The 71,882-nt window shown below is 46.2% G+C and overlaps 2 protein-coding genes, 4 non-coding genes and 2 pseudogenes across 10 annotated transcripts in view; 5 read left to right on the forward strand and 3 right to left on the reverse strand.

The window, feature by feature from the left end:
• The first annotated feature begins 770 nt into the window (after window positions 1–770).
• On the forward strand, window positions 771–13,605 carry LOC137319274 (zinc finger protein 235-like). 3 transcript variants are annotated; one of them, XR_010962065.1, is made up of 2 exons: window positions 771–967; window positions 3,492–5,443. XR_010962065.1 is itself a non-coding variant. In XM_067981565.1 (2 exons), the coding sequence occupies exon 2, from the start codon at window positions 11,769–11,771 to the stop codon at window positions 12,804–12,806; it is 1,038 nt and encodes a 345-aa protein (XP_067837666.1). In that variant the 5' UTR covers window positions 771–967; window positions 11,406–11,768; the 3' UTR covers window positions 12,807–13,605. The 3 variants fall into 3 exon arrangements, 1 of the variants encoding a protein (XP_067837666.1); XR_010962066.1 differs by having other exon boundaries at window positions 3,768–5,443; XM_067981565.1 differs by lacking the exon at window positions 3,492–5,443 and adding an exon at window positions 11,406–13,605.
• A 2,830-nt stretch (window positions 13,606–16,435) lies between these two features.
• trnaa-ugc (transfer RNA alanine (anticodon UGC)) lies at window positions 16,436–16,507 on the forward strand. The gene has a single exon. It is a non-coding gene; the product is annotated as a tRNA-Ala (tRNA).
• A 5,782-nt stretch (window positions 16,508–22,289) lies between these two features.
• On the forward strand, window positions 22,290–22,371 carry trnas-cga (transfer RNA serine (anticodon CGA)). Its single transcript has one exon. It is a non-coding gene; the product is annotated as a tRNA-Ser (tRNA).
• Window positions 22,372–23,798: 1,427 nt separating this feature from the next.
• LOC137319273 (zinc finger protein 229-like) lies at window positions 23,799–30,412 on the reverse strand (annotated as a pseudogene).
• A 21,726-nt stretch (window positions 30,413–52,138) lies between these two features.
• Window positions 52,139–52,232, forward strand: trnay-gua (transfer RNA tyrosine (anticodon GUA)). The gene is made up of 2 exons: window positions 52,139–52,175; window positions 52,197–52,232. It is a non-coding gene; the product is annotated as a tRNA-Tyr (tRNA).
• Window positions 52,233–56,269: 4,037 nt separating this feature from the next.
• Window positions 56,270–70,013, reverse strand: LOC137319272 (zinc finger protein 235-like; annotated as a pseudogene).
• Window positions 68,950–69,043, forward strand: trnay-gua (transfer RNA tyrosine (anticodon GUA)). The gene is made up of 2 exons: window positions 68,950–68,986; window positions 69,008–69,043. It is a non-coding gene; the product is annotated as a tRNA-Tyr (tRNA).
• A 1,464-nt stretch (window positions 70,014–71,477) lies between the features above and the next one.
• The window catches only part of LOC137319275 (zinc finger protein 79-like), a 17,096-nt gene continuing 16,691 nt past the window's right edge, over window positions 71,478–71,882 (reverse strand). For all 3 annotated transcript variants that reach the window (XM_067981566.1, XM_067981567.1, XM_067981568.1), the window contains one exon: window positions 71,478–71,882. This exon is cut by the window's right edge and continues 2,750 nt beyond it. The gene's annotated coding sequence lies outside the window, so the exon portion shown is untranslated.

The raw sequence follows: 71,882 nt of genomic DNA on the forward strand, positions 1-71,882 counted from the left end.
CGCACAGTCCTCGTGGAGACGAAGTCCCGTCTTCGCACTGAGGACACCATCCAACGTGTTGTGTGGCACTACCACCGTGCTAAATGGGATAGATTCAGAACAGATCTAGCAGCTCAAAACTGGGCATCCATGAGGCGCTGTGGGCCATCAGCAGCAGCAGAATTGTATTCCAGCTCAATCTGTAACCTCATGGCCCGACATTTTCCTCACTCCACCATTACCAACAAGCCAGGGGATCAACCCTGGTTCAATGAGGAGTGTAGAAGAGCAGGCCAGGAGCACCACCAGACGTATCTAAAAATGAGGTGCCAATCTGGTGAAGCTGCAACTCAGGACTACATGCATGGTAAACAGTGGAAGCAACATGCTTTAGACAGAGCTAAGCGATTCCACAACCAATGGATCAGATCAAAGCTCTGCAGTCCTGCCACATCCAGTCGTGAATGGTGGTGGACAATTAAACAACTAACGGGAGGAGGAGGCTCTGTAAACATCCCCATCCTCAATGATGGCAGAGTCCAGCACGTGAGTGCAAAAGACAAGGCTGAAGCGTTTGCAACCATCTTTAGCCAGAAGTGCCAAGTGGATGATCCATCTCGGCCTCCTCCCGATATCCCCACCATCACAGAAGCCAGTCTTCAGCCAATTTGTTTCACTCCACGTGATATCAAGAAACAAGATTGGGAGTGTTAAGAACCTCGCCCCTCTCTACAACCCCTCCCCTCGCCTCCAGTGCTTCAATATCCTTTCTGTCGTGTGGGTCTCTCAAGTCAACAATGGATTTACGACATCTTTGTCCGATCTTACAGACCGTCTCTCTCTCTCTCTCTCCCTGCCCAGATCGCCAAGGCGGAGAAGCTGAAGCCACTTGAGGTGGAGCTGCGACGATTGGAGGATCTGTCAGAGTCGATCGTCAGTGACTTTGCCGACATGAAGCAGCGAGAGGAAGAGATGAGGGACACCAATGGTAGGAGCACCCAGCACAGGCTTCAGTCTGCAACACCCGCCCCTTCTCCACTTACTGCTCTCGGTCTCGGGGACCCTGTCTCGTTCCTCGGTCAGCGTCACTCACCCCTCCAAGTCAGAAGTTTGTAGGTTTTAGCTCCCTCCACCTCCCGGGACATAAGCCCCTCTCCCCTTCTCTCCCCCATAGCACGAGCCTCAGCTTCATACGGTTATCCAGTCGTCCTGTGAAAGATGCAGTGGGCTCTGCTTCAGGCACTTTGTGGCAAAGCATCCCTTGCCCCAACTGCCCTCCACTAGCCCTCGGAGTAAAGAGGGGTGGTCTAGGGCTTGGGTACCAGGGGCCAGGGGTTAAAAGGACTGCAGGACTGATCCCCAGTGTCAAAGGGACTTAGTTTTTAAAAAACGTACATTTATTTCGCTCCTTCCACGACCTCGGGACGTCCCAGATCACTTTATAGTCACTGTTGCAATTTAGGAAACGGGCAGCCAACTTGCGCACAGCAAGATCCCACAAACAGCGTTGTGATAATGACCAGATAATCTGTGTTTTAGTGGCGTTGGTTGAGGGATAAATATTGGCCAGAACACCCAGGGGAGAATTCTGCTCTTCTCCCATTAGTGGCCGTGGGATCTTTTACGTCCACCTGAGAGGGGCAGGCAGGGACTCAGTTTAACGTCTCATCGGAAAGACGGCACCTCCGACAGTGCGGCACTCCCTCAGTACTGCACTGGGAGTGTCGGCCTGGATTAGGTGCTCGAGTCTCTGGAGTGGGGCTCGAACCCACGACCTTCTGACAAGGGGGCCTTGTCGAGGCAGATAAGATTCTGCATATTTTCATTCCAAGTTTGACTGCAGGATAAGAGCACGTGTGTACAAACTGGGGCGAGTGTGGGCAGGATGGAACACCCGGAGGGGAGGCTCTCAGTCGGGTAGCGGAGGGAAAACACAGAGTCCTTTCATGGGCCGTTAGATGGGGTGCTCCATGGGCTGGAGGCCTCCACTCATCTAAACCAGGGAGTTGGAGTCAGAGGGCTGGGACCTTTCTACACCAGAGGGCAGAGTTGTGGAATAAGTTTTTGGGGAAGGACGGTATAAACGGGGTCCAGAGACAGAAGGGATCATTTGAAGCCCCTGGGATTAAAGGGACAGTGGCTGCATGGTTACAAAATTGGCTAAAGGACAGAGAGTAGTGGTGAACGGTTGTTTTTCAGACTGGAGGGAAATATACAGTGGTGTTCCCCAGGGGTCAGTATTAGGACCACTGCTCTTTTTGATATATATTAATGACTTGCACTTGGGTATTCAGGGTATTTCAAACTTTGCAGATGACACGAAACTCGGAAATGTAGTAAACAATGTGGAGGATAGTAACAGACTTCAGGAGGACATAGACTGGTGGAATGGGCAGACACATGGCAGATGAAATTTAACACAGAAGTGGGAAGTGATACATTTTGGCAGGAAGAATGAGGAGAGGCAATATAAACTAAATGGTACAATTTTAAAGGGAATGCAGGAACAGAGAGACCTGGGGAGTGCACAGACACAAATCCTTGAAGGTGACAAATTGAGAAGGCTGTTAAAAAAAGCATACAGGATCCTGGGCTTTATTAATAGAGGCATCGAGTACGAAAGCAAGGAAGTTATACTGAACCTTTATAAAACACTGGTTAGGCCTCAGCTGGAGTATTGTGTCCAATTCTGGGCACCAGACTTTAGGAAGGATGTCAAGGCCTTGGAGAGGGTGCAGAGGAGATTTACTAGAATGGTACCCGGGATGAGGGACTTCAGTTATGTTGAGAAACTGGGATTGTTCTCTTTAGAGCAGAGAAGGTTACGGGGAGATTTAATAGAGGTGTTCAAAATTATGAGGGATTTTGATAGATTAAATAAGGAGAAACTATTTCCAGTGGCAGAAGGGTCGGTAACCAGAGGACACAGATTTAAGGTAATTGGCAAAAGAAACAGATGGCGATGAGGGTTTTATTTTACGCAGCGAGTTATGATCTGGAATGCGCTGCCTGAAGCAGATTTAATAATAACTTTCAAAAGGGAATTGGATAAACACTGAAAGGAAACATTTGCAGGGCTATGGGGAAAGGGCAGGGGAGTGGGACTAATGGGACAGCTCTTTCAAAGAGCCAGCACAGGCACGATGGGCCGAGAGGCCTCCTGTGCTGTAAGATTCTAGGTGGTGGGATTGACCTGTTAGAAAGGGACAGGGTGTCAGTTGTGGACAGAGTGACGCTCCCATGAAAGGCCTGCCATGTCCCTGCTCTCACCTGAGCCGTTTAGCGAGAGAGGATCCAGGATGGGGATTCGGGGGAGGGAGTGACCCCAGGCATCAACCAAAGGCCAGACTCGGAGCAGCAGTGACCCAGGAGCAGGGAAACGGTGCTCGGGGCAGCAAGGTGAAAGGAAGAGGGAGGGCTGCCTTCAGTGAAGTGATCTTAGTGCAGATTGAATCCACTCCTCCAACCTGTTTGATGAGCCCCTCTCTCTCTCTCTCTCTCCCTCCGTGCAGAGTCCACCAGTGCTCGTGTCCTGTATTTCAGCATCTTCTCCATGTGCTGCCTCGTCGGCCTGGCCACCTGGCAGGTCTTCCACCTGCGACGCTTCTTCAAAGCCAAGAAGCTCATTGAGTCACGATGATGTGTGTGTGTGTGTAAAACGCTGGCCCGTGTGTGTCTGTCTGTGCCTGGAGAGTGTTCAGTGGGTGGGGGTAATTTACAATAATGTCTCTTTATATTAAATGGGGTGCTTTGAATGTTTAAACTGCAGGTTGTGTTTTAATTCGTAGCATTGCAGTCAGTAATTGGCCCCCGGTCGGTGTTTCAGACCAGTCTGAGGGAGTCCTGGAAACAATCAGTATCCTCAGACATGCCCTGGATCAGGAGGTGGGACCAATAGTGTTCGCTGCCCTGAGCTTTCGATGATTGATTGATTGTTTTCGGAAGGTACTGGGATTAATTCCACCCGGCCCCGTTGCTCCCCAGGAGAGAGAGAGAGAGAGAGACAAACGTCCGAACTTCTTTGGGAAAAATCTAACGTTTGTAGAAGTTCCTCTCCAACTCATTTGCCGGTGTGATGCTGCACAGTGTCGAGTGGATTCCTGGAGGAATGCTGCAGGGAGGGAGAGTGCACTGGGGGCTGCATTTCCTTCACTGTGTTGGACTTCACCTGATGGTCATCAGGCAGAGCTGGTGACAGCCGCTCCACCCTGACCCCGCTGCACCTTGAACCTCATCGGATCGTACAGCACAGGAGGAGGCCGTTCGGCCCATCGTGCCTGTGCCGGCTCTTTGAAAGAGCTCTCCAATTAGTCCCACTCCCCCCTGCTCTTTCCCCGCGGTCCTGCAGATTTCTCCCCTTCAAATATTTGTCCAGTTCCCTTTTGAAAGTTATTACTCAATCTGCCTCCACCGCCCTTTCAGGCCGCGCATTCCAGATCAGAACAACTCGCTGCGTAAAGAGAGAATTCTCCTCCTCTCCCATCTGGATCTTTCGAAAATTACAGTAAATCTGTGTCCTCTGATCGAACCCTGCTCCCCTCTAACCCTCGCCCTCCCCCCTCGATTCCCCCCAGGCCTGCCCCTCGACCCCCGGGCCTGCCCCTCGATTCCCCCCAGGCCGACCCCTCAATCCCCCCCCCAGGCCTGGGCCCTCGCCCCCCGGACCTGCCCCTCGATCCCACCCAGGCCTGGCCCCTCGCCCCCCCACCTTAGGCTAACATTCTGCGGGCCGCGATTATCCCCGCTATCAAACCTCGCGTCATCCGAGGGCCCCCGGTGGTCCTGCTCCCCCTGGGTGAGGCCACAGCAGCTCGACGAGTTATTTAAGGCAGGGCCGTGTCCTTGTGACAGTCAGTCCAGAATAGTTTCAGTGAGCAAAATGGGGTTCACTTTTCCCCTCTGTGTTGATCCACCAGCACCAAGTTAAATGGCTGCACCAAACACTCTGTGAGAATGTGATGTGAGGGTTCTGGACTGTTTTGACAATGAATCCGGGTGGGTAATTTGGGGCCTGTATCTGACATTGGAGACTCCAGTTTGATCAGTGCCCGTTCACAGTCTGTCCAACACCCTGATTTAAATGTGCTGCTCGTGTGAAGGTTGCCAGTCAGACCTGCTGTGTGATGCCCATCTTGACCAGGGGCTTTACGTGCTTTTAATAAGTTCCCTGCCGCGAGCAAGTGCAGCTCTCCCCGTGTCTTTCAACACCGCATGGCGTGGGCCCACTGCAGGCCCAGGGGAGGTGCGGAGCCCGAGCAGTTCGACCCTCGGAGGTTCGAGGCAGGGACAGAGTGAAACTTGGACCGTTTGGGCGGCTCAAACTTCGAAAACTCGCCTCTCCTCCTCCTGCTCCCTGCGTGAGTGGTGAGAGACTGCGGCCTCTCCCTGTCCCTGTCTAAACCATTCCAGTCTTTGGGAATCTTTACAAACTCATTCCAAGAATAAAATTAATTTTCAACTGAAAGCTGGAGTCGGGAGTGTGTTGTGTCAGAACAGGACTCGGACAGCCCGGGCAGCTCACCCGGCCCCTGCCGGGTAGGTGGGGACAGGGCTCGGACAGCCCGGGCAGCTCACCCGGCCCCTGCCGGGTAGGTGGGCACAGGGCTCGGACAGCCCGGGCAGCTCACCCGGCCCCTGCCGGGTAGGTGGGGACAGGGCTCGGACAGCCCGGGCAGCTCACCCGGCCCCTGCCGGGTAGGTGGGCACAGGGCTCGGACAGCCCGGGCAGCTCACCCGGCCCCTGCCGGGTAGGTGGGCACAGGGCTCGGACAGCCCGGGCAGCTCACCCGGCCCCTGCCGGGTAGGTGGGGACAGGGCTCGGACAGCCCGGGCAGCTCACCCGGCCCCTGCCGGGTAGGTGGGGGAGAGGAGCGGGGTTGGGGGGGAGCGGGGGGTCCTGGGCTCCCGGCACATTTCCCTTCTCCCTGAGGCCTCTCCTTGGGCCTGGGGCAGGAGGCTCGATGCCTTTCACATCCTCGCATGCTGCAGCAACAGCGACAAGTTTCCCGGGGGCCGCTGGGCTGCTGCTCGCCGGTGGAATTTCCATCAGGGGCCGGGGCCCACCGTGACTAATGGCCGCTGACCCAGGAAACTGGGTAATGACCATGGTGCGGTCAGGGGGCGATGGGCAGAATTCCCGCCCTCACCCTGTTGCCGGAAAGTCCAGGCATTGTGTCCACCGGTGACATCTCCATCCCCTGTGCTATTAACCTGGTATTCTGATTTTGGACGCCTTATAACCGCCAGGGAAAGCACAGTGTCTCCTCCTCAGCGTGGGCAACGCAGGTCTAACTGGTGCCCAGGCCTGGCACCAGTGACCTGATAGAAGCTGTTCGACCTCACGGCCCAGGAAAGGTCGGGAGAGAAAGGCAAAAGGGTCAAATTTTCTTCCCTTTCTACAAGAAACGGCGTCTCTGAGAAATTATTTTGGAAAAACAAAACGGTTTATTGTTTTAAGGCACAATCTCTGTTCCTTGCGAGTCCAGGCCTGGTTTATTCCTGTCGAACCTTTACAGCCTCCGCTGCTCTTAAATTAAAGTGGCTGCTTTTTGAATTAACAGTTAATTCAAATTGAAATCATTTCTTAATTCCCACCACCGGCTCATTGAGCAGAAGTCAACTGTGAACTAACAGGAGGTGAGTGAGGACCCTGGGGATGAAAGAACTTTAAGGGGAATGTGAGACACAAAGAAACTCATTTTAATAATGTGTATTTTCAAAAAAAAGATACTGAATTTATACAGAGTCCAAAATGAAACACTTCTCGTTGTAATCCAGCGCAAGTTCACATTCTGTATTTCCCATCTTTTCACACCACGATCAGTCTGAAAGCTGGATCATTAATAAAAACTTTCCCTGCACTGGCCCGAGGTAAAATTCAGGAATAAGAAACGAGATTCCCGAAGGCCGGGCTTAAGCACTTTGCGGAGGGTGAGAGAGAGAGAGAGAGAGTCACCAGAGCCGCGCTCGTCAAATCGCTCTCCGCTTTGACGGACAAGTTCTCAGTCCCAACATCACTCACAATATCGACAAGACGCCACTCGTCCATCTGATGTGACCCCCTGATAATCCCAGTCCCAACTGCTCCATGTCCGTGTGTTTCCCAAACTCGCCCAGCGTGATGCTGGAACAGGACTGACCGTTCCTCCCCGGGAGGGGGGCAGGAGCTATTTTAAGATCGGCCTCCAGCTGCCTGCATTCCAGAGTATTGGGAATAGCGAAAAAAATAACTAGTTTGTTTGGTGGGCTGTGCGTGTTTGAATCTCCAAACTGAGATACTGATAACCAGGCGCAGGTTGGATCCAAAATTGGCTCAGTGGCAGGAAGAAAAGGGGAATGATCAAGGGGTGTTTTTTTGACTGGAGGGCTGTTTCCAGTGGGGTTCCGCAGAGCTCAGTACTCGGTCCCTTGCTTTTTGTGATGTTAATGATTTGGACTTAAATGTAGGGGGCTTGATCAAGAAGTTTGCAGATGATACAAAATTGGCCGCATGGTTGATAGTGAGGAGGAAAGCTGTAGAGTGCAGGAAGATATCAATGGACTGGTCAGGTGGGCAGAAAAATGGTAAATGGAATTTAATCCGGAGAAGTGTGAGGTAATGCATTTGGGGCTGGCAAATAAGGCAAGGGAGCACACAATAAATGGGAGGATACTGAAAGGTGTAGATGAAGTGAGGGACCTTGGAATACATGTCCACAGATCCCTGAAGGTAGCAGGACAGGTCGATAAGGTGGTTAACAAGGCATATGGAATTATTTCCTTTATTAGCCACGGCATAGAATATAAGAGCAGGGAGGTTATGCTGGAACTGTATAAAACAATGGTTAGGCCCCAACTTGAGTACTGTGTACAGTTCTGGTCACCACATTACAGGAAGGGTGTAATTGCACGAGAGAGGGTGCAGGGGAGATTTATGAGGATGTTGCCAGGACTGGATAATTTTCGCTATGAAGAAAGATTGATAGGCTCGGATTGTTCTCTTTGAAACAGAGGAGGCTGAGGATTGATTTAATTGAGGTGTACAAATTTATGTGTGGCCGAGATAGGCTGGATAGGAAGGACCGATTTCCCTTCGCAGAGAGGTCAATAAACAAGGAGCAGGGCATAGATTTAAAGTGATTGGTGGAAGGATTATTGAGGAGCTGAGGAAAACATTTTTCACCCAGAGGCTGGTAGGTGTCTGGAACTCACTGCCTGAAAGGGTGGTAGAGGCAGAAACCCTCAACTCATTTAAAAGGTACCCGGATATGCACCTGAAGTGCCGTGACCGACAAGGCTATGGACCAAGTGCTGGAAAGTGGGATTAGACTGGGTGGCTCATTTTCGGCTGGCGCGGACACAATGGACTGAATGGCCTCCTTCTGTGCTGTAAATTTTCTATGATTCTATGATTCCAATTAACACTAAGCAGGGTAGTTCAGGGATCATGAGAACACTACTGAAGAAAAGTAACTGCTGGGAACCAAGCAATGTGTCCTTGTAAACCACAGATTAGGGAACTTCCAGCTTCAGTGACAGAGATGGATCACAACAGGGTATAAAAGTGAGGGGATACTGATGTAAGGGGCAGTTGGGACTGGAAACACCGGAGATCAAGCTCAGGGAGTCCGTGGTTCCATCCAGAGGACTGATCTCGTCCACACGGGGGATTTGCATGTTTAGTCTGGTATGGGAGAGGAAAGAGAATTTGCTCATATATTTCTTAATGAGATATTAAAGTTGCTGACTCTCAGACTTGTTAATTAATAAGACAATGCATTATTTAGAACCTTCCATCCCTAAGTCTCTCTGCTCCTCCACTTTTAAACTTTCACCATTTAGTTTACATTTCATCTCATTTTTCTTCCTCTCAAAATGCAAAACGTCACATTTCTCTGCATTAAATTTCACCTGGTCCATTTACTAACCCGTGGACGTCACAGTGAAGTCACTGACTCCTCTTCACAGTTCCCCACGCTGCCAATTTTGGAGTCATCTCGAAATTTTCATCTTGTGTCCCACAAACCCAAGCTCAGATCATTCTCTATATTGAGGTTAGTAATGGTTCCAACACTGACCCTGGGGCACACCAATGTTTACATCCCCCCAGTCTGAAGAAAATCTATTAACCACTGCTTTCTGTTTTCTGCCCTTTCAACAACTTCCTGTACACAATGCCTCATTCCTTTTAATACGGTAAGTATTAATTTTATCAACAAGCCTCCTGTCCTGCATCTTACCAAAAACCCTTTCACAATCAATGTACACAACATCCACTACATTTCCTTTATCAGTCGACTTGAGTTATCTCAAATGAGCCATGTTGGCTGTTCTTAATTGATGTGTTTTTCTAACAAATGTTGAAATGTTTGCTCCACCTCATCTGGTTTGATCTGTTTCAAGACGCAACAGAAAGGTTGCGTTGTCTCCTGGAGTTAAAGATAAATTACGTTTTAAAAATTATGTTTCAGACAATGAGGGACATCTGGGCTTAGACCCGCCCATTCTGTGCCGCACTCACACACTCCGATTCGTTGGAGGACCAACTCACCCCTCGCCCACACCTCCCGTCAATTTCCGCTCCTCCTATTGGTCCGGAACTCTCCTTAGTCACCAGGACGGGATTAGTGGTGAGACTGACATCCTGAGGTGCAGTTCGAAAATAAACATGAATTGAACCCGTCAGTTGCAACATTTAATAAAACGAAATTAATAAAAGTTACCGTAAAAAATATTTTCTGGATTTCACCAAAATGGGGGAGTGTTTGTGCCGGTTTAAATGGCACAAAGAGCTGGGGTTTCAGTTTATTTTATTTTCCTTGGTCCAAACTCACTCTCCCTGCTTCCAATGTCTTTGCTTTTCGGCCTGATATTAAGATCATTAATGGCGGCTGCATCACCCAGCATGCATCGCGGTACAGATTGTGCCCTATCTGAATCAGTGGAGCCCAGTGCGCAGGCGCAGTAGTGCCTCATTATCGGTCAGTGTGTCCTGAGCATGCGCGGCCAGTCGAGGCTGCGGGAGGAGCGCGTTCGGTGCAGGTCAGAGGATCGGAGCAAGAGGCTCAATAAACCCCGGGGCCCGGGTCCGGGCTCAGGCCCAGGCTCAGGCTTTACAAACCCCGAGTGCGGGCCCAGACCCGAATATAAAACAGTGAACATTATCCCCCCCTCACTCCCCGCCGGGAAATGAAGGGGAAATGGGGATCGGTCAGGGAGCGTCTGTAAATGAAGGAGAAATGGAGATCGGTCAGGGAGCGTCTGTAAATGAAGGAGAAATGGTGATCGGTCAGGGAGCGTCTGTAAATGAAGGAGAAATGGAGATCGGTCAGGGAGCGTCTGTAAATGAAGGAGAAATGGGGATCGGTCAGGGAGCGTCTGTAAATGAAGGAGAAATGGGGATCGGTCAGGGAGCGTCTGTAAATGAAGGGGAAATGTGGATCGGTCAGGCAGCGTCTGTAAATGAAGGAGAAATGGAGATCGGTCAGGGAGCGTCTGTAAATGAAGGAGAAATGAGGATCGGTCAGGGAGCGTCTGTAAATGAAGGGGAAATGGGGATCGGTCAGGGAGCGTCTGTAAATGAAGGAGAAATGGTGATCGGTCAGGGAGCGTCTGTAAATGAAGGGGAAATGGGGATCGGTCAGGGAGCGTCTGTAAATGAAGGAGAAATGTGATTGGTCAGTGATCGTCTGTTAATGAAGGAGAAATGGTGATCTCTATATCTTTATTCATCCAGGGAGCTCGAGCTTTGGGTGCTGTTCCTTTCCTTCTCATTGGAATCTGTCCACTCTGTACCCAAACCAACTCCTCCTTGAAGGCCTCCCACTGTTCAATTACTGTTCTGCCTGACAATTTTTGATTCCAATCCACACGGACAAGATCCCTTTTTAACTCACTGGAATTAGCCCTCCTCCAGTTCAGAATTTTCACATTTGACTGTCCCCTGTCCTTTTCCATAACTGTTCTAAACCTAATGAGATTATGATCACTGCTGCCCCACTGAAACATGCTCCACCTGCCCCACTTCATTCTCCACACCGAGCCCACTGCTGTACTCACACTCACTCTCACACTCACATTTACTCTCTCACACTCACTCTCTCACACTCACTCTCTCACACTCACATTCACTCTCACACTCACATTCACTCTCATTCTCACTCACTCTCTCACATTCACTCACACTCTCATTCACTCTCTCACTCTCGCATTCACTCTCGCACTCACTCTCTCGCACTCTCTCTCACCATTTCACTCATGGTTTAGGGCCACTGAAAGATGATGTGATGAGTTTGGATTTCAGCACAGGGAAGAGGGAGAGTGTGTGGGATGGGGATTTGCAGCTTTGAGGCACAAGAGTGGAAAGAATGTTCCGTAGAAGCTAGAATTGTCTGTTCTGAATTTCTATCCTGTACTTACAGTGATGACTTTTATAAACTCCTTTATAGGGTATTAGAAGGGGAGGATTAGCAGAGGGAAACTCAAACCAAACAGCACGTCAAGATCTGACAGAGTCACTCGATTCATCAGGACCTGAATATCATCGGCCTTTGAATGTGGAAGGAGAAATGTTTGTCTGTTCTATCTGTGGGAGAAGATTTCAAACATCAGTGTGAGTGGAAAAGCACCGAGACACACACACCCGAGTGAGAGTGTTCCAGTGCACTGACTGTGGAAAGAGCTTTAACCAGTTACACAGCCAGAAAAAACACTGCACCATTCACAGCGGGGAGAAACCGTACACGTGTTCTCTGTGTGGACGAGGCTTCAACTGATCGTCCAACCTGGAGAAACACAAGGACACCCGGACCATGGAGAAACCGTGGAAATGTGGGGACTGTGGGAAGGGATTCAATTACCCATCCAGGCTGGAAACTCATCGACGCAGTCACACTGGGGAGAGGCCGTTCACCTGCTCCGTGTGTGGGAAGGGATTCAATTACCCGTCCAGGCTGGAAACTCATCGATGCAATCACACTGGGGAGAGGCCGTTCTCCTGCTCCGTGTGTGGGAAGGGATTCACTATTTCATCCGACCTGCTGAAACACCAGCGAGTTCACACTGGCGAGAGGCCGTTCTCCTGCTCCGTGTGTAAGAAGAGATTCACTCAGTCATCCACCCTGCTGGCACACCAGCGAGTTCACACTGGGGAGAGGCCGTTCACCTGCTCCGTGTGTGGGAAGAGATTCACTTGGTCATCACACCTGCTGTCACACCAGCGAGTTCACTCCGATGAGAGACCTTTTAAATGCTCTGACTGTGGGAAGAGCTTTAAAGGCAGAAATGAACTGCTGAGACATCAACGCAGTGACACCGGGGAGAGGCCGTTCACCTGCTCCGTGTGCGGAAAGAGATTCACACTGTCATCCACCCTGCTGGCACACCAGCGAGTTCACACTGGGGAGAGGCCGTTCACCTGCTCCGTGTGTAAGAAGAGATTCACTCATTCATCCTCCCTGCTGAAACATCAACTTGTTCACACTGATGGGAGACCTTTTAAATGTTCTGACTGTGAGAGGAGCTTTAAAAGCAAAATTGAACTGCTGCAACACCAACGCACTCACACTGGGGAGAGACCGTTCATCTGCTCTGTGTGTAAGAAGAGATTCACTCGGTCATCCCACCTGCTGATACACCAGCGAGTTCACACTGGGGAGAGGCCGTTCTCCTGCTCCGTGTGTGGGAAGAAATTCACTCATTCTTCCACCCTGCTGACACACCAGCGAGTTCACTCCGATGAGAGACCTTTTAAATGTTCTGACTGTGAGAAGAGGTTTAAAAGCAAAAGGAATCTGCTGACACACCAACGCACTCACACTGGGGAGAGGCCGCTCACCTGCTCCTTGTGAGGGAAGGGATTCACTATTTCATCCAAACTGCTGACACACCAACTTGTTCACACTGGGGAGAGACCTTTTTAATGTTCTGACTGCACGAAGAGCTCTAAATGCAGATACAAATTGTGAAGACATCGACACACTCACGCCAGGGAGAGGCCGTTCACCTGCTCCCTGTGTAAGAAGAGATTTACTCGGTCATCACACCTGCTGAGACACCAGCGAGTTCACTCTGATAAGAGACCTCTGAAATGTTCTGACTGAGAGAAGGGCTTTAAAACAAATGATCTGAAACACCAACACACTGACACTGGGGAGAGACTGTTCACCTGCTCCGTGTGTGGGAAGGGATTCACAAATTCATCTCACCTTCTGAGACATCAACTTGTTCACACTATTGAGTGACCTTTTAATGCAGTAACATTGAGAAGAGCTTGAAAAGCAGAAATGAACTGCTGACACATCAACTCACGCACATTGTGGAGAGACTGTTCACCTGCTCCGTGTGTGGGAAGGGATTCACTCAGTCATCACACGTGCTGAGACACCAGCGAGTTCACAAGTGACTGCAGGGGTTGGATTCTGCAGTTAATCCCATCCAGGACTGAACTCTGGTGTTTAGAGTCAGGAAGAACAACGTGTAAGGATTAACCCATTAACAGATAGAATTTCGTATAATTATAATCAATAGTAGAAGTAGAACAAAATGTACTGTGAATCTATGTATCTATAAATGTAAACTGCACTGTGTATTAATATAGAATGAACCATGTAACGTGTGTTCAATAAGAAAGTGCTGGTGGGCCGAGAAGGATGCATGATGGTTATTATAGTCAAGTTTGCAGTTAAAACTAAAAGGATGCTGACAACAGTAAAGTGGGAATTAACAGACCTAAGGGAGGAATGTGCTGTAATAGCATAATGTCTAAAAGACATGTAGATGAAGGGACTGAAGGTTCATTAAATCAAGGTGTCACTCAGGCTCAGGCCTCTCTATCTCGAGCCTCCACAAGCCAGTGAGCAGAAGTCTGTTTATACACACGGTTCTGTGAAGGCTGGCAATGTAAACTCTAAATAAGGTTCTGTTAAGTCTGTAACAACAAGGCACGGATGGGACCAGGAGTTATGCTTGGAATGTAACTTCTGAAGGTTGAGAGACATGAATAATGGTCAGGCTGAGAGATGTGGATGTGAGAGTGAACTGCTCATAAACTGAAAAAGGGAATAAGAAGAGACCTCAAAAGCTGAGGAAGGCGAACAAGATTCTGGCAAGGAAGAAGAGAACTTTTCAGTCAACAGAGAGAGAGAGAGAGAGAGACCGCACCGTAGTCACTTGGAGGGATAGAGAGAGAGAGAGAGAGACCGCACCGTAGTCACTTGGAGGGATAGAGAGAGAGATAGAGAGACCGCACCGTAGTCACTTGGAGGGATAGAGAGAGAGAGAGAGAGAGACCGCACCGCAGTCACTTGGAGGGATAGAGAGAGAGAGAGAGAGAGACCGCACCGCAGTCACTTGGAGGGATAGAGAGAGAGAGAGACCGCACCGTAGTCACTTGGAGGGATAGAGAGAGAGAGAGAGAGAGACCGCACCGCAGTCACTTGGAGGGATAGAGAGAGAGAGAGAGAGAGACCGCACCGCAGTCACTTGGAGGGATAGAGAGAGAGAGAGACCGCACCGTAGTCACTTGGAGGGATAGAGAGAGAGAGAGACCGCACCGCAGTCACTTGGAGGGATAGAGAGAGAGAGACCGCACCGCAGTCACTTGGAGGGATAGAGAGAGAGAGAGAGACCGCACCGTAGTCACTTGGAGGGATAGAGAGAGAGAGAGAGACCGCACCGCAGTCACTTGGAGGGATAGAGAGAGAGAGAGAGAGACCGCACCGTAGTCACTTGGAGGGATAGAGAGAGAGAGAGAGAGAGAGACTGCACCGTAGTCACTTGGAGGGACAGAGAGAGAGAGAGAGAGACCGCACCGTAGTCACTTGGAGGGATAGAGAGAGAGAGAGAGAGAGACTGCACCGTAGTCACTTGGAGGGACAGAGAGAGAGAGAGAGAGACCGCACCGTAGTCACTTGGAGGGACAGAGAGAGAGAGAGAGAGACCGCACCGTAGTCACTTGGAGGGATAGAGAGAGAGAGAGAGAGAGACTGCACCGTAGTCACTTGGAGGGACAGAGAGAGAGAGAGAGAGACCGCACCGTCGTCACTTGGAGGGATAGAGAGAGAGAGAGACCGCACCGTAGTCACTTGGAGGGATAGAGAGAGAGAGAGACCGCACCGTAGTCACTTGGAGGGATAGAGAGAGAGAGAGAGAGACCGCACCGTAGTCACTTGGAGGGATAGAGAGAGAGAGAGAGAGACCGCACCGTAGTCACTTGGAGGGATAGAGAGAGAGAGAGAGAGAGACCGCACCGCAGTCACTTGGAGGGATAGAGAGAGAGAGAGAGAGAGACCGCACTGTAGTCACTTGGAGGGACACTCCCGAGGTTTCAAGGAACACTCACTATTTCTCTTTGTTCAGTATCACCTTTTTGCACTAATTGTGATGTGATTAATAAATCGGTTTTGCCTTTAACCGTAATACCAGTACCAGTGGTGATCTTGTTGTTGTCAGGAACCAGTCCTTAGATTGGATCAGATTATAATCCTGAAAATAGTGGTTTAAATCCTACAATTGGCGACCACGAAGGGACTATTTCTGACAACAGCTGAAACCTGGTGGGGGATAGTTACATAATATAAATTGATTATTTCTCCAATAAAATGCAGTGAGTGGGGGATAGTTCCATAATATAAATTGATTATTTCTCCAGTAAAATGCAGTGAGCGGAGGATAGTTACATAATATAAATTGATTATTTCTCCAATAAAATGCAGTGAGTGGGGGATAGTTCCATAATATAAATTGATTATTTCTCCAGTAAAATGCAGTGAGCGGAGGATAGTTACATAATATAAATTGATTATTTCTCCAGTAAAATGCAGTGAGCGGAGTGCACACCCACCACGGGTGGCCTCATAAAATGAGGACAATCAGTTTTTCTTTCCTTGGTGAGAGGTTTCTTTAATCTGGGGATTTAGTTCAGTGGTCGAGCGCATGTTTCGCATGTGTTGAGGTCCTGGGTTCAACTCCCAGCGTCTTCCTCAATAGTTTTTCACCAGAATTACCCACGGAAAGTTGAATGACGCTTTTTGAGCTCAGCGAGTTCCAACTTCTGAGGCTCCACCAGCATTAAATTGTCCCGGAGCGGGACTTCATCTCACGGTCCCCTCAACAGCTCAACTCAAAGCAGCCGCCGACTGAGGGGAATGTGTGACGGTGCAATATCGAGCGAGCAGTCCCAGCTCTTGTTCCTGTTTGACGCTCTGTCATTCTTCCATCTCACTTTATGATTCAGAGGTTGGATTTCAGCCTTGTCACTGACCATTAGCGATTGGGTTTTTTTTATTTCCGCAGACTTTTTTTTTGGAAAGTTCAAAGTAAAGAGGAGCAGAAACCCCGTGAACTGAAGCAGAGGTTGAACATTGTGAACACGCGGGACTGCTGGGCATCTCGATATCCTGGAGAGACGGAGCAGAAAGCTCACGGCTTCACTTCTAAAGTGTCTGCTTGTTTATTTCTCAGGTACCTTTTGCCCCGTGGGGATGTAGCTCAGTGGAAGAGCGCATGCTTTGCATGTATGAGGTCCCGGGTTCAATCCCCGGCATCTCCAAACAAGTTACATTTCCAATTTTGGATTCAACTGTGAGAATATCATCTGAGACTCGCCTCACATTCACACACAAGGAGAGACAAGAGTTTCTTCACCTCGCGAAAAACCGAACGCTCCGCACAGAATATCATTCAATGGGAGAGCGCCCACGATGTTTCAATGGCTCCCATCTCATGGTGGATCAGCTTGCCCAGTGATAGATTATTTCCAGTTTCACAGATTGGGGGGAAGCAGCGGACCGGCGTTCCGACCACAAAGAGGGAAGAATAGTCTGGATGTTGGGAGCTTCTTCTTTTCCCAGAGAGGAGTGAGCATCTGGAATGCATTCCCGGCTGGTGCGGTGGGTGCTGACCCTCTCTGGTGTGGTGGGTGCTGACCCTCTCTGGTGCGGTGGGTGCTGACTCTGACTCTCTCTGGTGCGGTGGGTGCTGACTCTGACCCTCTCTGGTGCGGTGGGTGCTGAGTCTGACTCTCTCTGTGCGGTGGGCGCTGACTCTCTCTGGTGCGGTGGGCGCTGACTCTGACCCTCTCTGGTGCGGTGGGTGCTGACTCTCTCTGGTGCGGTGGGTGCTGACTCTGACTCTCTCTGGTGCGGTGGGTGCTGACTCTGACCCTCTCTGGTGCGGTGGGTGCTGACTCTCTCTGGTGCGATGGGTGCTGACTCTCTCTGGTGCGGTGGGTGCTGACTCTCTCTGGTGCGGTGGGTGCTGACTCTCTCTGGTGCGATGGGTGCTGACTCTCTCTGGTGCGGTGGGTGCTGACTCTCTCTGGTGCGGTGGGTGCTGTCCCTCTCTGGTGCAGTGGGTGCCGACTCTCTCTGGTGCGGTGGGTGCCGACTCTCTCTGGTGCGGTGGGTGCTGACTCTCTCTAGTGCGGTGGGTGCTGTCCCTCTCTGGTGCGGTGGGTGCCGACTCTCTCTGGTGCGGTGGGTGCTGACTCTCTCTGGTGCGGTGGGTGCTGACTCTCTCTGGTGCGGTGGGTGCTGACTCTCTCTGGTGCGGTGGGTGCTGACTCTCTCTGGTGCGGTGGGTGCTGTCCCTCTCTGGTGCGGTGGGTGCCGACTCTCTCTCCGCCTTCTCGAGGGATCTGGACTGGTTCTTGACTGGGGCAGAGATGGAATCTTATAGAAGGTGAGTGGTTTTCCAGTTAACCAATGCATGGTCAGTGTGATCCACTGGACTCGATTCGATAGCCTGAGGGAGTCGGGGAGGAATTTCCCAGAATTTCTCAATTGTAAACAATTTTACAACACCAAGTTATAGTCCAGCAATTTTATTTTAAATTCACAAGCTTTCGGAGGCTTCCTCCTTCGTCAGGTAAATGTTCAGGAGCTCCTTGAAGCCTACGCATTTATACATCACAGAACAATACATGGTGTTTACAGACTGCCCCTGCAACTGCCCGTTGCCAAGGCAATCACCGTGTTCAGACAGAGAGGTGTCACCTGCAGAACCCCCGAATTTCTCCACACCAGAATTTCTCCTCCTTATTGGCCCTGGATTTTTTTCTGGTTTGTCACCGCTCCCAGGAGATTCCATGTTCCCGGTGGGTGGGGCTGGTGGTGTGTGTAGGAAGTGTCCAGTCACGATGCTCCAGGCATGTGGGGCAGGATTGATGAACGAGCTGGCCATTTCCTGCCCGTCATGTCCGTCTGTAACCCCAGATCGTCAAGGTGTTTTTAGTGAAGTGATCTTTAAACACAAAACCCACACCTGGGACAAGTCCTGTGTCCGTCTATAGTGAAATGAGACTCAATGCTGTCTGGGCCTCACCTTGTCCTCCTCCTTTTACATTATTGTATTGTCCGTTTGGTTAAGATGAAAATACAAATTATCCGCTCTGGGCTCCTCCAGTCTCTCTGTGTTTCTCTCTCTTCCTAAACTGACTGACTGTCAGATAATAGTAACTGGTGTCCTCTCCATCCCGTTCTCAACACTCAGACACGACTAGTTACTGAATAAATTCAACACTCACAGACAGTCCAGTGTCAGACAGTTACAGACGGTTTCTCTCCACCTTTCCTTACAGGACTGGCGAATGATGAATGCCCCGTCAGACCGGTTGATATACAGTAAAAGGGACAGTGACCGTCTCACCAATAGCACCGGAGGTTTGTTCACAGACACAGAATCAGTCTTTCCCTTTCTATCAGTGTGTCTATATTACGCTCAGTAACAGTATCCCGCCTCCTTGTACAGCACTGGGGAGAGAGAAAGACAGACAGACAGAGAGAGACACACAGACAAACAGACACAGTATCAGTCTCACACTTCCCATCAGTGTGTCCGTTTCACACTCAGTCACAATATTCCACCTTCATGTACAGCGCTAGAGAGAGATAAAAACAGACAGGCACAGTACCAGAATTACACTTCCTATCAGTGTCTCTGTATCACTCTCAGTAACAGTATCCCACCTTCATAATCTGTTCAAAAGAGAGAGAGAGAGAAACTGACCTGTAATGTCCTGTTCACACAGAGTAACAAATCGGAAAATATTCCATTCCAATTGCTATTCCAAGGTGGAGAGACAGAAGATGCAGTCTCATCTCTCACTGATATTATTTCAGAGACAGACACATTATTAATCCCACTCTCAGGGACAGTGTCACACATTTAACCCTCTCTTGCATGTTGTCCCCTCTGCAATCTTGCAGCTCAGGGCCGCTCTGTATTAATCTCAGTGACCGAGAGTTTCACTCCGATTGAAATAAACTGGGACTGTTGCTGCCTGATATTAATCCTACACGGTCCCAGCAAATACACCGACTCCCACTTTCCTCCCCCGTTTCTCCAGGATTGGTTTGAGGAATCCTCCCTCCAGTTTCGGAGTCAAACGTCACTTTGTCAGTAAGGGAGCCAAGAATGAACAGAACCCATTGGCTCATTCCACAGCCGCTCACTTTATCTCTGAAAGACTCTTTCCCATCAAAAGAGCCCGAGAGAAACAGCAGGGATGGAAACCTCGAGTTTAATAGTTGGAGATTGTAAAGTCAGTCTGGATTCCAGCGTTAGGCACTGGTGGAATCCCATCTGTTTCCCATTCTGGTGCCTGTTCCTGCACTGCCTGTGGAGCCCATTCCCTCTGACCTTTCCCCCAGACCCACTTCCTTTGCTCAGACAGGCGGGAATGGAGAGATCACGGCCCCCGGGGGAAGGGAGCAAAGAGCAGCCTCGTTACAGCAGCTCATCGCTCCGGGACCGTGTCCGCAGATGGGCTCAGAGATCGGCATTGAGTCCGGGGGAAGGGCAGGGGGAGTCCGGGGGCTGTTTGTAAGAGGTGGAGTGGATCAGGAACTGGTCCCGGAACATGGAGTGAGAGGGGGGAAGGGAGAGGTCATTCTCGGGCTGTGTGTGGACAGGGTGTGTCCAGGGGAAGGGAGAGAGAATGGGAAGAACCTGCTATTAAAACCATTGCTGCTTTCACTCCCCAAACCAGGAGTGAATGGTCCTGGTTTAGTTCCAGTCTCACCCTGTTTATTGTTATTGGACAGTGAAGAGTGGAAACAGAGCCGGACAGTAAGGATGTGGGGAGTTATACAAAGAGCATCTATTGCAGGCATCAGGTGAGAAGTGTGAAGGACACAATTTAAACAGCGGCTGTTATGTTTGGGTTGAACGGTTAGTCCCATGGGAGAGGGGATTAGAAACCTGACCTGGACAAAGGTCCCTGCCCCATCGGGTAGTCCCATTCATGGATCAGTGCAGGGGTTGGGTTGTGTCTGGATGTCACGAAATTGTTGTAAAACAGCCCAACACACCTGGTGTGCAGAAGCTGAGTGCTGCAGTGGAGTCAGACACTGACACTGTTTGTATCACTGGTTTTCATTTGTGGATATTCAAAATGATCACTAGCAGAGATATTAAACTGATCACTTTTCCATTTTCAACCTCACCGTTTCTTGAGTTACAAGAGATCATTTTCTTTCCACAGGCGAATCCTTGAATGATCCAGAATGAATGTGATGTTTCCTCCACCCGAGGCACAAGGAGGAGTGCAGCCAGCTCCTTCTCACACACAGGAGGTACATTATCACCCACAGAGCACAGAGACACAGACAGGTCATCAGTTCCACAGTCTCAGACAGTAGAAGTACTCAGTCCCACACTGATCCCAAGTTCCAGAGACACACTTTCAATCCAACATTCAAGCAGAGCGGGTGAGGCAGACGCTGTTCCATTTGCCCCGAACTCAGTCCCGCTGACAGGCAGATACAAAAATCCCAGTCCAAAATCACACTCTCAGATTGAAAGGCACTGTGTCAATCTCACAATAGGGCAACATAGCTACGAATTAAATACCAGAGAGAAATCACACATGGTATCCGATTGAAAGGGACAGAATGAATCCCAATAATGTACCTGAGATTCCAATTGAATACTAGCCCAGAACTCTCTCACACATGACTTTAATACATGAAATATCCATTCGAAAAGTGTACCATTTGCTACAAATTGCAAACAAATCCAAACCTCACGTACAGTATCGATTGAGAAATACTGAAAGATAGTAAAGCTGAGAAAAAAATTAGATACCTGTTCAGAATGCACTCGCAGAATGAAATTTAAAGATAGAGTATCAATTCTATTAGTGCAGACTGAGATACACATTATATACCAGTACAAAAATCTCAAACAATATTAGACTGAAAGATACAGTATCAATTCCATTTCTACAGACTGATCTACACATTACAAACCAATTCTAAAATGTTCCCTTATCCGTTTGAAAGATTCATTATCATCCACAATCGTACTCACAGAGATGCAGATTTAATAGTCGTCCAAAAAGCGCACACATTATCTGATTAAAACCTCCAACATTAAATCCTAAAGTTTGTCCATATTTACAAATTAAATAAGGATTAAAACTCTTCAAACATTAAGATATTAAAGCTAAAGTATTGAACACAATAATGTAATCTGAGAGAATAATTACGTACAGATACAGAATGAAACTCACATTCAGATACAGTACCAGAGACACACAGACACAGAGTTAATCCCACACTCTCATCAAGTACCAGGGACTGATAGGTACAGTATGAATCCCACACTAACATGCAGTATGAGTAACTGCATATTTAGGATGAATTCAACTCCCACATACAGTACTGGGGACTGTATATACAGAATGAGTCCCACACTCACATGGAGAACCAGAGACTGACAGATACTGAAAGAATCCCACACTAACACACAGTATGAGAGACTGCATATAAAGAATGAATCACAAACTCTCACACACACTGCTGACAAGATACAGAATCAATCCCAAGTTCACACACAGCATGTGAGTGACAGATACAGAATGAATCCCACACTCACACACTGTACCAGAGACTGACAGATACAGAATGAATCCCTCACTCACACACAGTACCAGAGACTGAGAGATACAGAATGAATCCCTCACTCACACACAGTACCAGAAACTGACAGATACAGAATGAATCCCACACTCACACACAGTACCAGAGACTGACAGATACAGAATGAATCCCACTAAACTATCAGAGAATCAGCACAGACCAGGGATCAGGGCCTTTACCCAGTAAACTATCAGAGAATCAGCACAGACCAGGGATCAGGGCCTTTACCCAGTAAACTATCAGAGAGTCAGCACAGACCAGGGATCAGGGCCTTGACCCAGTAAACTATCAGAGAATCAGCACAGACCAGGGATCAGGGCCTTTCACCTGTCAGAGAGAACATTGTGTCACAGATCGCTTGTGATAAACCTACACATTCTGATTTACAGCCGTGCATAACAGATGTTTGTAGCTGCGATGGCCGAGTGGTGAAGGCGTTGGACTCGAAATCCCCTGGGGATTTCCTGCGTACGTTCGAATCCTGCTCGCAGCGCGACTTCTTAAGATTATGTTTGCTGCTCAAATAACGATGAACTGGAGTTGACGAACTGCATTCCCTCTCTCAGAGAGACTCTCCAATGCGGCTCATGCTTTTAATTCAGAGCCCAATGGTCTCTTGCAAAATTGCAAGACACGTGAAGGAATCTCTCCCAAGCTCCATCTTTAATTCTGCCCGTTCGCAGAACTTGACATTGATCCTATTTCTTCCTATACTTTGATCCCACCTTGTCTCTGTCTCTTGACTCTCTGTGTTTTTCCCTCATGGACTTCTCAGGCTTCGTTGAACGGCCACGGATGATCGAACCTGGAACACCGGCAGTGAAGGGTAAAGATGGAAAGACTGAGACGGGGGGAGAAGCAAAGGTGCAACCCAGCTGATGAATTCGTAACTAATGTCCACACATTTATGTCTCTTCACCTTCACAGTGAAAAATCAGCAATTTGAGTCCAGTCCACTTATGGTAGAGTGGATAATATGTGGATGTTGAGACAGACACCAATCGAACCGTTGCCGTGGTGATGAAAGCTCCGAATCCTAAACACTGGACCACAAGGAAACGCTGAAAATTCTTTGCTGTGAACAAGCAGACCAACGCGGCCTTTCCCACTCGCCCCTTTGTAATTCAGGTCATTTTCGTGTCAGACAAGCTGCTCGCACAAAATGGCATTTTCTGTTCGAACTACTATCGGGACAGAAGGTGATGTTCAGGCAATGACAGCACCAAGTGCAAGTAGGCATGGACATGGAATGGAAAGTGAGGGAAAATACTCCCACAAGCTGCTGATGGACATGTTTCCATTTCCAAAATTCACACACCGAATCAATGCAGCTCCTGGGAAAACTCCAAGGCAACACAGGTCTATTGGGCATCGTTTGAAGCAACTGGCAGTTTAAAGTGTCATCTCCTGCTGCTCCTGTGGGGAGTGAGGGAGCGACACTGTCGGTATCTGCCTACAGTTTGATTTTGTACAGAACTGTACAGAGAAGGAGCAAATATAGCGGGGCTGTGAGATATTCTATATTATTCATATTTGACCAGAGGAATATCCGTAGTCAGAAGCTGAAAAGAAGGGAGAGATAAGAGGCCTGAGAATAAACACAGAGCTGAATGAATCACGGAAGAGTGAAAGAAAAATAAATGTCATCAGTTCCATAGTGTCTGGTGCTCAATCCTGGGAGCTCCCCGATGGACTGGTGGTTAAAATTCAGTGCTCCCATCACCGCGTGGTTCCATTCCCAGTCAGAGAATTAAATTTAACAAGAGTTATGAACTTAATAAATAATTACATGAAGCTAATTAAACCCTGTTCAAAGTTGAATGACTGTTTTAATCACCATTAATCAACCGATAACTTTCTATTTCAGACTGAAGGAGATGCTGACGTGGTTACCAAGAGACAGTCAAAACTTTAATAAGATTTTTGTGCTTTGCATGTGATGAAATTTAATCATTTTATAGACTGCATCTTAAATTTAACATTAACAGGCAATTGTCGCCGTTTATCACAGGAACGCCCGAACCGGTTCTCCGATGAAGATGAAAGTAACGCAACGGGGAACATCTGATCCAACACGAAAGGCATCGGGCTATGATAAAAATCCCCACCGTTTTGCTTTTCCAAAATAAAGGGTGTGACATTTATTCTCTGCTCAGTTAATATGATCGCCCAGTGGCGAGAGGGTGGATTTGGAATTCCTGAGCGACCGCACTGCGCATTTTCCAGATCTGCTTGGAGCACCAATCCCTTCAATTCATCACTTACAGGGACAATTCGATTCTCAGTTTCTTTTCCCTGAGTTTGGCGAGATCTTAAAAATTGAAAGCGACCAATATCAGAGCGAACCTCGTCACCGACATGCTCACAGATACAAAGCGGCCACACTCTGCTTCAGTGAGATGAAAGCCCAGAGCGGTTTCAAGGTCGAAGGCAATTGTAAGCAAAGCTCGTTCAATGAAAGTGCAGGTCATTGAGGTGCCTTTAAAGCCCTGATTGTTTGAACTGAACTTCTTCCGAGACTGCTTGAGATTCAGGTGGAGCGATTTGGGGATTTATTTTTCCTCTTTGCAAAAGTTTGAACCGCACGTCAAGATCAAAAGTCTAGGGTTAAATTAGGGCTTCTCCAGGGTATGACCCTCGAATCGAGAATTATCCCCCGACCTCAACGAGCCCAGAAACAAGAACGTGTCACTGACACATTCTATGAGAGGGCTGTCTGTATAATGAAAAGGCATTTTTGAAGAGACTTCCTGATCAGTTCCGTGTTGGATCCTGAACAAAACACAAACACCGCATTGTGCGTTTTTCCTTCTAAAATGCACTAAACACCATGAATTACACAAAAGCACCGCTGGGAGTTGAATCCAGGATCTCTAGTTTACTGGACAAGCACTTTAACCAACTAAGCCACGGAGCCAAATTATGGTAATAATTCCCACCTCTCATTAATATCTATCAGCTACACGTCACATTCTGTTGTGGGTTCAGACTGTTTCAGTGAAAGTAAAATAATGGTATTGGAGAAAACAATTAGATTAAAGATAGACAAATCCCCAGGACCTGATGGTGACCATCCCAGGGGACGAAGGGGAATCGGTGAGGAAATTGTACATGCTTTAGTCATGATCTTTCAAAACTCTCTGGATTCAGGAATTGTTCCATGGATTGAAACATTTCAAATGTCATTCCATTATATAGGAAGGGTAGGAGAGATAAAGCAGGAAATTATAGACCGATTAGTCTGACGTCTGTTGTGGGGAAGTTACCAGAATCTTTATTAGGGAAAGAATGACTGAGCACTTGGATAAACATGAATTGATCAGAGAGAGCCAGCATGGATTTGTAAAGGGTAAGTCAAGTCTAACGAAACTAGTTGAATGTTTTGAAGATGTAACTAATGTAAATAATGGAGTGTCTATGGGGGTTATGTGTATATTGACTTCCAGAGGCATTCGTTAAGGTTTAACATCAGAGACTGTGAACAGAAATGAGAGCACGTGGAATTCAAAGCAACCCATTGACATGGGGAGGGAGTTGGTTTGGAGGTAGGAGACAGAGAGTAGGGTTAATGGGTATGTACTCAAATTGACAGGATTTGATTAGTGGTGTTCCCCAGGGATCTGTACCGGCAAATCATCTTTTTATTATATGTATAATTGAGGTAGATAAAGGAATAGAGAGCCGAATATCCAGGTTTGTCGAAGACACCAAGTTAAGAGGCACAGTGAGTAGTGGAGATGGGAGCATAAAGTTACAAAGGGAAATTGATAGATTCAGTGAGTTGGTAAAACTGTGTCAGATGGAGCTTACATAGAATTACATCGAATGTACATCACAGAAACAGGCAATTCGGCCCAACTAGACTATACCGGTGTTTATGCTGCAGACGAGCCTCCTCCAACCCCTCTTCATCTAACCCGATGAGCAAACACGAATATTCCTTTCTCCTCCATGTGTTTATCCAGCTTCCCTGTAAATGCATCCATGCGATTCGCCTTAACTACTCCGTGTGGGAGCGAGCTGCACATTCTAACGACTCTCTGGATAAAAATGTTTCTCTTGAATGCCAGATTGGATTTATTGATGACTATTATATTCATGGCCCTAAGTTCTCACATCCCCACTCCCAAAAGTACAAACACCTTATCTACATCTGACCTATCAAACCCTTGCATAATCTTAAAGTCCTGTATCAGGTCACCCTCAGCCTTCTCTTTTCTATACAAAAGAGCCCCAGACTGTTCAAAGTTTCAATCTGGGGAAGTGTGAGGCCATCCACTTTGGCCCTAAGCAAGATAAATCAGAGTATTTTCGAAACGGTGAGAAGCCAGGAACTGTGGGTGAGCAGAGATCCTTCGGGAAATCAGGAAGAGTTGGCAAACAGGTGCAAAAAATAATTAAAATGGCTAATGGAATGTCGGCCTTAATCTCAAGGGAACTGGAATTCAAAAGGGTGGAAGTTATGTTAGAATTCTATAAACTCTGCTAAGGCCACATTTAGAGTACGGCATTCAGTCCTGGGCACCAGACCTCAGGAAGGATATATTGGCCTTGCAGGAGGTGCAGCGCAGTTTCACCAGAATGATACCGGGGCTGAAATGGTTACATTATGAGGGCAAGTTGTGTGGACAAGGTTTGTATTTCCTCGTGTATAGAGGATTAAGTGGTGATGTAATTCAGGTGTTGAAGGTGATTCAATGATCCAATGGTGGGTGTGTGAGTTGGTGCTGAATCGGTCCCCTTCAGTGAAGAGAGGGTCAGCGGGCGCCTGACAGACACGGCTCGGAACGGGACTCGCTTCTCTCCGGCGGCAGCGGCTGGTTTAGAGAGATCTCTCTGTCTGCTGCTGTTACTCCGCCTCCCGCACTCTGGGAGAACCGTCGAGCTCGGTCCTCATTTTTCTCTTATGGATCCGGCTCCATCCGTTTACTGTTGACGGGAGTGCGTCTGATACCAAGTCAGTCAGAAGCGGGTGCAAATCACAACATAGGCACAGGCCCAAGGACTGGGGACTGGTTTGATATTGGGTCCTTTTTAAGGGCTAGGCTGTAGAATGTTTGTATAATAATAATAATCAGAATTAACTTTGAAACAATGAATTTTTTTTCAGTTATTTCCCATTTCCACCCTCACCAGTTTTATACAGTAACAGGTAACAATGTTTGAGGGATGTGATGTCCAGTGTTGGTGGAATCAGTGTAATTTAACTTGATACATTGAAGAATCTCTTGTCTATCCCAGGCTCTTACCTTAGGTTTAGACCCTCACCTAGTTTAAAATTGGTCACTCACTGATATAAATAAACCAATAACAACCCCGAAACCTCAGCGGGGATATTTGTTCCGATATTTAATGACGGTCCCAATTTCCACTGAAATTCTCGATCAGCAAATCCCAGAGGCTGTTTCGGGTTTGACAAACTGTGAAACAGATTGTTTTAAAAGCCGGAAAGAGGGAAAAACTGGTGGTTGATATGAAGTGTTATACATTATCTCTTTCTGTTTCAGATTTACAATTTCTCCTTGTGTGTTACTCAAAGGAGAGGCTATAACGGAGCCCAGTGACTGGGTCACGAGCTGCACTGAGTCATTGGCCTGTGTTACAGACCGGCTCGTTGGACCTGCTCATTTCGTGAACTCGCTGGTGTCTCAGCACGTGTGATGACTGAGTGAATCCCTTCCCACACACGGAGCAGGTGAACAGTCTCTCAACCAATGGGCATGCGTTGATGTGTCAGCAGTTCATTTCTGCTTTTAAAGCTCTTCTCACAGTCACTGCATTAAAAGGTCACTCAATAGTGTGAACAAGTTAATGTTTCAGAAAGTGGGATGATCGAGTGAATCTCTTCCCACACACGGAGCAGGTGAACAGTCTCTCCCCAGTGTGAGTGCGTCGATGTCTCAGTAGTTCGTTTCTGATTTTAAATTTCTTCCCACAGTCAGAACATTTAAAGGTCTCTCAGTGTGAACTCGCTGGTGTGTCAGCAGGGTCGATGACTGAGTGAATCTCTTCCCACACACTGAGCAGGTGAACGGCCTCTCCCCAGTGTGAACTCGCTGGTGTGTCAGCAGGGTCGATGACTGAGCGAATCCCTTCCCACACACTGAGCAGGTGAACGGCCTCTCCCCAGTGTGAACTCGCTGGTGTTTCAGCAGGGTGGATGACCAAGTGAATCCCTTCCCACACACTGAGCAGGTGAACGGCCTCTCCCCAGTGTGAACTCGCTGGTGTGTCAGCAGGGTCGATGACTGAGTGAATCCCTTCCCACACACTGAGCAGGGGAACGGCCTCTCCCCAGTGTGAACTCGCTGGTGTGTCAGCAGGGTCGATGACTGAGCGAATCCCTTCCCACACACGGAGCAGGTGAACGGCCTCTCCCCAGTGTGAACTCGCTGGTGTGACAGAAAGTGTGATGACAGAGCAAATCCCTTCCCACACACGGAGCAGGTGAACGGCCTCTCCCCAGTGCGAGCACGATGGTGTCTCAGCAGTTCAATTTTGCTTTTAAACCTCTTCTCACAGTCAGAACATTTAAAAGGTCTCTCATCAGTGTGAAGTCGCTGGTGTGTCAGCAGGGTGGATGATTGAGTGAATCCCTTCCCACACACGGAGCAGGTGAACGGCCTCTCCCCAGTGTGAACTCGCTGGTGTGTCAGCAGGGCGGATGACTGAGTGAATCCCTTCCCACACACGGAGCAGGAGAACGGCCTCTCCCCAGTGTGGGTCCGTTGGTGTGTCAGCAGATTCCTTTTGCATTTAAACCTCTTCTCACAGTCAGAACATTTAAAAGGTCTCTCATCAGAGTGAACTCGCTGGTGTGTCAGGAGGTGGGATGACCGAATGAATCCCTTCCCACACACGGAGCAGGTGAACGGCCTCTCCCCAGTGTGACGGCGTCGATGAGTTTCCAGCTCTGAAGGGTAATTGAATCCCTTCCCACAGTCCCCACATTTCCACGGTTTCTCCATGGTCCGGGTGTCCTTGTGTCTCTCCAGGTTGGACGATCAGTTGAAGCCTCGTCCACACACAGAACACGTGTACGGTTTCTCCCCACTGTGAATGGTGTGATGTTTTTTCTGGCTGTGTAACTGGTTAAAGCTCTTTCCACAGTCAGTGCACTGGAACACTCTCACTCGGGTGTGTGTCTCGGTGCTTTTCCACTCACACTGATGTTTGAAATCTTCTCCCACGGATAGAACAGACAAACATTTCTCCTTCCACATTCAAAGGCCGATGATATTCAGGTTCTGATGAATCAAGTGACTCTGTCAGATCTTGACGTGATCTTTGGTTTGAGTTTCCCTCTGCAAATCCTCCCCTGTTAAAGGAGTTGATAAAAGTTATCAATGTAAGTACAGGATAGAAATTCAGATCAGATAACTCTACTTTCTATGGAACATTATTTCCTCTCTCATTCCTCAAAGCTGTAAATCCCCGTCCCACACACTCTCCCTCCTCCCTGTGCTGAAATCCAAACCCATCACATCATCTTTCAGTGGCCCGAAACCATGAGTGAAAGGGTGAGAGAGTGAGTGTGAGAGAGTGAGTGTGAGAGAGTGAATGTGAGAGAGTGAATGTGAGAGAATGAATGTGAGAGAATGCGTGTGAGAGAGTGAGTGTGAGAGAGTGAGTGTGAGAGAGTGAATGTGAGAGAGTGAATGTGAGAGAGTGAATGTGAGAGAATGAATGTGAGAGAATGCGTGTGAGAGAGTGAGTGTGAGAGAGTGAGTGTGAGAGAGTGTGAGAGAGTGAGTGTGAGAGAGTGAATGTGAGAGAGTGAATGTGAGAGAGTGTGAGCACAGCAGTGGGCTCGGTGTGGAGAATGAAGTGGGGAAGGTGGAGCATGTTTCAGTGGGGCAGCAGTGATCATAATTTCATTCGGTTTAGAATAGTTTTGGAAAAGGACTGGGGACAGTCAAATATGAAAATTCTTAACTGGAGGAGGGCGAATTTCATGAGTTAAAAAGGGATCTTGTCCAGGTTAATTGGCATCAAGAATTGGCAGGCAGAACAATAATTGAACAATGGGAGGCCTTCAAGGAGAAGTTGGTTTGGGAACAGAGCAGACAGATTCCCACGAGGAGGAAAGACATGGCATCCAAAGCTTGAGCTCCCTGGATGACTGAAGATGTCGAGATCACCATTTCTCCTTCATTTACAGACGCTCCCTGACCGATCACCAATTCTCCTTCATTTACAGACGCTCCCTGACCGATCACCATTTCTCCTTCATTTACAGACGCTCCCTGACCGATCACCATTTCTCCTTCATTTACAGACGCTCCCTGATTCGATGAGTCACGAGGTATGACGCTGACACTGCGCATGCCCGGAGGCCGCGGGCCGTGTGTTGAGTTTCGGGTCTGATCTAAACCGGAGCCCCCGGAGTGTAGAGAGAGAGAGGAGAATGTTCACTGTTTGATATTCGGGCCCGGGGCCGCACTCGGGGTTTGTGAAGCCCCCGCCCCCTCCCCCGGGGTTTATTAACCCGCTCCCCCCGCCCATCTCTCACCTGTTGCCGACACGATCTCGGCCTCACTCCCCGCCCGCCGCGCATGCTCAGCTCACACTGCCCGGGTGATTGACGGGAGCTCCGGACCAATAGGAAGAGCGGAGAGGGGCTGGAGGACCGAGCGGGCGGTTGGTCCTCCAACCAATGGGAGTGGGTGAGGGGCGGGACTTGCGGCACCGAGTGGGCGGGGCTGAGCCCGGATCTCCCTCATTGGCTGAAACTCTGCATCAATTTTAAACCTGATTGATGTCAAACTCGAGGGAAAAACTGGACTTTAATAAAGGACAAAGAGGAGGGAATATTGGAGGGAATAACACAGTGTAGGGATAAAATGGATTAATTCAGGACAGACAGCAGGGATTATTGGAGGGAATAACACAGTGTAGGGATAAAATGGATTAATTCAGGACAGACAGCAGGGAATATTGGAGGGAATAACACAGTGTAGGGATAAAATGGATTAATTCAGGACAGACAGCAGGGAATATTGGAGGGAATAACACAGTGTAGGGATAAAATGGATTAATTCAGGACAGACAGCAGGGATTATTGGAGGGAATAACCCAGTGTAGGGATAAAATGGATTAATTCAGGACAGACAGCAGGGAATATTGGAGGGAATAACACAGTGTAGGGATAAAATGGATTAATTCAGGACAGACAGCAGGGAATATTGGAGGGAATAACACAGTGTAGGGATAAAATGGATTAATTCAGGACAGACAGCAGGGAATATTGGAGGGAATAACACAGTGTAGGGATAAAATGGATTAATTCAGGACAGACAGCAGGGATTATTGGAGGGAATAACACAGTGTAGGGATAAAATGGATTAATTCAGGACAGACAGCAGGGAATATTGGAGGAAATAACACAGTGTAGGGATAAAATGGATTAATTCAGGACAGACAGCAGGGAATATTGGAGGAAATAACACAGTGTAGGGATAAAATGGATTAATTCAGGACAGACAGCAGGGAATATTGGAGGGAATAACACAGTGTGGGGATAAAATGGATTAATTCAGGACAGACAGCAGGGATTATTGGAGGGAATAACACAGTGTAGGGATAAAATGGATTAATTCAGGACAGACAGCAGGGATTATTGGAGGAAATAACACAGTGTAGGGATAAAATGGATTAATTCAGGACAGACAGCAGGGATTATTGGAGGGAATAACACAGTGCAGGGATAAAATGGATTAATTCAGGACAGACAGCAGGGAATATTGGAGGGAATAACACAGTGTAGGGATAAAATGGATTAATTCAGGACAGACAGCAGGGATTATTGGAGGGAATAACACAGTGTAGGGATAAAATGGATTAATTCAGGACAGACAGCAGGGATTATTGGAGGAAATAACACAGTGTAGGGATAAAATGGATTAATTCAGGACAGACAGCAGGGATTATTGGAGGAAATAACACAGTGTGGGGATAAAATGGATTAATTCAGGACAGACAGCAGGGATTATTGGAGGAAATAACACAATGTAGGGATAAAATGGATTAATTCAGGTCAGGCAGCAGGGATTATTGGAGGAAATAACACTGTGTTGTGATAAAATGCAATGGATGTTGTGAAGATGGATTGTTACAAAATGTTTGATCAGATGCCGGACAGGAGGCTTGTTGATCAGATTAAAGCTCACGGTATTACAGGGAGTGGGTCAGTGTGGATGGGAAGTTTGATAAAGGGCAGAGTATTGGTTAATGGATGTTTTTCAGACTGTGGGGATGTAAACAGTGGTGTCCCCCAGGGGCAGTGTTGGGACCATTGCTCTTCTCAATATCGAGCAATGACCTGGGCTTGGGTACAAGGGCATAAGATCAACATTTCCTGACAGCACCAAGATCGGGAGCATTAAGAACTGTGAAGAGGAATGTTAGAAACTTCAGTGTGACATCGGAACATTAGGAACAGGAGTAGGCCATTCAGCCCCTCGAGCCTGTTCCACCATTCAGTGCGATTTGTGTCAGTGACTGTGGGGTTGGTTTATATCAGTGTGGAGGAGATTGGTGTCAGTGACTGTGGGATTGGTTTATATCAGAGTGGAGGAGATTGGTGTCAGTGACTGTGGGGTTGGTTTATATCAGAGTGGAGGAGATTGGTGTCAGTGACTGTGGGGTTGGTTTATATCAGAGTGGAGGTGATTGGTGTCAGTGACTGTGGGATTGGTTTATATCAGAGTGGAAGAGATTGGTGTCAGTGACTGTGGGGTTGGTTCATATCAGAGTGGAGGAGATTGGTGTCAGTGACTGTGATTTTTTTTATCAGACTGGAGGTGATTGGTGTCAGTTTCTTGTTTCAGGAACTGGAATGAACCATTTAGCCCCTGAAGCCCACTCCGCCATTCAATTGGATCAGGACGAATCTGTGCCACAACTCCATTTGCTCTTCTTTGCTCCATGTCCCTTTCACCCCTCACACAACACAAATCTATCAATCTCAATATTGAAAATTTCCTTCGAGCCCGAGCATCCACAGCCTTTCGGGGAAGTGAGTTTGTAATTTCCACTAACCTTTGTTTGAAAAATTGCCACCTTATTTTGCTCGTAAATGACCGAGCTCTAATTTTAAGATTATCAAGAAGGTGGCAGATGGAGTATAATGTGGGGAAATGTGAAAATTATTCACTTTGGTCGGAAGAATAGAAAAGCAGAATATTTTTTTGAAAAGTGAGAGTCTAAGAAATGTTGGTGTTCAGAGGGATTTGGGTGTCCTTGTACACGGATCACAGAAAGTTAATATCCACGTACAGCAAACAATTAGGAAAGCAAATGGTATGTTGGCCTTTATTGCAAGTGTGTTGGAGAATAAGAGTAAGGAAGTCTTGCTGCAATTATATTGGGCCTTGGTGAGACCACACCTGGAGCACTGTGTACAGTTTTGGTCTCCTTACCTGAGGAAGGATATACTTGCCTTAGAAGGGGTGCAACGAAGGTTCACTCAATTGATTCCTGGGATGAGAGGGTTGTTGTATGAGGAGAGATTGAGTAGAATGGCCCGATATTCTCTGGAGTTTAGAAGAATGAGAGGTGATCTCATTGAGGGCTTGACAGGGTAGATGCTGAGAGGAAGTTTCCCCTTGCTGGAGAGTCTAGAATTAGGGAGCAGAGTCTCAGGATAAGGGATCGGCCATGTAGGACTGAGATGAGGAAAAATTTCTTCACTCAGAGGGTTGTCAATATTTGGAATTTTCTACCCCAGAGGGCTGTGGATGCTCAGTCATTGAATATATTCAAGAATGAGATTGAGAGATTTTTGGACACTGAGGGAATCAAAGAATCGGGCAGGAAAGTGGAGTTAAGGTAGAAGATCAGCCATGTTCTTACTGAATGGCAGAGCAGGCTTGAGGGGCCGTATGGCCCACTCCTGCTCCTATTTCTTATGCCCTCTTGTTCTGGATTCCCCTCCAGAAGAAATCATTTCTCTGTATCTACCTTATTGAATCATTTTATTATTTTAAACACCTCGATGAGGTCACATCTCAATGTTCTAAACTCATGGGAATAAAAACCAAGTTTATGCCACCCGTCCTCATAATTTAACCCTTTTAACCCCGGCATCATTCTGGTGAATCTGCACTGGACCTTTTCCAAGGCCGATTTATCTCTCCCTCGGTTCGGTGCCCAGTTCTCCAGGTGGGGTCTGACCAAGGTTCATTACAACTGAAGCATCACTTCTGTATTCCAACCCCACTCAAGATAAAGGTCAACATTCAATTAGACTTGTTGATTATTGTCAAGATTTGTAAGGTATTTGCAAAGGATTCGAGGGGATCTTAGAGTTGGGATTTTTCTTTATTCTGTCCACTCAAGGAGTTTGATAACAGACTTACTCCTTTGAATTTAGTGCTGGATTATTGGGCCTTGATGTGTTTACTTGTTTGTATTTTGTTAAATACATTTGCTGAGTGTATTTAAATTGAAGACGAGATTCCCAGGCCTGATGCTCTATTCACACATCGAAGGTGAGAGAGATGCTGTGGGACACACGATAAGTCCAGTAGCTGAAAGTGATTCACAGACTGGGTTTTGTGTTTAGTGATCCCGGGTACATTATTGATACCTTCCCTGGATCCCAAGGCTGGGAGAGGCACTCGGGAAGGACCGGGGAGCTGGGACTTGGCCATGAGAGTAATTGAAGGTATGAGAACTGAAATAATCTACAGTGAGAAAGGAGAAAAGGCAGAATAATCGGTAATGAGGACATCAATTAGTCTCTTATCTTGAATTCATCAAGTAATTGACCCATTCTGTTTGAAATAAAGTTGATTATTTGACATCGATCCAGAATATTGAATTTCAGCCCAGTTATAGCGGTTATTAACATCAGCAGAAACAAATCCCAACTTCCAGAATGATGTTCTGCTGCTGAAACCCTCATCCGTGCCTTTGTTTACCTCCAGACCCGACTATTCCAATGCTCTCCAGGCCCGGCCTTCCACTTTACACCCTCCGTAAACTTGAACCCACAATCTCCAGATCAATAATCAGTCCCATTATTCATTGTGTCACTGGCCCAGGCTGTGGAGAACACGGAGCAGCTCCCACTCCCACAGCACTGCGGTATGAGCAGGTACCGAGTCAGCCTCAGTCATGAGCACTGGAATCCACGAGTCCGGGTGTGTCAAAGGTACACGGTGAACAATCACCAAAGTGAAACATTTTTGCCGCTTCCCTTCGATACCTCAGCTGGTCGAGCGACAAGACTGTCGTGGAAAATAAGACAAAGTCATCCTTCCGTCATTTGTTCAATTCCTGCTCGAAGGAGAACGTGTGATTTTGCAATAAGCAGCAATTAGTTCAAGGTCGCTCTCTGAACTTTACAGGCACCTCACAGATTAACATGTTGCCATGAAGGCACAGGACGCCTCTTTTCCTTTCTCAAACCTGAAAGCTTTCTGTGTCTGCCCGAGCACGGCTGTTTCACTCGAGCATTTCCCTCTGCTCACCAGCAGGGAGTGCCTTTGAGCAGCAATACTTCAAATCGCCCTCAATTTCAGGCAAAATGGTCTTCGATCAGTCAGTCAGTCAGGGCTCTCGCTGCTCCTCGAGCTCGGGCGGCTGTTCCTTTCCGGTGACCTCGTCTTCCTTCCTCAGGCTCGGGCTCTTCTCAGCATCATTCATGATGACTGCGGCTTCCCGTTCTGCTGTTCCTCACTTGCTGATGCTCGATACCGCCGATTGGAGCAAAGTATTTAATATATTCAGGGAGCGGCAACCCAAGGCAAGATTTCTCTGCTGGTCTTGGAGCAGCTTGAAGGCGAGTGTGAGGCAGGAACTGTGAGGGGCGATTTACAAACAGCAAACGAGGAATTAGCTCAACTGGTGGAGCGCTCACTTGGCCTGTGAGAAGTAGCGGGATCGTTGATTATATTCTCCACTCACCGTTTGTCTTGGTGCAATTATACAGAAACAAGAGTGTTGTCAGTGAGTCCATCGCCCATGGACTTCCTAAACTTCACTGTGTGTTTGGGTACAGAGAGATCAAGGGGCAGCAAATCTTTTGATGTGCTGCAGTAAGCAAAAGTTCTTGATTTTGCTGTGCAGCAAAGATGGAAAGATGAGGTGAGAGATGGAAAAAAAGCTTCGTAATCCTTGATGCCTTCTCTGAAGATTGAATTCAAGCCCTTCAGATTATGACACTGATGCACTGCTTGCTGCACTGAGAAGGCACTTACCAGGTATGGAGCCAGGCAGCACCACCAAGTAGGACAGCTTGCAAAGTATTGAAGGCCATAAAATTTTGCATGAAAAAATCCGAGCCAGGTAGGAATCGAACCTAATGCGTTATCCATTGCACCACTGGCCCAGATTATAACGAATTAGTAGCAGTGGGAGGCAGTGGGCATGGCGGAGGTACTAAATAAATACATTGCATCTGTCTTTCCCAAGGAAGAAGACGCTGCCAGAGTGTCAGTAAAGGAAGATGTTGTAGAGATACTGGATTGGCTAAAAATTTATAAAGAGGAGGTCCTGGAAAGGCTGGCTGTACTTAAAGTAGATCCGTCATCTGGTCCGGATGGGATGCATCCGAGGTTGCTGAGGGAAGTAACGGTGGAAATTGCAGAGGTACTGGCAAAAAACCTCCAAACATCCTTAGATATGGGGGAGATGCCAGAGGACTGGAGAATTGCAAATGTTACACCCCTGTTCAAGAAAGGGTGAAAGAAAAAATCCAGCAACTACTGACCAGTCAGTTTAATCTCGGTCGTGGAAAAAGTTCCAGCAACGATAATCCGGGACAGAATTAGCAGTCAATTGGACAAGGATTAGGGAAAGCCAGCACGGATTTGATAAAGGCAAATCGTGTTTAATTAAATTGATACAGTTTTTTGATGAGGTAACAGAGAGTAGATGAGGGCAATGCAGTTAATGTGGTGTGTATGGACTTCGAAAAGGCGTCAGATAAAGTGCCGCATAATGGGTTTGTCATCAAGATTGAAGCCCATGGAATAAAAGGGGCAGTAGCAGCATGGATACAGAATTGGCTAAATAACAGGAAACAGAGTGTAGTGGTGAACGGTTGTTTTTCGGAGGGAGGTGTACAGTGGTGTTCCCCAAGGGTCGGTGCTGGGACCACTGCTTTCCTTGATATACATTAATGACTTGGACTTGGGTACACAGGGCACAATTTCCAAATTCTTGCTACCAAAATGCTCCACTTCACTGTCATCTGCATTAAAATTCATCGGCCAATTATACACCCATTTTGCAAGTTTATTAATGTATTTTGTATTTGGTCGCAATCTTCATCAATATTATCCAAACTCCACCCCACCCCGCCAATCTGGTGTCATCTGTCAATTTTGAAATTGTACTTCCGATTCCCGAGTCCAATTCATTGATGTGAATTGTGAACAGTGGTCCCAGAACCAATCCTTGTGGAGCCCCACTTTCCACCTTATACAGTGTGAGTCGCTACAATTAACCCCACTCTCTGTTTTAGAGCAGTAGTCAAGAGAAACTTCTTTACATAGGGAGTAGGCAGTCTGTGGAATTCACTTCCACGGTTAGTGTTTGGGGCACACAGTTCTGTAATGACAAGTGGTCCTCATGTTTTTATCCAAGACAGGCCTCAGCCCAGTCATTTACTCTAAATGTTGGTGCAATTGTTCAAGCTCAGAGGTGCCAGGTATCGGGAGCAGCAGTAGCTGTAAATAAAATCTAAATGTAAGTAAATACCAATACAGTTCATCTTCATCTATTTCTAGTTTAATAACTTTTGCTGAATGTGGTCCAGGCCAAGTGCCAGGATATCAGGTCAGGTTCACCATAGGAAATGAGTTTGACATCCCTGAGATAGACAATGTGAACCGGATTACCCTCATCCACTAACCCAGCAACTTCTTCAAAAAACTCAAGCAAGTTTGTAAGACACCATTTTCTTTCCCAGAAGCCGTGTTGAGTATCTCGAATGGCTCCCTCTCTTTCCCCGTGATCATAAACAGCATCTCTTAGGATCCCTTCAAGCATCTTCCCTCTGATCGAGGTCACACTGATGGGCCTGTCATTCCCCGGCTCTGATTTGTCCCCTTTAATGAAAATGGGAACTACATGAGCTCCCTTCCAATCTCAGGGGACAATCCCTGACTCTATTGAGCTGTTGAAGATACAGGCAAGGGGCTCACAGAGCACCCGTCCCATCTCTTTAAACACCCGGGGGTGGATATCATCTGGACCTGGAGCACAATGCATTTTGAGAGTTCATATTTTATCCAAAGTGACATCCCATTCTATTTTAATATTTATGATGTTATTGTTGACAGCACATCCCACAGCTGGAATCTGAGCCTCATCCACAGGAGTGTAGACTGATGAGAAATAGTCATTCAACAGCTCTGCCATAGCCCGGGAATCTGTCCTGAACTGTCTTTCAGTGGCCCGAAAGCATCTTTAATGGTCTTCTGACTCCTGACGTAGCTGGAAAGACATTTGCTATTATTCTCAGAATTGGGCACCATCTTCTTTTCCAAAGATCTCTGAGCTTCTCTAATGGCTGCTTTTGTCTCCCTCGATTGTGGGTGATATTTGACCCAATTCTCCTGTAAACTGAATTCATCCTGATCCGATCTGGGTTAAATGTAAGACAGTTCGGGGAGTCAGGAATCATTCACCGCTGGACCCACACTGAGAGGTAAAACCCCAGACGGTTCCTTAGTAAGGATTCCTCTGGTACCTCAGCATATCATTGTCAGCTATCTTACAGTCCACTCCTGGAGGCCCCACTCCCTGAGCCTGCAACCTTCAGCAGGGTCAGTGGTGGAGTTCCGCAGTGGGAGTGATCCCAGAGTAACTGTCGGGATCGCCCCCACTCTGTGGATGGTCCGGATCGTGTATTTTTAGTGATCCTGGTGTCTAACACGCACACATCAATAAAACCGGGAATTCTGGAAACACACTGCAGGTCCTTCTTTATCTGGAGATCGAATGACTGTTGTATAATTGTACCAGCAGTTAACAGGCTCCTGGGAACTCCTCCCTCTGCTATTTTAATTCAGACTTTAAATCATTTATTTTAAATGGGTTTATTTTAAATGAGTTAACACCTGCCTTAAATGGTAGACTCAGGACTGTCACACAAACAGGTTAAATCTTCATAGAATAATTACCACAGTCATTTTTAGACTGGACGCCGCACGGTGACTTTGCTGTCAGTGAAGAGAGACGAGAAAGACCAAAGTGCCGTTTGCCCCTCTCAGTGTGGCCCTGAAGGACTGTGTCCAGGCTGAAGTTCTGTTCCCACCGGACGATCCTCCCCCCAGATTGTACTTTCTGAGCTCCAGTCAGGTGATGTTAAACACTCAGGTGGGAAAGACCAAAATCTACAACAAAGTGTTTGAAACAAAGCTGATTTATTTCACAAATATCCTGAATATTAAACTCCAGCCCAGTTATAGGGGTTATTAACATCAGGAGAAACAAACCCCAACTGTCAGAATGAACATGGTTCAGTCCTGGATGGGATTAACAGCAGAATCCAACCCCTGCAGTCATATGTGAACTCGCTGGTGTCTCAGCACATGTGATGACTGAGTGAATCCCTTCCCACACACGGAGCAGGTGAACAGTCTCTCCCCAGTGTGAGTGCGTCGATGTCTCAGCAGATCATTTCTGATTTTAAATCTTTTCTCACAGTCAGAACATTTAAAGGTCTCTCTTCAGTGTGAACTCGCTGGTGTGACAGAAGGAGGGATGACCGAGTGAATCCCTTCCCACACACGGAGCAGGAGAACGGCCTCTCCCCAGTGTGATTGCGTCGATGAGTTTCCAGCTCTGAAGGGTAATTGAATCCCTTCCCACAGTCCCCACATTTCCACGGTTTCTCCATGGTCCGGGTGTCCTTGTGTCTCTCCAGGTTGGACGATCAGTTGAAGCCTCGTCCACACACAGAACACGTGTACGGTTTCTCCCCGCTGTGAATGGTGCGATGTTTTTTCTGGCTGTGTAACTGGTTAAAGCTCTTTCCACAGTCAGTGCACTGGAACACTCTCACTCGGGTGTGTGTATGTCTCGGTGCTTTTCCACTCACACTGATGTTTGAAATCTTCTCCCACGGATAGATCAGACAAACATTTCTCCTTCCACATTCAAAGGCCGATGATATTCAGGTCCTGATGAATCGAGTGACTCTGTCAGATCTTGACGTGATCTTTGATTTGAGTTTCCCTCTGCAAATCCTCCCCTGTTAAAGGAGTTTATAAAAGTTATCAATGTAAGTACAGGATAGAAATTCAGATCAGATAACTCTACTTTCTATGGAACATTATTTCCTCTCTCATTCCTCAAAGCTGTAAATCCCCGTCCCACACACTCTCCCTCCTCCCTGTGCTGAAATCCAAACCCATCGCATCATCTTTCAGTGGCCCTAAACCGTGAGTGAAAGGGTGAGAGAGGAATGTGAGAGTGAGTGTGAGAGAGTGTGAGAGTGAGTGTGAGAGAGTGAGTGTGAGAGAAAGTGTGAGAGAGTGTGAGTGATTGTGAGAGAGTGAGTGTGAGAAAGTGAATGTGAGTACAGCAGTGGGCTCGGTGTGGAGAATGAAGTGGGGCAGGTGGAGCATCTTTCAGTGGGGCAGCAGTGATCATAATCTCATGAGGTTTAGAATAGTTACGGAAAAGGACAAGGAACAGTCAAATGTGAAAATTCTTAACTGGAGGAGGGCAAATTCCAGTGAGTTAAAAAGGGATCTTGTCCGTGTGGATTGGAATCAAAAATTGGCAGGCAGAACAATAATTGAATGATTGGAGGCCTTCAAGGAGGAGTTGGTTTGGGTGCAGAGTAGACAGATGTCTACGGGAGAGAAAGGAAGGGCATCCAAAGCTAGAGCTCTCTGTATGACGAAAGAGATAGAGATTAAAATGAAACAGAAAAAGGAGGCTTATGAGGAATGTAAGGTTCATAATACAGTCGTGAACCAGGCTGAACAAAGAAAGTACAGAGATCTAAAAAAGGGAATAAGAGGTGCAAAGAGGGAGTATGAGAATATATTGGTGGTAAACATAAAAGGGAATCCAAAAGTCTTTTATAAACATACAAATGGTAAAAGGGGAGTCAGAGGAAGGGCGGGGTCGATTCGGGACAAAAAAGGAGATCTTCTTGTGGAGGCAGAGGGCATGGCTGAGGCACTAAATGATTACTTTACATCCGTCTTCACAAGAGAAGAGGATTCTGCCATTTTAGCAGTGAAGGAGGAGGTAGTTCTGATATTGGAGACGATAAAAATCGATAAAGAGGAGGTACTTAAAAGATTGGCAGTGCTCAAAGTAAAAAAGTCTTTCGGTCCAGATGGGATGCCTCCTCGATTACTGAGGGAAGTAAGGGTGTCGATAGCAGAGGCTCTGACCACAATCTTCCAATCCTCCTTGGATATGGGAGTGGTGTCTGAGGACTGGAGTGTCACAAGTGTCACACCCCGTTCATAAATGTGGGAGAGGGATAAACCCGGCAATTACAGGCCAGTCAGCCTAACGTCGGTGGTGGGAAACTTCGAGAGACCCGAATCTGGGACAAAATTAATTCTCACTTGGAAGAACGTGGGTTAATAAATGAGAGCCAATATAGATTTGATAAAAGTAAAATCATGTCTGACTAATTTGATTGAGTTCTTCAATGAAATAACGAGAGGGTTGATGAGGGTAGTGACTCGATGTTGTGTACATGGACATTTAAAAGGCGTTTGGTAAAGTAGCACCAAATGGACCTGTTGGTAAAATTGAAGCCCATGGCAGCATGGATACAAAATTGGCTGAGAGACAGAACGTGGAGATCAGTGATGAACCGTTGTTTCACAGACTGGAAGGAAGTATACAGTGATGTTCCACAGGGGTTGGTATTCGGACCATGACTCTTTTTTGAGATATATTAATGACCTAGAAGTGTAACTAGTGGGTGCCGCAAGGATCAGTGCTTGGGCCTCAGCTGTTTACAATATATATCAATGACTTAGATGATGGAACCAAGTGCAATGTATCCAAGTTTGCTGACAATACAAAGCTAAGTGGGAAAGTAAGTTGTGAGGGGGACACAAAGAGTCTGCAAAGGGATATGGACAGGTGAAGTGAGTGGGCGAGAAGGTGGCAGATAGAGTATTATGTGGGGAAATGTGAGGTTATTCACTTTGGTAGGAAGAATAGAAAAACAGAATACTTTTTAAATGGTGAGAAACTATTAAATGTTGGTGTTCAGAGGGATTTGGGTGTCCTCGTACAAGAAACACTGAAAATTAACTTGCAGGTACAGCGAGCAATCAGGAAAGCAAATGGAATGATGGAATTTATTGCAAGGCGGTTGGAGTAGCTCCCTAACCGATCACCATTTGTCCGTTATTAACAGATGCTCCCTGACTGATCACCAAGTCTCCTTCATTTACAGATGCTCCCTAATTGATGACTATTTCTCCTTCATTTACAGATGTTCTCTGGCCGATTACCACTTCCCCTTCATTCACTGATGCTCCCTGTCTTATCACCATTTCTGCTTCTTTTATAGACGCTCCATGACTGATCACAATTTCTCCTTCATTTACAGACGCTCCCTGACCGATCACAATTTCTCCTTCATTTATAGACGCTCCCTGACCAATCAATTTCTACTTCATTCACAGATGCTCCCTGACCAATCAATTTCTCCTTCAATTACAGACGCTTCCTGACCAATGAACATTTCTCCTTCATTTACTTACGTTCCCTGACCAATGAACATTTTCCCTTCTTTTATAGACGCTCCCCGACTGATTACCATTTCTCCTTTATTTACAGACGCTCCCTGACCGATCACCACTTCTCCTTCATTTACAGACACTCCCTGACCGACCACCATTTCTCCTTCATTTACAGACGCTCCCTGACCGATCACCATTTCTCCTTCATTTACAGACGCTCCCTGATTCGATGAGTCACGAGGTTTGACGCTGACACTGCGCATGCTCGGAGGCCGCGGGCCGTGTGTTGAGTTTCGGGTCTGATCTAAACCGGAGCCCCCGGAGTGTAGAGAGAGAGAGGAGAATGTTCACTGTTTGATATTCGGGCCCGGGGCCGCACTCGGGGTTTGTGAAGCCCCCGCCCCCTCCCCCGGGGTTTATTAACCCGCTCCCCCCGCCCATCTCTCACCTGTTGCCGACACGATCTCGGCCTCACTCCCCGCCCGCCGCGCATGCTCAGCTCACACTGCCCGGGTGATTGACGGGAGCAGCGGACCAATAGGAAGAGCGGAGAGGGGCTGGAGGACCGAGCGGGCGGTTGGTCCTCCAACCAATGGGAGTGGGTGAGGGGCGGGACTTGCGGCTCCGAGTGGGCGGGGCTGATCCCGGATCTCCCTCATTGGCTGAAACTCTGCATCAATTTTAAACCTGATTGATGTCAAACTCGAGGGAAAAACTGGACTTTAATAAAGGACAAAGAGGAGGGAATATTGGAGGGAATAACACAGTGTAGGGATAAAATGGATTAATTCAGGACAGACAGCAGGGATTATTGGAGGGAATAACACAGTGTAGGGATAAAATGGATTAATTCAGGACAGACAGCAGGGAATATTGGAGGGAATAACACAGTGTAGGGATAAAATGGATTAATTCAGGACAGACAGCAGGGAATATTGGAGGGAATAACACAGTGTAGGGATAAAATGGATTAATTCAGGACAGACAGCAGGGATTATTGGAGGGAATAACACAGTGTAGGGATAAAATGGATTAATTCAGGACAGACAGCAGGGATTATTGGAGGGAATAACACAGTGTAGGGATAAAATGGATTAATTCAGGACAGACAGCAGGGAATATTGGAGGGAATAACACAGTGTTGGGATAAAATGGATTAATTCAGGACAGACAGCAGGGAATATTGGAGGGAATAACACAGTGTAGGGATAAAATGGATTAATTCAGGACAGACAGCAGGGATTATTGGAGGGAATAACACAGTGTAGGGATAAAATGGATTAATTCAGGACAGACAGCAGGGAATATTGGAGGGAATAACACAGTGTAGGGATAAAATGGATTAATTCAGGACAGACAGCAGGGAATATTGGAGGGAATAACACAGTGTAGGGATAAAATGGATTAATTCAGGACAGACAGCAGGGATTATTGGAGGGAATAACACAGTGTAGGGATAAAATGGATTAATTCAGGACAGACAGCAGGGAATATTGGAGGGAATAACACAGTGTAGGGATAAAATGGATTAATTCAGGACAGACAGCAGGGAATATTGGAGGGAATAACACAGTGTAGGGATAAAATGGATTAATTCAGGACAGACAGCAGGGATTATTGGAGGGAATAACACAGTGTAGGGATAAAATGGATTAATTCAGGACAGACAGCAGGGATTATTGGAGGGAATAACACAGTGTAGGGATAAAATGGATTAATTCAGGACAGACAGCAGGGAATATTGGAGGGAATAACACAGTGTTGGGATAAAATGGATTAATTCAGGACAGACAGCAGGGAATATTGGAGGGAATAACACAGTGTAGGGATAAAATGGATTAATTCAGGACAGAGAGCAGGGAATATTGGAGGGAATAACACAGTGTAGGGATAAAATGGATTAATTCAGGACAGACAGCAGGGAATATTGGAGGGAATAACACAGTGTAGGGATAAAATGGATTAATTCAGGACAGACAGCAGGGATTATTGGAGGGAATAACACAGTGTAGGGATAAAATGGATGAATTCAGGACAGACAGCAGGGATTATTGGAGGGAATAACACAGTGTAGGGATAAAATGGATTAATTCAGGACAGACAGCAGGGATTATTGGAGGGAATAACACAGTGTAGGGATAAAATGGATTAATTCAGGACAGACAGCAGGGATTATTGGAGGGAATAACACAGTGTAGGGATAAAATGGATTAATTCAGGACAGACAGCAGGGATTATTGGAGGGAATAACACAGTGTAGGGATAAAATGGATTAATTCAGGACAGACAGCAGGGAATATTGGAGGGAATAACACAGTGTAGGGATAAAATGGATTAATTCAGGACAGACAGCAGGGAATATTGGAGGGAATAACACAGTGTAGGGATAAAATGGATTAATTCAGGACAGACAGCAGGGAATATTGGAGGGAATAACACAGTGTAGGGATAAAATGGATTAATTCAGGACAGACAGCAGGGAATATTGGAGGAAATAACACAGTGTAGGGATAAAATGGATTAATTCAGGACAGACAGCAGGGATTATTGGAGGGAATAACACAGTGTAGGGATAAAATGGATTAATTCAGGACAGACAGCAGGGATTATTGGAGGGAATAACACAGTGTAGGGATAAAATGGATTAATTCAGGACAGACAGCAGGGATTATTGGAGGGAATAACACAGTGTAGGGATAAAATGGATTAATTCAGGACAGACAGCAGGGAATATTGGAGGGAATAACACAGTGTAGGGATAAAATGGATTAATTCAGGACAGACAGCAGGGAATATTGGAGGGAATAACACAGTGTAGGGATAAAATGGATTAATTCAGGACAGACAGCAGGGAATATTGGAGGAAATAACACAGTGTCGGGATAAAATGGATTAATTCAGGACAGACAGCAGGGAATATTGGAGGAAATAACACAGTGTAGGGATAAAATGGATTAATTCAGGACAGACAGCAGGGATTATTGGAGGAAATAACACAGTGTAGGGATAAAATGCATTAATTCAGGACAGACAGCAGGGAATATTGGAGGGAATAACACAGTGTAGGGATTAAAATGGATTAATTCAGGACAGACAGCAGGGAATATTGGAGGGAATAACACAGTGTAGGGATAAAATGGATTAATTCAGGACAGACAGCAGGGATTATTGGAGGAAATAACACAGTGTAGGGATAAAATGGATTAATTCAGGACAGACAGCAGGGAATATTGGAGGAAATAACACAGTGTAGGGATAAAATGGATTAATTCAGGACAGACAGCAGGGAATATTGGAGGGAATAACACAGTGTAGGGATAAAATGGATTAATTCAGGACAGACAGCAGGGATTATTGGAGGGAATAACACAGTGTAGGGATAAAATGGATTAATTCAGGACAGACAGCAGGGATTATTGGAGGGAATAACACAGTGTAGGGATAAAATGGATTAATTCAGGACAGACAGCAGGGAATATTGGAGGGAATAACACAGTGTAGGGATAAAATGGATTAATTCAGGACAGACAGCAGGGAATATTGGAGGGAATAACACAGTTTAGGGATAAAATGGATTAATTCAGGACAGACAGCAGGGATTATTGGAGGGAATAACACAGTGTAGGGATAAAATGGATTAATTCAGGACAGACAGCAGGGAATATTGGAGGGAATAACACAGTGTAGGGATAAAATGGATTAATTCAGGACAGACAGCAGGGATTATTGGAGGGAATAACACAGTGTAGGGATAAAATGGATTAATTCAGGACAGACAGCAGGGATTATTGGAGGGAATAACACAGTGTAGGGATAAAATGGATTAATTCAGGACAGACAGCAGGGAATATTGGAGGGAATAACACAGTGTAGGGATAAAATGGATTAATTCAGGACAGACAGCAGGGAATATTGGAGGAAATAACACAGTGTAGGGATAAAATGGATTAATTCAGGACAGACAGCAGGGAATATTGGAGGAAATAACACAGTGTAGGGATAAAATGGATTAATTCAGGACAGACAGCAGGGATTATTGGAGGAAATAACACAGTGTAGGGATAAAATGCATTAATTCAGGACAGACAGCAGGGATTATTGGAGGGAATAACACAGTGTAGGGATAAAATGGATTAATTCAGGACAGACAGCAGGGATTATTGGAGGGAATAACACAGTGTAGGGATAAAATGGATTAATTCAGGACAGACAGCAGGGAATATTGGAGGGAATAACACAGTGTAGGGATAAAATGGATTAATTCAGGACAGACAGCAGGGATTATTGGAGGAAATAACACAGTGTAGGGATAAAATGGATTAATTCAGGACAGACAGCAGGGAATATTGGAGGAAATAACACAGTGTAGGGATAAAATGGATTAATTCAGGACAGACAGTAGGGAATATTGGAGGGAATAACACAGTGTAGGGATAAAATGGATTAATTCAGGACAGACAGCAGGGATTATTGGAGGGAATAACACAGTGTAGGGATAAAATGGATTAATTCAGGACAGACAGCAGGGATTATTGGAGGAAATAACACAGTGTAGGGATAAAATGGATTAATTCAGGACAGACAGCAGGGATTATTGGAGGAAATAACACAGTGTAGGGATAAAATGGATTAATTCAGGACAGACAGCAGGGATTATTGGAGGAAATAACACAGTGTAGGGATAAAATGGATTAATTCAGGACAGACAGCAGGGATTATTGGAGGAAATAACACAGTGTAGGGATAAAATGGATTAATTCAGGACAGACAGCAGGGAATATTGGAGGAAATAACACAGTGTAGGGATAAAATGGATTAATTCAGGACAGACAGCAGGGAATATTGGAGGGAATAACACAGTGTAGGGATAAAATGGATTAATTCAGGACAGACAGCAGGGATTATTGGAGGAAATAACACAGTGTAGGGATAAAATGGATTAATTCAGGACAGACAGCAGGGATTATTGGAGGAAATAACACAGTGTAGGGATAAAATGGATTAATTCAGGACAGACAGCAGGGATTATTGGAGGAAATAAAACAGTGTAGGGATAAAATGGATTAATTCAGGACAGACAGCAGGGATTATTTGAGGAAATAACACAGTGTAGGGATAAAATGGATTAATTCAGGACAGACAGCAGGGAATATTGGAGGAAATAACACAGTGTAGGGATAAAATGGATTAATTCAGGACAGACAGCAGGGAATATTGGAGGGAATAACACAGTGTAGGGATAAAATGGATTAATTCAGGACAGACAGCAGGGATTATTGGAGGAAATAACACAGTGTAGGGATAAAATGGATTAATTCAGGACAGACAGCAGGGATTATTGGAGGAAATAACACAGTGTAGGGATAAAATGGATTAATTCAGGACAGGCAGCAGGGAATATTGGAGGAAATAACACAGTGTAGGGATAAAATGGATTAATTCAGGACAGACAGCATGGATTATTGGAGGAAATAACACAGTGTAGGGATAAAATGGATTAATTCAGGACAGGCAGCAGGGAATATTGGAGGAAATAACACAGTGTAGGGATAAAATGGATTAATTCAGGACAGACAGCAGGGATTATTGGAGGAAATAACACAGTGTAGGGATAAAATGGATTAATTCAGGACAGACAGCAGGGAATATTGGAGGGAATAACACAGTGTAGGGATAAAATGGATTAATTCAGGACAGACAGCAGGGAATATTGGAGGAAATAACACAGTGTCGGGATAAAATGGATTAATTCAGGACAGACAGCAGGGAATATTGGAGGAAATAACACAGTGTAGGGATAAAATGGATTAATTCAGGACAGACAGCAGGGAATATTGGAGGGAATAACACAGTGTAGGGATAAAATGGATTAATTCAGGACAGACAGCAGGGATTATTGGAGGAAATAACACAGTGTAGGGATAAAATGGATCAATTCAGGACAGACAGCAGGGAATATTGGAGGGAATAACACAGTGTAGGGATAAAATGGATTAATTCAGGACAGACAGCAGGGATTATTGGAGGAAATAACACAGTGTAGGGATAAAATGGATTAATTCAGGACAGACAGCAGGGATTATTGGAGGAAATAACACAGTGTAGGGATAAAATGCAATGGATGTTGTGAAGATGGATTGTTAAAAAGTGTTTGATAAGATGCCGGACAGGAGGCTTGTTGATCAGATTAAAGCTCACGGTATTACAGGGAGTGGGTCAGTGTGGATGGGAAGTTTGATAAAGGGCAGAGTATTGGTTCATGCATGTTTTTCAGACTGTGGGGATGTGAACAGTGGTGTCCCCCAGGGGCAGTGTTGGGACCGTTGCTCTTCTCAATACAGAGCAACGACCTGGGCTTGGGGACAAGGGCATAAGATCAACATTTCCTGACAACACCAAGATAGGGAGCATTAAGAACTGTGAAGAGGAATTTTAGCAACTTCAGTGTGACATCGAAACATTAGGAACAGAAGTAGGCCATTCAGCCCCTCGATCCTGTTCCACCATTCAGTGAGATTGGTATCAGTGAGGATGGGATTGGTTTATATCAGACAGGAGGAGATTGGTGTCAGTGACTGTGGGATTGGTATATATCAGAGTGGAGGAGATTGGTGTCAGTGACTGTGGGATTGGTTCATATCAGAGTGGAGGAGATTGGTGTCAGTGACTGTGGGGTTGGTTTATATCAGAGTGGAGGAGATTGGTGTCAGTGACTGTGGGATTGGTTTATATCAGAGTGGATGAGATTGGTGTCAGTGACTTGTTTCAGGAACTGGAATTAACCATTTAGCCCCTGAAGCCCACTCCGCTGTTCAATTGGATCAGGACTAATCTGTACCACAACTCCATTTACTCTTCTTTGCTTCATATCCCTTTCAACCCTCACACAACACAAATCTATCGATCTCAATGTTGAAAATTTTAATTACCCCCTGCATCCACAGCCTTTCGGGGAGTTGAGCTTGAGATTTCCACCACCCTTTGTGTGAAAAATTGCCACCTTATTTTGCTCGTAAATGACCCAGCTCTAATTTTAACATTATCAAGAAGGTTGCAGATGGAGTAAAATGTGGGGAAATGTGAAATTATTCACTTTGGTCGGAAGAATAGAAAAGCAGAATATTTTTTGAATAGGTGAGAGACTAAGAAATGTTGGTTGTTCAGAGAGATTTGGGTGTCCTTGTACACAGATCACAGAAAGTTAATGTGCAGGTGCAGCAAACAATGAGGGAAGCAAATGGTATGTTGACCTTTATTGCAAGGGGGTTGGAGTATAAGAGTAAGGGAGCCTTGCTGCAATTATATCGGGCTTTGGTGAGACCACACCTGGAGTACTGTGAACAGTTTTGGTCTCCTTACCTGAGGATGGATATACTTGCCTTAGAGGGGGTGCAACGAAGGTTCACTAGATTGATTCCTGGGATGAGAGGGTTCTTGTATGAAGAGAGAATGAGCAGAATGGCCCGATATTCTCTGGAGTTTAGAAGAATGAGAGGTGATCTCATTGAAACGTCTAAAATTCTTGGAGGGCTTGACAGGCTAGATGCTGAGAGGCTGTTTCCCCTTGCTGGAGAGTCTAGAACTAAGGGGCATAGTCTCAGGATAAGGGATCAGCCATTTCGGACTGAGATGAAGAAAAAATTATTCATTCAGAGGATTTTGAATATTTGGAATTCTCTCCCCCAGAGGGCTGTGGATGCTCAGTCATTGAATATATTCAAGAATGAGATCGAGAGATTTTGGGACACCGAGGGAATCAAGGAATCGGGCAGGAAAGTGGAGTTGAGGTAGAAGATCAGCCAGATTCTGACTGAATGGCAGAGCAGCCTCGAGGGGCCGTATGGCCCACTCCTGCTCCTATTTCTTATGCCCTCTTGTTCTGGATTCCCCTCCAGAAGAAATCATTTCTCTGTATCTACCTTATTGAATCATTTTATTATTTTAAACACCTCGATGAGGTCACATCTCAATGTTCTAAACTCATGGGAATAAAAACCAAGTTTATGCCACCTATCCTCATAATTTAACCCTTTTAACCCCGGCATCATTCTGGTGAATCTGCACTGTACCTTTTCTAAGGCCGATTTATCTCTCCCTCGGTTCGGTGCCCAGTTCTCCAGGTGGGGTCTGACCAAGGTTCATTACAACTGAAGCATCACTTCTGTATTCCAACCCCACTCGAGATAAAGGTCAACATTCAATTAGACTTGTTGATTATTGTCAAGATTTATAAGGTATTTGCAAAGGATTCTAGGGGATCTTAGAGTTGGGATTTTTCTTTATTCTGTCCACTCAAGGAGTTTGATAACAGACTTACTCCTTTGAATTTAGTGCTGGATTATTGGGCCGTGATGTGTTTACTTGTTTGTATTTTGTTAAATACATTTGCTGAGTGTATTTAAATTGAAGACGAGATTCCCAGGCCTGATGCTCTATTCACACATCGAAGGTGAGAGAGATGCTGTGGGACACACGATAAGTCTAGTAGCTGAAAGTGATTCACAGACTGGGTTTTGTGTTTAGTGATCCCGGGTACATTACTGATACCTTCCCTGGATCCCAAGGCTGGGAGAGGCACTCGGGAAGGACCGGGGAGCTGGGACTTGGCCATGAGAGTAATTGAAGGTATGAGAACTGAAATAATCTACAGTGAGAAAGGAGAACAGGCAGAATAATCGGTAATTAGGACATCAATTAGTCTCTTATCTTGAATTCATCAAGTAATTGACCCATTCTGTTTGAAACAAAGTTGATTTATTTGACATCGATCCAGAATATTGAATTTCAGCCCAGTTATAGCGGTTATTAACATCAGCAGAAACAAATCCCAACTTCCAGAATGAGGTTCTGCTGCTGAAACCCTCATCCGTGCCTTTGTTTACCTCCAGACTCGACTATTCCAATGCTCTCCAGGCCCGGCCTTCCACTTTACACCCTCCGTAAACTTGAACCCACAATCTCCAGATCAATAATCAGTCCCATTATTCATTGTGTCACTGGCCCAGGCTGTGGAGAACACGGAGCAGCTCCCACTCCCACAGCACTGCGGTATGAGCAGGTACCGAGTCAGCCTCAGTCATGAGCACTGGAATCCACGAGTCCGGGTGTGTCAAAGGTGCACGGTGAACAATCACCAAAGTGAAACATTTTTGGCGCTTCCCTTCGATACCTCAGCTGGTCGAGCGACAAGACTGTCGTGGAAAATAAGACAAAGTCATCCTTCCGTCATTTGTTCAATTCCTGCTCGAAGGAGAACGTGTGATTTTGCAATAAGCAGCAATTAGTTCAAGGTCGCTCTCTGAACTTTACAGGCACCTCACAGATTAACATGTTGCCATGAAGGCACAGGACGCCTCTTTTCCTTTCTCAAACCTGAAAACTTTCTGTGTCTGCCCAAACAAGGCTGCTCTGCCTCTGCTCATCACCAGGGAGCGCTTTTGAGCAGCAATACTTCAAAACACTCAGCTCTCGCTTTCAGGCAAAAGAAGTCTTCGATCAGCACCGGACTCCACGAGTCTGAACGTGTCAACAGGCGCACGGTGAACAATCACCAAAGACAACACTGTTTATCACTTCCCTTCGATAGCTCAGCTGGTAGAGCGGAGGACTGTAGTGAATAAAACAAAATAAAGTCATCCTTAGGTCGCTGGTTCAATTCCGGCTCGAAGGAGTGAGTGTGATTTTGGAACAAGCAGCAATTACCTCAAGGTCGCTCTCTGAACTTCACAGGCAGCTCACAGATTAACATGTTGCCACTCAGGCACAGGACACCTCTTCTCCTTTCCAAAACCGAAAAGCTTTCTGTGTCTGACCGAGCACGGCTGTTTCACTCGAGCATTTCCCTCTGCTCACCAGCAGGGAGTGCCTTTGAGCAGCAACACTTCAAATCGCCCTCAATTTCAGGCAAAATGGTCTTCGATCAGTCAGTCAGTCAGGGCTCTCGCTGCTCCTCGAGCTCGGGCGGCTGTTGCTTTCCGGTGACCTCGTCTTCCTTCCGCAGGCTCGGGCTCTTCTCAGCATCATTCATGATTACTGTGGCTTCCCGTTCTGCTGTTCCTCACTTGCTGATGCTCGATACCGCCGATTGGAGCAAAGTATTTAATATATTCAGGGAGCGGCAACCCAAGGCAAGATTTCTCTGATGGTCTTCGAGCAGCTTGAAGGCGAGTGAGAGGCAGGAACTGTGAGGGGTGATTTACAAACAGCAAACGAGGAATTAGCTCAACTGGTGGAGCGCTCACTTGGCCTGTGAGAAGTAGCGGGATCGTTGATTATATTCTCCACTCACCGTTTGTCTTGGGGCAATTATACAGAAACAAGAGTGTTGTCAGTGAGTCCATCGCCCATGGACTTCCTAAACTTCACTGTGTGTTTGGGTACAGAGAGATCAAGGGGCAGCAAATCTTTTGATGTGCTGCAGTAAGCAAAAGTTCTTGATTTTGCTATGCAGCAAAGATGGAAAGATGAGGTGAGAGATGGAAAAAAAGCTTCGTAATCCTTGATGCCTTCTCTGAAGATTGAATTCAGGACCTTCAGATTATGACACTGATGCACTGCTTGCTGCACTGAGAAGGCACTTACCAGGTATGGAGCCAGGCAGCACCACCAAGTAGGACAGCTTGCAAGGTATTGAATGCCATAAAATTTTGCATTAAAAAATCCAAGCCAGGTAGGAATCGAACCTAATGCGTTATCCATTGCACCACTGGCCCAGATTATAACGAATTAGTAGCAGTGGGAGGCAGTGGGCATGGCGGAGGTACTAAATAAATACATTGCATCTGTCTTTCCCAAGGAAGAAGACGCTGCCAGAATGTCAGTAAAGGAAGATGTTGTAGAGATACTGGATTGGCTAAAAATTTATAAAGAGGAGGTACTGGAAAGGCTGGCTGTACTTAAAGTAGATCCGTCATCTGGTCCGGATGGGATGCATCCTCGGTTGCTGAGGGAAGTAACGGTGGAAATTGCAGAGGTACTGGCAAAAAACCTCTAAACATCCTGAGATATGGGGGTGATGCCAGAGGACTGGAGAATTGCAAATGTTACACCCCTGTTCAAGAAAGGGTGAAAGAAAAAATCCAGCAACGACTGACCAGTCAGTTTAACCTCGGTAGTGGAGAAAGTTCTAGCAACGATAATCCGGGACAGAATTAGCAGTCAATTGGACAAGGATTAGGGAAAGCCAGCACGGATTTGATAAAGGCAAATCGTGTTTAATTAAATTGATACAGTTTTTTGATGAGGCAACAGAGAGTCGATGAGGGCAATGCAGTTAATGTGGTGTGTATGGACTTCGAAAAGGCGTCAGATAAAGTGCCGCATAATGGGTTTGTCATCAAGATTGAAGCCCATGGAATAAAAGGGGCAGTAGCAGCATGGATACAGAATTGGCTAAATAACAGGAAACAGAGTGTAGTGGTGAACGGTTGTTTTTCGGAATGGAGGGAGGTGTACAGTGGTGTTCCCCAAGGGTCGGTGCTGGGACCACTGCTTTCCTTGATATACATTAATGACTTGGACTTGGGGATACAGGGCACAATTTCCAAATTCTTGCTACCAAAATGCTCCACTTCACTGTCATCTGCATTAAAATTCATCGGCCAATTATACACCCATTTTGCAAGTTTATTGATGTATTTTGTATTTGGTCGCAATCTTCATCAATATTATCCAAACTCCACCCCACCCGCCAATCTGGTGTCATCTGTAAATTTTGAAATTGTACTTCCGATTCCCGAGTCCAATTCGTTGATGTGAATTGTGAACAGTGGTCCCAGAACCAATCCTTGTGGAGCCCCACTTTCCACCTTATACAGTGTGAGTCGCTACAATTAACCCCACTCTCTGTTTTAGAGCAGTAGTCAAGAGAAACTTCTTTACATAGGGAGTAGGCAGTCTGTGGAATTCACTTCCACGGTTAGTGTTTGGGGCACACAGTTCTGTAATGACAAGTGGTCCTCATGTTTTTATCCAAGACAGGCCTCAGCCCAGTCATTTACTCTAAATGTTGGTGCAATAGTTCAAGCTCAGAGGTGCCAGGTATCGGGAGCAGCAGTCGCTGTAAATAAAATCTAAATGTAAGTAAATACCAATACAGTTCATCTTCATCTATTTCTAGTTTAATAACTTTTGCTGAATGTGGCCCAGGCCAAGTGCCAGTATATCGGGTCAGGTTCACCATAGGAAATGAGTTTGACATCCCTGAGAGAGACAATGTGAACCGGATTACCCTCATCCACTAACCCAGCAACTTCTTTAAAAAACTCAAGCAAGTTTGTAAGACACCATTTTCTTTCCCAGAAGCCGTGTTGAGTATCTCCAATGGCTCCCTCTCTTTCCCCGTGATCATAAACAGCATCTCTTAGGATCCCTTCAAGCATCTTCCCTCTGATCGAGGTCACACTGATGGGCCTGTCATTCCCCGGCTCTGATTTGTCCCCTTTAATGAAAATGGGAACTACATGAGCTCCCTTCCTATCTCAGGGGACAATCCCTGACTCTATTGAGCTGTTGAAGATACAGGCAAGGGGCTCACAGAGCACCCGTCCCATCTCTTTAAACACCCAGGGGTGGATATCATCTGGACCTGGAGCACAATGCATTTTGAGAGTTCATATTTTATCCAAAGTGACATCCCATTCTATTTTAATATTTATGATGTTATTGTTGACAGCACATCCCACAGCTGGAATCTGAGCCTCATCCACAGGAGTGTAGACTGATGAGAAATAGTCATTCAACAGCTCTGCCATAGCCCGGGAATCTGTCCTGAACTGTCTTTCAGTGGCCCTAAAGCATCTTTAATGGTCTTCTGACTCCTGACGTAGCTGGAGAGACATTTGCTATTATTCTCAGAATTGTGTACCATCTTCTTTTCCAAAGATCTCTGAGCTTCTCTAATGGCTGCTTTTGTCTCCCTCGATTGTGGGTGATATTTGACCCAATTCTCCTGCAAACTGAATTCATCCTGATCCGATCTGGGTTAAATGTAAGACAGTTCGGGGAGTCAGGAATCATTCACCGCTGGACCCACACTGAGAGGTAAAACCCCAGACGGTTCCTTCGTAAGGATTCCTCTGGTACCTCAGCATATCTTTGTCAGCTATCTTACAATCCACTCCTGGAGGCCCCACTCCCTGAGCCTACAACCTTCAGCAGGGTCAGTGGTGGAGTTCCGCAGTGGGAGTGATCCCAGAGTAACTGTCGGGATCGCTCCCACCCTGTGGATGGTCCAGATCGTGTATTTTTAGTGATCCTGGTGTCTAACACGCACACATCAATAAAACCGGGAATTCTGGAACACACTGCAGGTCCTTCTTTATCTGGAGATCGAATGACTGTTGTATAATTGTACCAGCAGTTAACAGGCTCCTGTGAACTCCTCCCTCTGCTATTTTAATTCAGACTTCAAATCATTTATTTTAAATGGGTTTATTTTAAATGAGTCAATGCCTGCCTTAAATGGTAGACTCAGGACTGTCACACAAACAGGTTAAATCTTCATAGAATAATTACCACAGTCATTTTTAAACTGGACGCCGCACGGTGACTTTGCTGTCAGTGAAGAGAGACGAGAAAGACCAAAGTGCCGTTTGCCCCTCTCAGTGTGGCCCTGAAGGACTGTGTCCAGGCTGAAGTTCTGTTCCCACCGGACGATCCTCCCCCCAGATTGTCCTTTCTGAGCTCCAGTCAGGTGATGCTAAACACTCAGGTGGGAAAGACCAAAATCTACAACAAGGGTTTAAAACAAAGCTGATTTATTTAACAGATATCCAGAATATTAAACTCCAGCCCAGTTATAGGGCTTATTAACATCAGGAGAAACAAACCCCAACTGTCAGAATGAACATGGTTCAGTCCTGGATGGGATTAACAGCAGAATCCAACTCCTGTCGTCACTTTTGAACTCCCTGGTGTCTCAGTACGTGTGATGACTGAGTGAATCCCTTCCCACACACGGAATCATAGAATCAGAGAATGCTACAGCACAGAAGGAAGCCATTCGGCCCATCGTGTCTGTGCCGGCCGAAAAAGAGCTATCCAGCTTAATCCCACTTTCCAGGGCTTGGTCCGTAGCCCTGTAGGTTACGGCACTTCAAATGCACATCCATGTACTTTTGAAATGAGTTGAGGTTTTCTGCCTCGACCACCCTTTCAGACAGTGAGTTCCAGACCCCGACCACCCTGTCCGCTTCTGTGTATCCTCGAACTTTATCACTGCTATCCGGAGGTCGAGGAGACAACCATTCGCTCCTCTATGACATAAATCGTGAATTATACCCTGACCCCGACGAGCCCAGAAACAAGAACGTGTCCTTAAATTAAAGTGTTGCAGACACATTCTGTGAGAGGTCTGTCTGTGTGATGAAATGGTGTTTTTGAACAGTCATTCTGATATCGGTTTCCTCCTCAAACCTGAACAAATACCAATTCCAAAGTGTGACTTTGTCGCTGAATTCCACAAATTAGGTAAAAATAATAAGTAACACAAGGCACTGCGGGGAGTTGAACCCAGGATCGCCTGTTTACAAGACAGATGCTTTAACCAACTAAACCACAGCACCAATTCACAGCACCTGTTCCCCACCTCGTCTCACTAATATCGATCAGTGACACGTTACTGTCTGTTCGAGGCACAGACCGTTTTATCTTTGTCTATTTCCCTTGTCCGTTTACCTGTGCATCCTGATACTGCCTGCATTTCTCGCTGTGTTTATCTTTGTGTATCCATCAGTGCGTTGATACACCGATGATTAAGTGTGCTTGTGTTTGTTACATTAAATAAATTCGGGGTTCAGACAATTCTCGCTCTGACATTGGAGAACTATTGAGCTGAACTTTACAGCGAAGTCTTGTTTATTGTGGTGCTGAAACGAAAAAACCGAAGAGGTCCAAAAAGGGAAAAGGAGAAAAAACTTGTGAAGGAAAATAACGACAACAATCAAGGTATTTACAGGTATATTAAGAGAAAAAAGGGTGACTAAGAGTAATGTGGGCCCCTTAAAGACAGATGGAGGTGATATTGTAATTGAAAATCAGGAAATGGCAGAGTTGCTAAATATTTACTTTGCATCGGTCTTCATAGAAAAGGATGAGGCGAACATAGCAGAGACAGGAGGAAAACTGTAAATAAATCAAGGGGATTCAGTGTAAATAAAATAATGGCAATGGAGAAAATAATGAGATTAAAGATTGTCAAATCTCCAGGACCTGATGTTTACCATCCCAGGGGAATAAGAGGAATAGGTAAGGAACTTGTACATGCTTACTCATGATCGATCAAAACTCTCTTGATTCAGGAATTGTTGCTTTAATTGAAACATTGTCCATGTCACTCCATTATTTCGGATGGGTCGGAGAGATAAAGTTGGAAATTCTAGGCCTATCAGTCTGACGCCTGTTGTGGGGAAGTTACCAGTATCCGTTATTGGGGAAAGAATGACTGAGCACTTGGATAAATATGGAGTAATCAGAGAGAGCCAGCATGGATTTGTAAAGGGGAAGTCAAGTCTAACAAAGCTCGATGAACTTTTTGAAGATGTAACTAACGTGCTCGATAATGGAGTGTCTCTGGGTGTGAGATGGACATTGACTTCCAAAGGCATCCAATAAGGGACCACATAAGAGACTGTCAACAAAAATTAGAGTGCGTGGAATTTAAGGCAACCTATTGAAATGGGTCGGGAGTTGGTTAGAAGGTGGGAGGCAGAGGCCCGGGATAATAAGGGATGTACTCAAATTGGCCGGATGTGATTAGTTCTGGGGCATCAGCTTTTTCCGATATGTATAAATGAGGGAGATGAAGGAATAGAGAGCCGAACACTCACGTTTGTCGCTGACATCGAGTTAGGAGGCGCAGTGAGTAGTGTAGATGGGAGCATAAAGTTACAAAGGGAAATTGATAGATTCAGTGAGTTGGTAAAACTGTGTCAGATGGAGCTTACATAGAATTACATCGAATGTACATCACAGAAACAGGCAATTCGGCCCAACCAGACTATACCGGTGTTTATGCTGCAGACGAGCCTCCTCCAACCCCTCTTCATCTAACCCTATGAGCAAACTCTAATATTCCCTTCTCCTCGATGTGCTTATCCAGCTTCCCCGTAAATGCATCCATTCTATTCGCCTTAACTACTCCTTGTGGTGGTGAGTTGAACATTCTAACGCCTCTCTGGGGAAGTCTGTTTCTCTTGAATGCCAGATTGGATACATTAGTGACTGGATTATATTCATGGCCCCAATGTTTTGGAGTCCCCACTCCCACAAGTGCAAACACCTTGTCTATGCCTAACCTATAAAGCCCTCACATAATCTTAAAGCCCGATATCAGGTCACCCTCAGCCTCCTCTTTTCTATACAGAAGAGCCCCAGCCTGTTCAAACTTTCAATATGGGGAAGTATAAGGTCATCCACTTTGGACGGAAGCAATATTGATCAGAGTATTTTCTAAATGGTGAGAAGCTCGGAACTATGGAGGAGCAGAGAGATTTAGGGATCGAAATACAGAAATCACTAAAAGCCAGTGGACTGCGAAAAAATAATTTGAAAGTCTAATGTGATGTTGGCCTTTATCTCAAGGGAGCTGGAATTCAAAGACATGGAAATATGTTCCAGATAGAAAGCTCTGGTGAGACCCCATTTAAAGTGTTGCATTCAGTTCTGGGCACACCCCTCAGGAAAGACATATTGGCCGTGGAGGGGATGCAGCGCAGTTTCACCAGAATGATGCCGGGGCGAAAATGGTTACATTATGAGGGCAAGTTGCGTGGACAAGGTTTGTATTTCCTCGTGTATCGAGGATTAAGTGGTGATGTAATTCAGGTGTTGAAGGTGATTCAATGATCCAATGGTGGGTGTGTGAGTTGGTGCTGAATCGGTCCCCTTCAGTGAAGAGAGGGTCAGCGGGCGCCTGACAGACACGGCTCGGAACGGGACTCGCTTCTCTCCGGCGGCAGCGGCTGGTTTAGAGAGATCTCTCTGTCTGCTGCTGTTACTCCGCCTCCCGCACTCTGGGAGAACCGCGGAGCTCGGTCCTCATTTTTCTCTTATGGATCCGGCTCCATCCGTTTACTGTTGACGGGAGTGCGTCTGATACCAAGTCAGTCAGAAGCGGGTGCAAATCACAACATAGGCACAGGCCCAAGGACTGGGGACTGGTTTGATATTGGGTCCTTTTTAAGGGACCGGCTGTAGAATGTTTGTATAATAATAATGATCAGAATTAACTTTGAAACAATGAATTTTTTTTCAGTTATTTCCCATTTCCACCCTCACCAGTTTTATACAGTAACAGGTAACAATGTTTGAGGGATGTGATGTCCAGTGTTGGTGGAATCAGTGTAATTTAACTTGATACATTGAAGAATCTCTTGTCTATCCCAGGCTCTTACCTCAGGTTTAGACCCTCACCTGGTTTAAAATCGGTCACTCACTGATATAAATAAACCAGTAACAATCCCGAAACCTCAGCGGGGATATTTGTTCTGATACTTAATGACGGTCCCAATTTCCAATGAAATTCTCGATCAGCAAATCCCAGAGGCTGTTTCGGGTTTGACAAACTGTGAAACAGATTGTTTTAAAAGCCGGAAAGAGGGAAAAACTGGTGGTTGATATGAAGTGTTATACATTATCTCTTTCTGTTTCAGATTTACAATTTCTCTTTGTGTGTTACTGACAGGAGAGGCTATAACGGAGTCCAGTGACTGGGTAACGAGCTGCACTGAGTCATTGGCCTGTGTTACAGACCGGCTCGTTGGACCTGCTCATTTCGTGAACTCGCTGGTGTCTCAGCACGTGTGATGACTGAGTGAATCCCTTCCCACACACGGAGCAGGTGAACAGTCTCTCAACCAATGGGCATGCGTTGATGTGTCAGCAGTTCATTTCTACTTTTAAAGCTCTTCTCACAGTCACTGCATTAAAAGGTCACTCAATAGTGTCAACAAGTTAATGTTTCAGAAGGTGGGATGATCGAGTGAATCTCTTCCCACACACGGAGCAGGTGAACAGTCTCTCCCCAGTGTGAGTGCGTCAATGTCTCAGCAGTTCGTTTCTGATTTTAAATCTCTTCCCACAGTCAGAACATTTAAAGGTCTCTCAGTGTGAACTCGCTGGTGTGTCAGCAGGGTCGATGACTGAGTGAATCTCTTCCCACACACTGAGCAGGTGAACGGCCTCTCCCCAGTGTGAACTCGCTGGTGTGTCAGCAGGGTCGATGACTGAGCGAATCCCTTCCCACACACTGAGCAGGTGAACGGCCTCTCCCCAGTGTGAACTCGCTGGTGTTTCAGCAGGGTGGATGACCAAGTGAATCCCTTCCCACACACTGAGCAGGTGAACGGCCTCTCCCCAGTGTGAACTCGCTGGTGTGTCAGCAGGGTCGATGACTGAGTGAATCCCTTCCCACACACTGAGCAGGGGAACGGCCTCTCCCCAGTGTGAACTCGCTGGTGTGTCAGCAGGGTCGATGACTGAGCGAATCCCTTCCCACACACGGAGCAGGTGAACGGCCTCTCCCCAGTGTGAACTCGCTGGTGTGACAGAAAGTGTGATGACAGAGCGAATCCCTTCCCACACACGGAGCAGGTGAACGGCCTCTCCCCAGTGCGAGCACGATGGTGTCGCAGCAGTTCAATTTTGCTTTTAAACCTCTTCTCACAGTCAGAACATTTAAAAGGTCTCTCATCAGTGTGAAGTAGCTGGTGTGTCAGCAGGGTGGATGATTGAGTGAATCCCTTCCCACACACGGAGCAGGTGAACGGCCTCTCCCCAGTGTGAACTCGCTGGTGTGTCAGCAGGGCGGATGACTGAGTGAATCCCTTCCCACACACGGAGCAGGTGAACGGCCTCTCCCCAGTGTGGGTCCGTTGGTGTGTCAGCAGATTCCTTTTGCATTTAAACCTCTTCTCACAGTCAGAACATTTAATAGGTCTCTCATCAGAGTGAACTCGCTGGTGTGTCAGGAGGTGGGATGACCGAATGAATCCCTTCCCACACACGGAGCAGGTGAACGGCCTCTCCCCAGTGTGACGGCGTCGATGAGTTTCCAGCTCTGAAGGGTAATTGAATCCCTTCCCACAGTCCCCACATTTCCACGGTTTCTCCGTGGTCCGGGTGTCCTTGTGTCTCTCCAGGTTGGACGATCAGTTGAAGCCTCGTCCACACACAGAACACGTGTACGGTTTCTCCCCGCTGTGAATGGTGCGATGTTTTTTCTGGCTGTGTAACTGGTTAAAGCTCTTTCCACAGTCAGTGCACTGGAACACTCTCACTCGGGTGTGTGTGTCTCGGTGCTTTTCCACTCACACTGATGTTTGAAATCTTCTCCCACAGACAGAACAGACAAACATTTCTCCTTCCACATTCAAAGGCCGATGATATTCAGGTCCTGATGAATCAAGTGACTCTGTCAGATCTTGACGTGATCTTTGGTTTGAGTTTCCCTCTGCAAATCCTCCCCTGTAAAAGGAGTTTATAAAAGTTATCAATGTAAGTACAGGATAGAAATTCAGATCAGATAACTCTACTTTCTATGGAACATTATTTCCTCTCTCATTCCTCAAAGCTGTAAATCCCCGTCCCACACACTCTCCCTCCTCCCTGTGCTGAAATCCAAAACCATCACATCATCTTTCAGTGGCCCGAAACCATGAGTGAAAGGGTGAGAGAGTGAATGTGAGAGAATGAATGTGAGAGAGTGAGTGTGAGAGAGTGTGAGTGTGAGAGAGTGTGAGTGTGAGAGAGTGAGTGTGAGAGAGTGTGAGTACAGCAGTGGGCTCGGTGTGGAGAATGAAGTGGGGCAGGTGGAGCATATTTCATTGGGGCAGCAGTGATCATAATTTCATTTGGTTTAGAATAGTTATGGAAAAGGACTGGGGACAGTCAAATATGAAAATTCTTAACTGGAGGAGGGCTAATTTCATGAGTTAAAAAGGGATCTTGTCCAGGTGGATTGGCATCAAAAATTGGCAGGCAGAACAGTAATTGAACAGTGGGAGGCCTTCAAGGAGGAGTGGGTTTGGGAACAGAGTAGACAGATTCCCACGAGGAGGAAAGAAATGGCATCCAAAGCTTGAGCTCCCTGGATGACTGAAGATATGGAGATCATCATTTCTCCTTCATTTACAGACGCTCCCTGACCGATCACCGTTTCTACATCATTTACAGACGCTCCCTGATCGATCACCATTTCTCCTTCATTTACAGACGCTCCCTGACCGATCACCATTTCTCCTTCATTGACAGACGCTCCCTGATTCGATGAGTCACGAGGTTTGACGCTGACACTGCGCATGCTCGGAGGCCGCGGGCCGTGTGTTGAGTTTCGGGTCTGATCTAAACCGGAGCCCCCGGAGTGTAGAGAGAGAGAGGAGAATGTTCACTGTTTGATATTCGGGCCCGGGGCCGCACTCGGGGTTTGTGAAGCCCCCGCCCCCTCCCCCGGGGTTTATTAACCCGCTCCCCCCGCCCATCTCTCACCTGTTGCCGACACGATCTCGGCCTCACTCCCCGCCCGCCGCGCATGCTCAGCTCACACTGCCCGGGTGATTGACGGGAGCTCCGGACCAATAGGAAGAGCGGAGAGGGGCTGGAGGACCGAGCGGGCGGTTGGTCCTCCAACCAATGGGAGTGGGTGAGGGGCGGGACTTGCGGCACCGAGTGGGCGGGGCTGAGCCCGGATCTCCCTCATTGGCTGAAACTCTGCATCAATTTTAAACCTGATTGATGTCAAACTCGAGGGAAAAACTGGACTTTAATAAAGGACAAAGAGGAGGGAATATTGGAGGGAATAACACAGTGTAGGGATAAAATGGATTAATTCAGGACAGACAGCAGGGAATATTGGAGGAAATAACACAGTGTAGGGATAAAATGGATTAATTCAGGACAGACAGCAGGGAATATTGGAGGGAATAACACAGTGTAGGGATAAAATGGATTAATTCAGGACAGACAGCAGGGATTATTGGAGGAAATAACACAGCGTAGGGATAAAATGGATTAATTCAGGACAGACAGCAGGGATTATTGGAGGGAATAACACAGTGCAGGGATAAAATGGATTAATTCAGGACAGACAGCAGGGAATATTGGAGGGAATAACACAGTGTAGGGATAAAATGGATTAATTCAGGACAGACAGCAGGGATTATTGGAGGGAATAACACAGTGTAGGGATAAAATGGATTAATTCAGGACAGACAGCAGGGATTATTGGAGGAAATAACACAGTGTAGGGATAAAATGGATTAATTCAGGACAGACAGCAGGGATTATTGGAGGGAATAACACAGTGTAGGGATAAAATGGATTAATTCAGGACAGACAGCAGGGAATATTGGAGGGAATAACACAGTGTAGGGATAAAATGGATTAATTCAGGACAGACAGCAGGGATTATTGGAGGGAATAACACAGTGTAGGGATAAAATGGATTAATTCAGGACAGACAGCAGGGAATATTGGAGGGAATAACACAGTGTAGGGATAAAATGGATTAATTCAGGACAGACAGCAGGGATTATTGGAGGAAATAACACAGTGTAGGGATAAAATGGATTAATTCAGGACAGACAGCAGGGATTATTGGAGGAAATAACACAGTGTAGGGATAAAATGGATTAATTCAGGACAGACAGCAGGGAATATTGGAGGGAATAACACAGTGTTGGGATAAAATGGATTAATTCAGGACAGACAGCAGGGAATATTGGAGGGAATAACACAGTGTAGGGATAAAATGGATTAATTCAGGACAGACAGCAGGGAATATTGGAGGGAATAACACAGTGTAGGGATAAAATGGATTAATTCAGGACAGACAGCAGGGAATATTGGAGGGAATAACACAGTGTAGGGATAAAATGGATTAATTCAGGACAGACAGCAGGGAATATTGGAGGGAATAACACAGTGTAGGGATAAAATGGATTAATTCAGGACAGACAGCAGGGAATATTGGAGGAAATAACACAGTGTAGGGATAAAATGGATTAATTCAGGACAGACAGCAGGGATTATTGGAGGAAATAACACAGTGTCGGGATAAAATGGATTAATTCAGGACAGACAGCAGGGATTATTGGAGGAAATAACACAGTGTAGGGATAAAATGGATTAATTCAGGACAGACAGCAGGGATTATTGGAGGGAATAACACAGCGGAGGGATAAAATGGATTAATTCAGGACAGACAGCAGGGATTATTGGAGGAAATAACACAGTGTCGGGATAAAATGGATTAATTCAGGACAGACAGCAGGGAATATTGGAGGAAATAATACAGTGTAGGGATAAAATGGATTAATTCAGGACAGACAGCAGGGATCATTGGAGGAAATAATACCGTGTTGGGATAAAAAGGATTAATTCCGGACAGACAGCAGGGATTATTGGAGGAAATAACACAGTGTCATGATAAAATGGATTAATTCAGGACAGACAGCAGGAATTATTGGAGGAAATAACACAGTGTAGGGATAAAATGGATTAATTCAGGACAGACGGCAGGGATTATTGGAGGAAATAACACAGTGTGGTGATAAAATGCAATGGATGTTGTGAAGATGGATTGTTAAAAAGTGTTTGATAAGATGCCGGACAGGAGGCTTGTTGATCAGATTCAAGCTCACGGTATTACAGGGAGTGGGTCAGTGTGGATGGGAAGTTGGATAAAGGGCAGAGTATTGGTTAATGGATGTTGTGAAGATGGATTGTTAAAAAGTGTTTGATAAGATGCCGGACAGGAGGCTTGTTTGTTTTTTTTTATTCGTTCACGGGATGTGGGCGTCGCTGGCGAGGCCGGCATTTATTGCCCATCCCTAATTGCCCTCGAGAAGGTGGTGGTGAGCCGCCTTCTTGAACCGCTGCAGTCCGTGTGGTGACGGTTCTCCCACAGTGCTGTTAGGAAGGGAATTCCAGGATTTTGACCCAGCGACAATGAAGGAACGGCGATATATTTCCAAGTCGGGATGGTGTGTGACTTGGAGGGGAACGTTGATCAGATTAAAGCTCACGGTATTACAGGGAGTGGGTCAGTGTGGATGGGAAGTTGGATCAAGGGCAGAGTATTGGTTAATGGATGTTTTTCAGACTGTGGGGATGTAAATAGTGGTGTCCCCCAGGGGCAGTGTTGGGACCATTGCTCTTCTCAATACAGAGCAATGACCTGGGCTTGGGTACAAGGGCATAAGATCAACATTTCCTGACAACACCAAGATGGGGAGCATTAAGAACTGTGAAGAGGAATGTTAGCAACTTCAGTGTGACATCGGAACACAAGGAACAGGAGTAGGCCATTCAGCCCCTCGAGCCTGTTCCACCATTCAGTGAGATTTGTGTCAGTGAGTATGGGTTTGCTTTATATCAGACATGATGCGGAGATGCCGGTGATGGACTGGGGTTGACAATTGTAAACAATTTTACAACACCAAGTTATAGTCCAGCAATTTTATTTTAAATTCACAAGCTTTCGGAGGCTTGTGAATTTAAAATAAAATTGCTGGACTTTATATCAGACAGGAGGAGATTGGTGTCAGTGACTGTGGGGTTGGTTTGTATCAGAGTGGAGGTGATTGTTGTCAGTGACTTGTTTCAGGAACTGGAATTAACCATTTAGCCCCTCAAGCCCACTCTGCCATTCAATTAGATCAGGACTAATCTGTGTCACAACTCCATATCCCTTTCAACCCTCACACAACACAAATCTATCAATCTCAATATTGAACATTTCAATCGAGCCCCAGCATCCACAGCCTTTCGGGGAGTTGAGCTTGAGATTTCCACCACCCTTTGTGTGAAAAATTGCCACCTTCTTTTGCTCATAAATGACCGAGCTCTAATTGTAAGATTATCAAGAAGGTGGCAGATGGAGTACAATGTGGGGAAATGTGGAAATTATTCACTTTGGTTGGAAGAATAGAAAAGCAGAATATTTTTTATAAGGTGAGAGTCTAAGAAATGTTGTTCAGAGAGATTTGGATGTCCTTGTACACGGATCACAGAAAGTTAATATGCAGGTACAGCAAACAATTAGGAAAGCAAATAATATGTTGGCCTTTATTTTAAGTGGGTTGGAGAATAAGAGTAAGGAAGTCTTGCTGCAGTTATATCGGGTTTTGGTGAGACCACACCTGGAGCACTGTGTACAGTTTTGGTCTCCTTACCTGAGGAAGGATATACTTGCCTTAGAGGGGGTGCAATGAAGGTTCACTAGATTGATTCCTGGGATGAGAGGGTTGTTGTATGAGGAGAGAATGAGCAGAATGGCCCTATATTCTCTGGAGTTTAGAAGAATGAGAGGTGATCTCATTGAAACGTGTAACATTCTTTGAGGGCTTGACAGGGTAGATGCTGAGAGGCTGTTTCCCCTGGCTGGAAAGTCTAGAACTCGGGGGCATAGTCTCGGGATAAGGGATCGGCCATTTAGGACTGAGATGAGGAAAAATTTCTTCACTCAGAGGTTTGTGAATATTTGGAATTCTCTACCTCAGAGGGCTGTGGATGCTCAGTCGTTGATTATATTCAAGAATGAGATCGAGAGATTTTGGGACACCAAGAGAATCAAGGAATCAGGCAGGAAAGTGGAGTTGAGGTAGAAGATCAGCCAGATTCTGACTGAATGGCAGAGCAGCCTCGAGGGGCCGTATGGCCCACTCCTGCTCCGATTTCTTATGCGCTCTTGTTCTGGATTCCCCCCCAGAAGAAATCATTTCTCTGTATCTCCCTTATTGAATCCCTTTATTACTTTAAACACCTCGATGAGATCACATCTCAATGTTCTAAACTCATGGGAATAAAAACCAAGTTTATGCCACCTATCCTCATAATTTAACCCTTTTAACCCCGGCATCATTCTGGTGAATCTGCACTGTACCTTTTCTAAGGCCGATTTATCTCTCCCTCGGTTCAGTGCCCAGTTCTCCAGGTGGGGTCTGACCAAGGTTCATTACAACTGAAGCATCACTTCTGTATTCCAACCCCACTCGAGATAAAGGTCAACATTCAATTAGACTTGTTGATTATTGTCAAGATTTGTAAGGAATTTGCAAAGGATTCGAGGGGATCTCAGAGTTGGGATTTTTCTTTATTCTGTCCACTCAAGGAGTTTGATAACAGACTTACTCCTTTGAATTTAGTGCTGGATTATTGGGCCGTGATGTGTTTACTTGTTTGTATTTTGTTAAATACATTTGCTGAGTGTATTTAAATTGAAGACGAGATTCCCAGGCCTGATGCTCTATTCACACATCGAAGGTGAGAGAGATGCTGTGGGACACACGATAAGTCCAGTCGCTGAAAGTGATTCACAGACTGGGTTTTGTGTTTAGTGATCCCGGGTACATTACTGATACCTTCCCTGGATCCCAAGGCTGGGAGAGGCACTCGGGAAGGTCCGGGGAGCTGGGACTTGGCCATGAGAGTAATTGAAGGTATGAGAACTGAAATAATCTACAGTGAGAAAGGAGAAAAGGCAAAATAATCGGTAATGAGGACATCAATTAGTCTCTTATCTTGAATTCATCAAGTAATTGACCCATTCTGTTTGAAACAAAGTTGATTTATTTGACATAGATCCAGAATATTGAATTTCAGCCCAGTTATAGCGGTTATTAACATCAGCAGAAACAAATCCCAACTTCCAGAATGAAGTTCTGCTGCTGAAACCCTCATCCGTGCCTTTGTTTACCTCCAGACTCGACTATTCCAATGCTCTCCAGGCCCGGCCTTCCACTTTACACCCTCCGTAAACTTGATCCCACAATCACCAGATCAATAATCAGTCCCATTATTCATTGTGTCACTGGCCCAGGCTGTGGAGAACACGGAGCAGCTCCCACTCCCACAGCACTGCGGTATGAGCAGGTACCGAGTCAGCCTCAGTCATGAGCACTGGAATCCACGAGTCCGGGTGTGTCAAAGGTGCACGGTGAACAATCACCAAAGTGAAACATTTTTGCCGCTTCCCTTCGACACCTCAGCTGGTCGAGCGACAAGACTGTCGTGGAAAATAAGACAAAGTCATCCTTCCGTCATTTGTTCAATTCCTGCTCGAAGGAGAACGCGTGATTTTGCAATAAGCAGCAATTAGTTCAAGGTCGCTCTCTTAACTTTACAGGCACCTCACAGATTAACATGTTGCCATGAAGGCACAGGACGTCTCTTTTCCTTTCTCAAACCTGAAAACTTTCTGTGTCTGCCCAAACAAGGCTGCTCTGCCTCTGCTCACCAGCAGGGAGCGCTTTTGAGCAGCAATACTTCAAAACACTCAGCTCTCGCTTTCAGGCAAAAGAAGTCTTCGATCAGCACCGGACTCCACGAGTCTGAACGTGTCAACGGGCGCACGGTGAACAATCACCAAAGACAGCACTGTTTATCACTTCCCTTCGATAGCTCAGCTGGTAGAGCGGAGGACTGTAGTGAATAAAACAAAATAAAGTCATCCTTAGGTCGCTGGTTCAATTCCGGCTCGAAGGAGTGAGTGTGATTTTGGAATAAGCAGCAATTACCTCAAGGTCACTCTCTGAACTTCACAGGCAGCTCACAGATTAACATGTTGCCACTCAGGCACAGGACACCTCTTTTCCTTTCCAAAACCTCAAAGCTTTCTGTGTCTGCCCGAGCACGGCTGTTTCACTCGAGCATTTCCCTCTGCTCACCAGCAGGGAGTGCCTTTGAGCAGCAACACTTCAAATCGCCTTCAATTTCAGGCAAAATGGTCTTCGATCAGTCAGTCAGTCAGGGCTCTCGCTGCTCCTCGAGCTCGGGCGGCTGTTGCTTTCCGGTGACCTCGTCTTCCTTCCGAAGGCTCGGGCTCTTCTCAGCATCGCTCATGATTACTGTGGCTTCCCGTTCTGCTGTTCCTCACTTGCTGATGCTCGATACCGCCGATTGGAGCAAAGTATTTAATATATTCAGGGAGTGGCAACCCAAGGCAAGATTTCTCTGCTGGTCTTGGAGCAGCTTGAAGGCGAGTGTGAGGCAGGAACTGTGAGGGGCGATTTACAAACAGCAAACGAGGAATTAGCTCAACTGGTGGAGCGCTCACTTGGCCTGTGAGAGGTAGCGGGATCGTTGATTATATTCTCCACTCACCGTTTGTCTTGGGGCAATTATACAGAAACAAGAGTGTTGTCAGTGAGTCCATCGCCCATGGACTTCCTAAACTTCACTGTGTGTTTGGGTACAGAGAGATCAAGGGGCAGCAAATCTTTTGATGTGCTGCAGTCAGCAAAGGTTCTTGATTTTGCGATGCAGCAAAGATGGAAAGATGAGGTGAGAGATGGAAAAAAAGCTTCGTAATCCTTGATGCCTTCTCTGAAGATTGAATTCAAGCCCTTCAGATTATGACACTGATGCACTGCTTGCTGCACTGAGAAGGCACTTACCAGGTATGGAGCCAGGCAGCACCACCAAGTAGGACAGCTTGCAAGGTATTGAAGGCCATAACATATTGCATAAAAAAATCTAAGCCAGGTAGGAATCGAACCTAATGCGTTATCCATTGCACCACTGGCCCAGATTATAACGAATTAGTAGCAGTGGGAGGCAGTGGGCATGGCGGAGGTACTAAATAAATACATTGCATCTGTCTTTCCCAAGGAAGAAGACGCTGCCAGAGTGTCACTAAAGGAAGATGTTGTAGAGATACTGGATTGGCTCAAAATTCATAAACAGGAGGTACTGGAAAGGCTGGCTGTACTTAAAGTAGATACGTCATCTGGTCCGGATGGGATGCATCCTCGGTTGCTGAGGGAAGTAACGGTGGAAATTGCAGAGGTACTGGCAAAAAACCTCCAAACATCCTTCGATATGGGGGTGATGTCAGAGGACTGGAGAATTGCAAATGTTACACCCCTGTTCAAGAAAGGGTGAAAGAAAAAATCCAGCAACTACTGACCAGTCAGTTTAACCTCGGTAGTGGAGAAAGTTCTAGCAACGATAATCCGGGACAGAATTAGCAGTCAATTGGACAAGGATTAGGGAAAGCCAGCACGGATTTGTTAAAGGCAAATCGTGTTTAATTAAATTGATACAGTTTTTTGATGAGGTAACAGAGAGTAGATGAGGGCAATGCAGTTAATGTGGTGTGTATGGACTTCGAAAAGGTGTCAGATAAAGTGCCGTATAATGGGTTTGTCATCAAGATTGAAGCCCATGGAATAAAAGGGGCAGTAGCAGCATGGATACAGAATTGGCTAAATAACAGGAAACAGAGTGTAGTGGTGAACGGTTGTTTTTCGGAATGGAGGGAGGTGTACAGTGGTGTTCCCCAGGGGTCGGTGCTGGGACCACTGCTTTCCTTGATATACATTAATGACTTGGACTTGGGGATACAGGGCACAATTTCCAAATTCTTGCTACCAAAATGCTCCACTTCACTGTCATCTGCATTAAAATTCATTGGCCAATTATACACCCATTTTGCAAGTTTATTGATGTATTTTGTATTTGGTCGCAATCTTCATCAATATTATCCAAACTCCACCCCACCCCGCCAATCTGGTGTCATCTGTAAATTTTGAAATTGTACTTCCGATTCCCGAGTCCAATTCATTGATGTGAATTGTGAACAGTGGTCCCAGAACCAATCCTTGTGGAGCCCCACTTTCCACCTTATACAGTGTGAGTCGCTACAATTAACCCCACTCTCTGTTTTAGAGCAGTCGTCAAGAGAAACTTCTTTACATAGGGAGTAGGCAGTCTGTGGAATTCACTTCCACGGTTAGTGTTTGGGGCACACAGTTCTGTAATGACAAGTGGTCCTCATGTTTTTATCCAAAACAGGCCTCAGCCCAGTCATTTACTCTAAATGTTGGTGCAATAGTTCAAGCTCAGAGGTGCCAGGTATCGGGAGCAGCAGTAGCTGTAAATAAAATCTAAATGTAAGTAAATACCAATACAGTTCATCTTCATCTATTTCTAGTTTAATAACTTTTGCTGAATGGGGCCCAGGCCAAGTGCCAGGATATCGGGTCAGGTTCACCATAGGAAATGAGTTTGACATCCCTGAGATAGACAATGTGAACCGGATTACCCTCATCCACTAACCCAGCAACTTCTTTAAAAAACTCAAGCAAGTTTGTAAGACACCATTTTCTTTCCCAGAAGCCGTGTTGAGTATCTCTAATGGCTCCTTCTCTTTCCCCGTGATCATAAACAGCATCTCTTAGGATCCCTTCAAGCATCTTCCCTCTGATCGAGGTTACACTGATGGGCCTGTCATTCCCCGGCTCTGATTTGACCCTTCAATGAAAATGGGAACTACGTGAGCTCCCTTCCTATCTCAGGGGACAATCCCTGACTCTTGAGCTGT

Source organism: Heptranchias perlo, unplaced genomic scaffold (genome assembly GCF_035084215.1).
Source record: "Heptranchias perlo isolate sHepPer1 unplaced genomic scaffold, sHepPer1.hap1 HAP1_SCAFFOLD_794, whole genome shotgun sequence".
Lineage (NCBI taxonomy): Eukaryota > Metazoa > Chordata > Chondrichthyes > Hexanchiformes > Hexanchidae > Heptranchias > Heptranchias perlo.

Bases quoted from the DNA above. Each gene is read 5' to 3' on its own strand.
- LOC137319274 (XM_067981565.1), top strand. From the start codon at position 11,769: ATGGAGAAACCGTGGAAATGTGGGGACTGTGGGAAGGGATTCAATTAC.